The following is a 72,089-nucleotide window of genomic DNA, read 5'->3' on the forward strand; positions in this document are numbered from 1 at the left end:
TGTGTTTTTTAATTAATTTTTTTAATCAACAAAAGTCTACCTTCTCTCACTTCCCCATAATTTATAATGAAAGGAAAAAACTCTGCTACAAACGTGTATAATCAATCAAGCAAAACAAATTTCTGCATTGTCTTAAAGAACATACACATATGTACATAGATACATGTCTAATATACCTGTTTTACATATATGCATATATATGTAAATCATAGGTCTCATTCTGAACTTTGAATCTTCCACGTATCAGGGGATGAGTAGCATGTTTCATCATTACTCCTCTGAAATTATAGCTGGTCATCACATTGATCAGAGTTCCCAAGTCTTTCAAAGTTTGTCTTTACAATATTGTTGTTGTATAAATTGTCCCCCTGGTTCTGTTTGTTCACTCTACACCAGTTCATACAGGTCTCCTCAGGTTTCTCTGAAACCAGCCCTTTCATCATTTCTCATAACACAATAATATTTCATCACATTTATATACCATAATTTACGTACTGTAATTTATATACCCCAATAGATGGGCATCCCTTCAGATTCTCATTCTTTGCCACCTCAAAAAGAGCTATAAATATTTTTGTACATCTTTAGTTAGAGTTTGTTTTGCATAGGACTATTCCCTCCCTTAATGTACCGTCCTTCCAATTCTTCCTCCTTCCCCCCCTTCCCTTCTATTTCCCTGGTGAGTGAAATGTATTTCTGGGCCCACCTGTATGTATGTGTGCATCCTTCCCTCCTTTGACTAGTTCAGATGAGAGCAAGCCAGGGTCAGCCAGTGCCTCACTCTTTGTATAGACTTCTGCTTGTGTACTCCAACTATGCGAGATCATTTATTTACCTTACCCTTCTTTTTGCTTCCTCTTCCCAATATTCCTCTTCCCCTCTCTTTCCATTCTTATTTAAGGATCTCCAAGATATAATAGAACCACTTTCAGGACTTCTATCTAATTAGATTTCCTCTATGACCCCTTATGATGATAGGGTTCAGAGGAGACATATGTATTATCTCCCCATATTAGAATGTAAACAGTTTATCCTTTAGTCCTTTAGTCATATTTACTTTTTTTATGTTTCTCTTAATTTCTGTATTTAAACTTCAAACTGTATTTGAACTATGCAGCACTGGTCTTTTCATTAGGAATATCTGAAAGTCTTCTATTTCATTAAAGGTCAATTTTTCCTTCTATATAATTATACTCAGTTTTGCTGGGTAAGTTCTTCTTAGCTGTAAGCCTATGTCCTTTGTCTTTTGGAATATCATATTCCAAGCTTTCCATTTCTTTATAGTGGTGGTAAAACATATGTGATCCTAACTGTGGCTCTTTGGTACTTAACATCTTTATTTTTGATTGCTTCCAGTATTTTTTCTTTGAATTGGAAGTTATGGGTTTTGACTATAATATTCTTCAGAATTTTCATTTTGGGTTTTTTAAAGTGGTAATTGGTAATTTTTTTCTATTTCTATTTCACCCTTTGGTTCTAAAAGATCTGAGCAGTTTTCTTTTAATATTTCTTGAAATGTAATGTCTATACTCTTTTTTTTGTTTGACTTTTAGATAGTCCAATGATTCTTCAATTTTTTTTCTACTCCATTTATTTTTCAGGGCAGTTGTTTTTGCTATATGATACCATATTTATATTATGTTTTTTCAGTCTTTGATTTTTAAAAATATTTCTTGTTGTCTCATTGAGTCATTTTCACTTACAGGATTTATTCTCACTTATAGGAATTTGTTGCTTGGGTGAGGTATTGTACCTCTTGTACCATGCTATTAATCCCTCCCCAATCCTTTCTTTCACAACATTCATTTCTCTTCTAATTTTTTTCTTCTTGCATTCTTATTTCATCTATACAAACATTTTAAATTCTTTTTTTAAAAAATTCTTGCTGTATCTCTTTCAGGAATTCTGGTTGAGTTTCTGCCCAAGTTTTGTTTTTTTCTTTGAGTATTTGTTTGTTGATGTTTTGGAGTCATCCTCTTTTTCCGGGTTTGTGTCTTCACTGTCTCTGTTACCATAATAGTTTTTCATGGTGGGATTCTTTTTGGTTTGCTCATTCTTTCAGCCAACTTAAGACTTTATATTAGGTCCAGGCCCTAAGCACTTTTGGAGGAAAAAATCTGAGTTGGTCCTTTTTTGTTGCTATTCCAGTCTCTCAGGGACACCTGAAGCTGTGGACCTGAAAGTTTTCAGTGTAAAACATATCTGATTTAGGGCAAAGTCTGATCACTGCCCCTCTGGTCTGAGCTCTGCAAATTCCTGACCTAGATTTGGGTACAAGTAGCAGTAGAATGCTACTGGATTCAGCCCTTATTAGCCATCTGTGGGTTCAGAGTAACAGAACTATCGGTTTTCCTTTGATCTGAGATATCTGCCCTGTTTATTCCTCTGCAAGCTTCAGATTGGCCGAAAATCTGGAACTGAAACCCTGCTTCCCTCCTGTGATCCAAGCCACATATCTACTGCTTGCTTCTGAACGTATTCCTTGCTTGGTACATAGGTGAATGATCACGATCACTCCTCATCCCAGAATGCTATTCCTGGACATAGGGCCCTTCCTTGGTCTTCCTAGAACAGACTAGTTAGCAACAAAACTGTCAATTGGCATCTGTTCCTGAACTCCATACCAGGTCTTGGTGTCCCATATGGCTTTGGGTCTTCATCCTTTCCTTGGGAACAGTCCCTAAGCACTGGAGTATTCTCTGTGGCCAGATGGACTCCACCTCCAGTATCCATGGACCTGTCTGACTCTTCCTACTAACCTGGACTGGTCAAATTATTTGTTGTAATTTTCTCTTAGATTTTATGATCAGGAGTTGATCTAATACATTTTCTAGATCTGTTTAGAGGAATCTTGGGGTGGGGGTGGTAGAGTGTGGCTTGTTATACTTCTTCCTGGTATTCCACCATTTTGGCTCCTTAATAAATCCTCAAAGGGTGGAGTTAGGTGGCACAGTAAATAGAACACCAGCCCTGGAGTCAAGAGGACCTGATTTCAAATTCAGCCTCAGACACTTACTTAGCTCTGTGACCCTGGGCAAGTCACTTTACCACAATTGCCTCTAAAACAAAACAAAACAAAAATAAATAAACATTTAATAAATGCTTATTGACTTGACCAGACTTGACTCAAACTAACCACACATCACATATGGGTCAAACTTTATTTAATCTTGCAAAAAAAAAGTGAGGAAAATAAAGGACTTTCACTCAAGCATGTCAACAGACAAGCAATTTACCTTTATGGTGAGTCTCTAGGTCTCAAGAACCTATATAGTCACCTCCAAATATGTCATATCACTCTAAAGTTGAGCCTCCTCTTTCTAAGTAGTGAAATAAGAATGGTTAGAGTTCAGCAATTTGTCCTTCCTGTTAAGTCTCTTTTTCCTTTTGGGTCACAGAACTAGTGATAAGTGTCTGAAGCTGGATTTGAACTTTTTTTTCTTTTTTTGTGAGGCATTTGGGGTTAAGTGACTTGCCCGGAGTCACACAGCTAGTAAGTGTTATGTTTTTGAGGCTGGGTTTGAACTCAGGTCCCCCTGATTCCAGTGGATTTGAACTCTTACATAGTCCATATAACTCATCATATTAATGAAGCACGAGATCTGGGTTTATTCTTCCACCTTGCACTTCTCACTCTTGTTCATTGGTTCCAGTTTCATCATCTAGGAACTACTCTAATGGGCCCAGGAAGCTTAATCAAAAAAGTTTTCTATTGTTTTTCTACTGCCTTTCCACTGCTTCTGGATCAAGTTTCAGTTGTTCTTGGCTTGGCTCCGGGATGCCATCCCTGGATTCCATCTTTGGAGCTATATGGTTACCTATAGGAACTTCAAAAGTGCACAGATTTCCCTTCCATGAAACCAACCACGTCTCTGTCCCTATTTGTAGCCCTTCTCCTTTCTGAACAATATACTTTCCTCTGCCTGTGTATCGACTCTCCCTTCAAAAGGCCAAGTCCAATGGCATAATCTGGGTATGTGAATCAATAAATTACCCTCATTGCTGCCTTAATGGGAATTGGTGAGTGCCTAGAGCCAGGCAAAATGGCCAGGCAAATTCACCTTTTATCAAATTGCAAATCTTGTGAAAAGAATTTAACATGGATATCTGTAGGTAGCAGAGGGATTCAGGAAGGCTTTCAGGACCCTCCTTGGGTATGGTGTCTACAATAATAATCCAGATGTGAGGAGGCCCAACACAACTGTTTAACCTAGGGGATCATATTTTTGTTTTACTTGCAAGTTGTGTCAAGTTGGTTTTGCCCTCTGAACAGATGATTTTCAGAGGGGTGTTGACTCCTCTCTACTTTTGGTTGATTTAACCTAGAAACTGATACTTAGTAGAAGGAAAAGGAAAGAAAGGATGAAGAATCATGGAATCATACCATGTGAGAGTTGGTAGGAATCTTAAAGGAATAAAAACAGTAATACTTGCAAAAGTTATAGTAGTAATTATAGCAGTAATAATAATATAAGTGAATATGGATAATTTAAGTAGAAATTATATGTAATACATTTATTTATTTGTTTGTTTTTTGCCCAGACATGTGATTTCAGAAGAATAAGAGACCTCCAAATTTGAAAACTCTCTCCACTACTGCTTGGGGCAGGGGTGGGGAACCTGCATTCTCAAGGCCACATGTGGCCCTCTAGGTCCTCAAGTGTGGCCTTTTAACTAAATCCAAACTTTACAGAACAAATTTGTTCAAAGGGCCACACTTGAGGATCTAGAGGGCCACATGTGGCCTTGAGAATGCAGGTTCCCCACCCCTGGCTTGGGGCATTGAGAGACTGGGACTTGGACAGAGTCACACAGCAATAAGGACTAGAGGAAGGCCTTGAGCCTACATCTTTCTTAGTCTGAAGGTGGCCCTCTCTATCCACTGTACCTCGCTGCTCCTCTATAATAATAATGCAACAACAACAATTGGTATTTATCTAGAGTTCTAAAGTTTGCAAAAAGTTTTGTAAACACAATCTTATTTGAGCCTTACCAAAGTTCCAGGAAGCAGGTGGTGCCGACAGCATTCTTCCCATTTTATAGATGAGAAGACTAAGACTTAATTAAGGAAGTTGTGACTTTCCTAAGGTTGCCATGCTAGCATGGGCCTTACTAGGCTTTGAACCCATGTCTTCAAAGTCAAAGTTCAAGACTCTTTCCACTAGACTCCCCTGGCTCTTGACATATTTGAGCTGAAAGGGATCACAGGGCTCTCATGTTCACAAATTGAGTGAGTAAGCCTGAGAAATGTGGTGACTTGACTTAGGCCACAAAGCTAGTTAGTATCTGAGCTAGGACCAGAGCCCAAGTCTACTGATATCCCCTCTTCACTACGTGGTTCCTTTTAGGAGGGCTGTGATGCTGCATTTTCACGGACTTCCCAAGATTACCATCAGCTGGATTCCCCAGACAAGAGGCTGAATGGCCAAGAAACAAGCATCTGGCCCCCAGAAGACAGTTTTCCTGTATTGTTTCACGTCCTTTTCTCCCGGGCCTCCCAGCATGTGCCCAATCTCCTTTCTCTCACTGTCACTGAGCTACCAACCTGATTTGGACAGAGCGGAATCCAAGAGATTTACTAATCCAAGCACTTGGCAGTGGGTTGACTCCCTCTATAATGTGGTCTGAGCTGTTAGGCACTGGACTAAGACGTTGCTCACTTGCTCACATTTGTAGGTGGAGACGACACTAGTGACTCTTCTGCACTCACGCTCCTTTCTCTGGAAAGAGGACTTTCTATGCGAGTCATTTTCCCAAGAGGAAAAGCACAAAATGGTTTTGTTTTGTTTTCATGTGATCCTCATGACAATGCTGATCTATACAGGGGGCTAGGGAAGATTTTTTTTTATTTTCACTTTACAGAGAAGGGGGGAAAGTTCTATGTGACTATTTTGTTGTTCAGTTGTTTTTAGTTGTGTCCAACTCTTCATAATCCGCTTCGGGGTTTTCTTGGCAGAGATATTGGAATGGTTTGTTTCCTTCTTTAGCTCATTTTATAGATGAGGAAACAGAGGCAAATGGGTTAAGTGACTTGCCCAGGGTCACACAGCTAGTGTCTGAGGCTGGATTTGAACTCAGGTCTTCTTTATTCCAGGCTCGGTGCTCTAACCACCATGCCACCTCGATGTCCCTATATAACTCTAAGGTATTATAACAACATGTTGGTTCAGTTAGTTAAAGCAAGAAACTAAGAAGGTGATGCAGTGAATAGTGCATTGAGACTATAACTAGTTAAGAAGACCTGAGTTCAAATTTGACTTCAGATACTCACTACATGTGTGACTCTGGGCAAGTCATTGACTTGTCTTAGTTTCCTCAACTGTAAAATGAAGATAACAGCACCTACTTCCCAGGGTTGTTGTGAGGAACAAATGGGACAATGCTTATAAAGCACTTAGCACAGTGCTTGTCACATAGTAGGTACTATATAAATTCTTAGTTCCTTCCTTCTAAAGAATGCCAAAGTCATAGGTCCAATTCTTGCCCTGGTGACAGAGCAAAAAGATCCTTGTACCACATCCATAATCCTGGCTTGCCAATTTTCATTAGTCATAAGGGGAACTTGGTAGAAGAACATGGATGGTTCAATGCAACTCATCCCTCTTCCGGGAAAAACACCTCAACATGTGGATGGGGTGGATGGGATTACCACTATATAATAATGCCAGTAACATTCTCCCCATTTTATAGATGAGGAAACTGAGGCTCAAGGTGGTGATGACTTTCCTATGACTTGCCATGCTAGAATGTGCCATACTAGGCTTTGAAGTCATGTCTTCAAAGTCTAAGTCCATGTGTCTTTCACTAGACTCCCCTGGCTCTTGACATATTTGAGCAGAAAGGGATCACTAAAGTGATCCACTCTAACTCTCTCATGTTTATAAATCAAGAGAATAAGGCTCCTTTTTTTCTTTTTTAATAAAGTGGGCGCATTTTTTGCCCAAGTAGCAAAGAGGGGGGGAAATATCTGCCATATCAGATTTTTCTACTATCTAAGCTCACAAATGTCCCCATGACCCCCAAGATCAAGAAGGTGCATAGTAGCCTAAGGGGCTTTGGATACATATTAATGATTAGACGTGGACTCTGTCCCCAGGAAGCCCACAGTCTAATATTAGGAAGTATATTCCTCCCAGCCCTGATTAGGGTGCACATGGAACTATTTCAATGCCTACCAAATGGATATGGGGACTCTCTCAGACTCCAATTCTTTTCATCATAATTCATTTAGATCTTTTCTTTTAACATCAACCTCATTTCCAAACATATACTTCCCTGCTCCTATTCAGTAAGCCAGAAGAGAAGAAAAAGAAGAGAAAATGTTTTAAAAGTTCAGCAAAGCTAACCAACACTTCTACTGTCTAATAATATATTTGTAAACCTATAGTAACCCACCCCTGCCAAGAAGGGAGATAGGTGCATTTTCTCATCTTTTCTTTGGGTACAGGCTGAGGCCCCTTTCTTAATTGCTTAAAAGTAATTCCCTCCATAAGGAAGAGCCCCACGGGTCCTGCTAGAAGGGCTGAGAGAACGTGGTTTAATAAATCCTTTGAATTCCACTGCATCCTAATCGGCCTTGTAGTTTGGTGAAAAATGACCTCTGAGATGTGAAATAAAGGGAAAAAAGCACATGCTGGAGATCAAAAAGGAAAGGGAGACAAATATCGAAAAACTAAGAAACTAGTGGGTGAGTCATTTGTTTCCTGGTCACTCAGCTTCTGGTCTGGGGATCCAGATGATGAAAACAGAATCAAGAGGGCATCTTGGAAAGCCCCACAGGTTAGCGAAAAAGCAGGAGTCTCACCCCACCAAAAGGAATTTTCAGAATTGTGGCAGAGTATGAAAAGCAAAGGGGCCTGGGAATCAGGAGCTCTCAGCCTAACTCAGATCCTAATTGACCGTGAGAGCAGCTAGGTGGCACAGTGGATAGAATGCTGGGCCAGGAGTCAGGAAGACTCATCTTCCTGAGTTCAAATATGGCCTCAGACACTTATTAGCTGTGTTACCCTGGGGAAGTCACTTAACCCTATTTGCCTCAGTTTACCTCATCTGTAAAATGAGGTGGAAAAGGAAATGGCAAACTACTCTAGTATTCTTACTAAGAAAACTCTGAATGGGGTCACGAACGGTTAGACATGACTGAAAAATGACTAAACAACAATTAGTTGTGGAAACTCAGGCAGCAAGTTGCTCTGTGAAGTGCTTCGCCAGCCTTATAATGCTCTTCAAAAAGGGACCTGAAGTTGGTGCTCTCAGATCCCGTTTAACCCTGATGTTCTATGTGCCCAAGGGATCACAGATTTAGAGCTGGAAAGCCCCTCAGAAATCATCCAGTCCGACTCTATCTCCTGAGGTGAAATGAGTTACAAATGAGGTCACTGAGGCATAGAAAGATTAAGTGACTTGCCCAGGGCCACACAGCTAGTAAATGTCAAGGCAAGATTTGAACCCAGGTCTTCTTGATGCCAAATCCAGCGTGTTAGCCACGACTCCACCCTGCCTCAGGAATTCATCTTGCCTTCCTTTATCCTCTCTTCTTCTTTCCTCCAGGCTTCAATAAAATGAGTTAAATAAAATGCCATCAGAAGAGTAGGAAGGAGATGTGTTTGCTAGAGAAGAAATGTATTCTGGCCTAACTCGGATGAATGAAGAGGATGGTGGGCAAGGGGCACAGTCTGATTAATGCTAGTGGGATGTGACTGAACGACTAAACAACAAAAACCATAATCCATAGAGACTGCGGGTCTGGAGAGACAAAATTAAGCCTGCTGAGGGAATGGTTAACTCAGAGGTCTCAGTCAAATCCCCTTAGGGCAGCTTGTTCCGAAACCAAGAAACACAAGAATCCTCTTGTCACCTCCTCCTTCCACAATCCTTTCCCAAGGAATGCGAGGGCTTTTGAACCACAGTCAGTTCTCGGACGGTTTACAGGTAGAACCCTTGAAGCTGCTGCTGGGAAAGGCAGAGACATGAAAAGAGGACTTCTGAAGAACACCAGCCGCGTAACCTGCTTTCAAGGCAATCTTTCAGGTAAGGTTGGAATTCAACTATTTAAGCCTCAGGATCCTCCCCCTGACTGCCTAGTGTGATGAAATTTTGTGGGAGCCCCAAGGGGGACCCTTTCAAACCACAGGGTCTTTTTGAGAGAAGAGAAGGGGAAAGAAAAGAGGAACAGTGTTAGTGATGTTCAAATCTAGGTGGTAGGCAGACAAAGCACCGACTATAAAACAGCTCAAGTTTCGTGGGTTTTAATAAAGGCAGAGACCAACTTTTAGACAACTGGCTGCCCTTAGTTCCGGGCCAGTCACTGAACCAAGAGTTGTGGCAGCTCGGATACAGCTCCCAGATGGACGGGAATGCTGCAAGTGACATACTGACTGGGTAGCGGAAGATCACGGGATTCAGAGACAGAAGAGCCCTGAGAGATCACGAGTCCAACCCCTTATTTCACAGAGGAGGAAATGGAGGCCCAGAAAGGGAAATGGTTAGCCCTAGGTCACACAGTATGCAAATGCAGGTCCTTTACCTCCAAATCCAGCAACCTATATTAGAGAATCACAGAGGTAACAGAACCAATACCAATATATGCCTTTTCCCCTGGAGACAGGGATATTTAAAAGGAGCTATATTGGCTGGGGGTGAAGGTTGGTGGGGAGTGGGAGAGTACATGTTTTAGCCTGTTATGGAGGTAGATAGTTTCATGAAGGAAATAGGGGTTAAAAATGCAAAAAATAGTGGTTTGAATGGGGTAGTAGTAGAGGGGTACTAAAGGCAGGTTGTTCCATGGGGCTCAGATGGTGTGAGGGAGGCTTTCTATTGCTTATGTGGGTCAAATACATTTAAATTTTTTTTGGAGGCAATCGGGGTTAAGTGACTTGCTCAGGGTCACGCAGCTGGTGTCTGAGGCCGAATTTGAACTCAAGTCCTCCTGACTGCAGGGCCGGTGCTCTATCCGCTGCACCAGCCAGCTGCCCCTGCATTTCATTTTTAATGTAAAAACATGAACAGAAAGAAGCTCTCAGTGGCTACCCTGCATGGTAGATGGAAAGGGCACTGGACTTGGAATTAGAAGACCAGGGTTTGAATCTTACTTCTTCCACTTACTATCTGTGTGACTTTGGGCAAGCCACTCACCTTCTCTGGGCCTCAGTTTCCTCATCTGTAAAAAAAGGGGACTGGGCTAAATGATCTTTAAGTTTCCTTCCTTCAGCTCTGGCTTTGTGTGGAACTGCACCTTCAGCAACAGAGCACTTGATGATCTAACAGTAAGTCTTCTACAACACGTGATTTTCTGGAGAGGGTGTTCACTGTATTTATTTCCAGCCTTGGCAACCAGATATAGGAACTTTTAACAACTAGTTATTTTTTTTTAATAGCAAAATCTCAGTGGGTGAAAGAATAAGATGTTCTGTACAGTTGTTTCAATGGGATTTTCCCAGAAAAACTGGGAGGAAGAGTCCCAGCTCTGAGGCTGGTGTCTAATTTTTTCCATCTCCTTAGTCTCTCTAGAAGCCCAGTGCCCCAGGCTCCTCCCTCCTCCTTTTGGCTTCTACAACTTGGAGAAAGGCTCAGGCTGCTCCCCAGGCTCAGTGGTTGTTTTCTCCTGCCAAGTGGGTTATCAGCTCATAGGAAGCAGAACAATGATTTGCCTCTTGGGGGACAATGGTACAATTTGGAGTCATCCTGAACCCCAGTGTGAGGAGGGTAAGAAATATGTCCTGTGGCATCAGACGATGCCATGGCTGGGTTGGCCATGTTGGTGGCACCCTCTCAAGTTTCCTTATGTCGTCTTCATCCCAGGGATCCCCAAGTCGCCTAATCATGGCTCCCAAGGGGCAGTGACTGTCTCTCTCATCAGTGGTGCCATCATCTTCACCGTCTGCATCTCTTTTATCATATGCTGCCTGCGAGAGAAGGGGCTGAGGAGCAGCTCTATGACCACTCAGGCCATGTAAGTATCTCACATTGGGAGAAGTGAGTTCCAGGACATCTAGCAAACTGATCTAAGCCTTTGGGGGTAGAATAATAATAATAACTAGTATTTACATAGACTCTACAGGTTCCCCACCCCTGAGGCCTTGAGACCACATGTGGCCCTCAAGGTCCTTAAGTGCGGCCCTTTGACTGAATCCAAATTGGATTTGAGGACCTAGAGGGCCACATGTGGCCTCGAGGCCGCAGGCTCCCCACTGTTGAATAGAGCCTACTATGTACCAGTAGGGGGCTGCTAGGTGATGAAGTGGATAGAGTACTGGGCCTAGAGTCAGAAAGACTCCTCTTTGTGAGTTCAAATCTGGCCTCAGACACTTACTAGCTGTGTGACCCTGGGCAAATCACTTCACCCTGTTTGCCTCAGTTTCCTTATCTATAAGATGAACTGGAGAAGGAAATGGCAAACCTCTCCAGGATCCTTGCCAAGAAAACCTCAAATGGGGGTCACAAAAGTTGGACACAACTGAAAAATGACTCAACAACAATAACAACTGTGTACTAGGTTTTTCAAATATTATTTCATCCCTCCCAACAACTTAGGTGCTATTATCATCCCTACTTTACAGTTAACGAAACTGAAGCAAACAGAGCTCAAGTGACTTGCAAAGGGTTACATAACTAGTATTTGAGACTGGATTTCAACTCAGGTATTCCAGATTCCATCCTATCCATTGAGTCACCTTGTTGCCTTGAAAGAACTCAGATGCTAGCATTCTTTGGCACAGCAATGGAAGCAGTGATACTATCCTACAACCAGGTGAACAGTTTATAGGAGTTGTCGGGGGAGGGCCCACACAAAAGAGACCAGAGAACTTCATGACTATAAGAAGCACCACAGTGAAAGGTGGAAAAATTGAGCCAAGAACAAGTATGTTACTTCCTCTACCCTTCAACCAAGTTCACAGAATTTCCAGCTCTGAAAAGACCTTTGAAAATTTCTAGTCTTATTCTCTCATTTTATAGGTGAGGAAATTGAGTTTGAGTCCAGAAAGGAGAAACAGCCAGCCCAAAGCTAGCCACATATTAAGTAACAGAACCAGAATTTGCATCTACACCTTCTGACTTCATACTCAGTGTTCCACTGTGCTGCCTCCAGTCTCACTGGATCTTGGACTTTCTGAATATAGCCAGTAATATGAACTCCCAGAGTACACTTCTCTGATATACCCACTGGCTCCAGAGTTAGAGGACCTGGATTCAAATTCTTGTTCTGTTACTTAATAACTGTATGACCTTGGGCAAACCCCTCAACAGGGTAGCTGGGTTCTGCAGTGGATAGAACACTGGGTCTGGAGTCAGAAAGACCCGAATGCAAATCCAGCCTCAGACACTAGCTGTGTGACCTCGGGCAAGTCACTCCACTGTTTGCCTCAGTTTCCTCATCTGTAAAATGAACTGGAGAAGGAAATGGCAAGCTACTCCAGTATCTTTGCCAAGAAAACCCCAAATGGAGTCGTAAAGAAGTCAGACACGACTGGCAAGTGACTAAACGACAACAGATCCCTTTACTTCCCTGGGCTTTGATTTCTTTGTCTGTAAAAGGTGACGGGGATGGATAGGTTAGACTAAACGGCCTCCGGAGTCTCTTCCCACTCCAGAGCTATGATCCTATGACTCCTGGAAACTTTGATAGTTCATCTCATCCTAGGAAGTGTCTTAACTGAAGCCTCAACAAGCCTCAACAGCACCACACAGTGGAGAAATTCAGACCACTCCTCCTCTTCCTCCTCCTCTTTCTCCACTGTTTAGGCGAGACTTTGATGGATTAAGAACAGAACACCAGAGTGGATCAGCTACCTTTAGTTCAGATTTTAAACAAACTCAGACTCCTTCCAATCCTAGTCCCCAGCACTGTCCATGGTCCTGCCCTGCTGAATGATGAAAAGGATTATCAGAATTATATTATAGGTCAGGCAGATCTGATTATAACCACAACATCAGTTGCAACAGCTATACTGATGCGCAGCCACCACCATACATTTCCCACCCATCCATGACTATGGTTCGATTTTTTCAGGTCTCTAATACTGTTTCCATATGTGAAGCCTCAATTCCTTACCATGAGGACTTCAGACATACCCACATCCCACCCAACAAGCTAAGACAAGAAAAAGGAAAGAAATATTGCACCAACTTAACTCCAGAAATTCCAAAGGCTCACTTTGCTGTTTTGGTCATGGAATTACAAATTACAAATCTAGAGCCGGAAGGGGCTTCAGAAACCATTTAGTCCAATACCCTTATTTTACAGATGAGGAAACTGAGGCCCAGAGGTTAAATGACTTGCCCAAGGTAATACAGGAAATAAGCATCAGACTTGGAATTTGAACCTAGGTTCTCTGAATCCAGAACCAGTGTTCTTTCTACTGCAAAGATGTAAGAGGGTCTGCTTATTTCAGTTCAGGATGTGTCTTGGTTTGAACCCTCTACCTTCATCAAGGCAGGCCAAATTCAAGCAATCTTACTTCTCCCTAAGTCCAAAGCCACTTAGCGGTGAACAATGATGCTCTGTGAGAGAAGAAAAAAAATCAAGTAGAAGACCTTTCCATTTTGGTTTGGGTTTCTTCCTCTCTCATCCTCACCCTTCCAAATTAACAAAATGAGGTGAGTAGCTTCTACTGTTTGGGCAAGAGGAAAGTCTGAAGACTGAGGAGGGATCCTGCCCTCCCCACTGGGGTGGTGTGAAGAGGCATTGTCTTCTTCTTGCTCCTTACCATCCCCACCTCACTCCTGAATACACTGGAACATGTTCACCTCCTTAAGTCAAAGAATGTCCCTCACCATAGGGAGGCTTTCAACCAAGTCACCCAAATGGAGGAGATAGTTAACAGATGCTAAGGGAGATGCAATCCCCCAGGCCAGGACAGGCTGGGAAAGCAGAGGCAGCTACTCAAATCAAATTATCTAGCTAGAACCTTCACAGATCCTTGATCTGTCCTTTGGGCCATCCAGGGGACTTTGGGTAAGGCATTCATCTGTGGGGCTTCTATTTGGGAATTCAGCTGAGAATTCCTTGTTTGGAAAGGATTTCAAAGCAATCATCCCAACTTTAGACCATGCAGCACTGGGAAAATGGTCGCAATGAGGGAAGAACCAAGGGCTTCTTAGGATCGTAGCCTTGAACTCACTAGATCAAGGATTCTTAACTTTTTTACGTGTCATGGCTCCCTTTTTTAGTCTGATGAAGCCTATGAATCCTTTCTCAGAATAATGTTTTTAAATGTGTAAAATAAACGTAGGGTTACAAAGGAAACCAATTATGTTAAAATGAAGGTGCAATTTTTCCCATCCAAGTTCATGAACCTCCTGAAATCAACCCACAGGTCCCCTGAGGGATCATTCTGGGAGCAGCATGAGGTTCACCAACTGCAGTTAAGAACATCTGCACTAGAGGCTTACTATGTTAATTTTGCCTATGGAAAGAACAAGAGAGCTCTTACTAGGGAAAACACTGCCTTTCTTTAGGTTAAACATCATCAGTCCATGGGGTTACTGCCACAGAGTCAAAACCACTGTGCCTAGCAACAGCCTCTCATGGTTATTATATCCAAACAACCTGAGATGATCCCCAGCACAAAGATAGCACCATGGTGCTCTGGTCAGAAGGGCTGACTTCAGGCAAAGATGCATGCTAGGCAACATATATATACCTCTTACATTGATGTTTTACTTCTGAGGATTGAGACTGGCAATGGAGAAGGTGGAATCTGGGATAACGGAAAATTCTTTCTGAAATAAGCACTGGACTAGGGACTGGAATACCTGTGTTTAAGTCTTAGCTCTTTCACTTATTAGTGTAGGGATAAACTTGGGCAAAACCACTCTGTATCTCTGGTCCTCAATTGTCTGATCTGTAAAATGAGGATAATAATACTAGGGCTATTTACACCTCACTGGGTATTTGTAAGTCTCAGATGAGTGTGTACATGTGTGTAGAGTGCTTTGCAAACCTACACAAATGCCATTTTTTCCTCATCATCCTTTCTTCCCTGCCCAACCCCATAAGTATTCCATGTTCCTGTCCCCACAATTACCAAGCCTGGGATAGAACAGAAGTAGAACTTCAGAGAGTTCACTTTGTGACTTCTGGTTGGTGGTGTGAGGCACACTTACCCCAAAGTCTACTACTCAGCAATGGCCCTGCTCTACTTCAGAAGCAGACACTCCTCCAAGGAAGGTATGGAAGGAGGCTCCATGCTGCTTTTTTTTCCAAAGTAATATGACAAAACCTTCTGCAAAACCTTTTAGAGCTAGAAAGAAGTTTAGAGATGATCCAATCCAAACCCTTCATTTTAAAGATGAGGGAACCAAGGCCAGGGGAAGTTAAATGAGCAGGCCAAAGTCACCTAGCAAACAGTGGTAAAATTTGGACAAGAACCTCCACCTTCCAATGCAACGCAGTTTCTTTCTGAGACAGCGGACTAGTATCAGGGTTTGCTGTGTTTCGCTTTGGTCTTTCCCTACAGGTATCACCAAGGCAGGATGTCTAACATAGGAAGAAGAGTTGATTCGACTGACCAGGTGCCACAGAGACACAAGGGGGCTGATGGGAAGGACCAGAGACAGAGGGAGAGCCTTCCTACTCAACTAAGCCCCATTGATCCTGGCACCCTTACAATCTGTGACAACTGGGGCTTCCAGAGGTATTATTCTCACCTTGTTCAGGGACACTTTACATCTAGGTAGTATCTCTCCCAGTTAGACATGCACATACCCCAAAACAAATACCTTCATTTAGAAAGCAGAGAGGTACTCTTGGGCTGAACAGTAAAATGAACCAAATTAGACAGCAGAGCCAGCAAAGCAACAGGATCAGTGATATAATCTGTGAATGAGGAAGCAGGCAGTATCTGGGGCCAGCTTTATACCTATACTCCTTCCCATTGTGCTTCCAGATTATCCCCCAGCTCGGTTCCTCACCACAATCCTTGCCACTTTACATTATGTAATTAATGTTCTGACCTATCCCTACATAATCATATACTATATTTCTTGAGTATATTTTTTCCTTTCTGTCTCATATAGAAGCAGCATGGCACAGTGGATAGAGAACTGACCTTTGAACCCCAAAAGACCTAGATTCAAGTACCATTCTGGCTGGGTGACCCTGGGCAAATCACTTATCTCTCAGTGTCATAGTTAACAACCTAAGACAATAAGTGGCAGAGAAGGTGCCAACCTGTATTCTTTCCCTGAATCTTCCCTACATCAATGAAATCACAGGATTTGTCCCTATCCCCTCCCTCACACACAGTTCCTACAGATGGGTTTCATTATGGCATTATAGCATTTAGAGCTTGCAGAACATACAAGATCTTGGGAAAGTTATTTAATCTTTCTAGGGCTCAGTTTCCTCACCTATAAAAATAACTAGGGTGGGTTTAATGATCTCTAAGGTCCCTTACTATTCTATGATCCTATAATCTTGCTCAGTACAATCAGAAGGCTATGCCCGGAGAGGGCAACCTGGGCTCTGGTACCCTGCACCAGCAGAGGATAATGCCTCCTCCTTCCCCATTGCTCAGAGCCACCACCCTAACAAGCAGACAGCTTCTCTTCACCCAGACCAACCTCTACTTTTTGATTAGGGGGACCAGCAACATGTATTGATTTTGCTTAGCAAAAAAAAAAAAAAAAAGAATCACTACTTCTCTAATATCAAAAAGGGCACAGCAAGATCCTGAACCAGGTCTAGGATAGTGAGTGGAAGGGATACAATAAACGCAGAGAAAGTAAGAGCTTATGTTGGAGGTGGGGAGGTAGAAATGGATAGGAAAGTGGTAGAGGAGTATAGCTCCTCTTTATATTATGCAACAAATGTTTTGACCTGTTCCTACATAATTATATACTGTGTTTGTTGGGTATATTTCCTTTTCTCTGTCTCACATAAAGGCAGTATGGCATAAGATGAAATAAGCCTTCAACTCCAGCATCCATTCTCTCTTAGTGCTGAGAAATAGCATTTGAGCCTGAAAGGAAATAGGGCAGGAGACACAGTTCTGTTCATTCTGTCATAGCCATGGACCTGCCTTGGTTGCCCATGGTGGCACAGCTTCCATTTGGTTCATGGTCCCCTATGCCTCATTCCTTTTCGTTCTGCACAGGAGTCAAGAGAGCCTGCCTTGGGCCACTGTGCAGACTTTGGGCTCTGAAGTCCCAGTCTTCACCCCAGTGGTCTTGCAGCAGGGAGCCCTGTCCCCTCCTCCTACCTATATATACCTGCTCCAGTAGCCCAGGGACCTGCCTCTGCTTCTCTCACTCCCACACCGCCACACTCACCTCCCCAGAGAACCTCAGCCAGCCTGTACCTGAGGAAACAGAAGCAGCAGCATGGAGGACAGAGCTCAGGACGAGCAGACCCAGAACAACTTCCCCACACATCCTTTGAGGTATTCTGAGAGCATCATTCAGCTTGATTTTCCTGAATGTCCCTTTCAAGCTTCCCAGTAAGGCATAGGGCAGATATAACAGAGACAGAAAGCCAGTGGGCCTTGCAAAGAGGAAGTGCTCAAGGTCCTCCTACTCTTTCTGGAATCCTCGGCTCAGCTGGTTTCATAACACACTCAAATCACCAACTGGCTCCAAGTACTTCTCTGGGTTTTTGAAATCTTTTATAATCTGAATCCAATGTATGGTTCCATACTGCTAAAATCTTACTCTGCCCTCCACCTCAACTCTATGTTCCAGCTAAACTGATCTTGTGGCCCCACAGGTTTGGTGGGGCCTACCTCCCATCTCTATGCTTTTATACAGGCTTCCTCTCTTACCTGGAATGCTCTCCCTTCTTACCTCTATTTCTCGAGATCCGTAGCTCCCTTCAGGATACACCCGTAATACCACCTGCTACACAAGGCTTTTTCTCATCCTCCATGGGTTTTTAGTGTTCTCTCCCCTCTGCCACCCCCATTATCACTTTGCATTTTACTTTGTACAAATTTTGAATTTACTTATCAGTCTGCAAGGTTGGGTTTTGTTGTTGCTGTTGTTGTTGTCCAGTGAACATAAGTTCCTTGAAAGCAGGGACCATTCTGTTCTAGTCTTTTTATCTGCAACGTCTTGCACACAGGAGGTGCTTTAAAAATATTCGTTGAAATGAATTAAAAAATGCAGCAGTTTGACCCGCAGAAAAGAAGTCTGAGGGGGTGAGGGAGGCAGAGAACCTAAACCCCCAAATCCACAAAGGCATATTATGTAGCTGATTGATGACTGCCATTTTCCTCATGACCACTAAGGGGCTAGACCAGAGGAAGCTGGCTCAAATATAACACAAGCTTTGGAAAGCTTCTCAGCAACATGGAGCAGATGTTGGGATCCTTCCTTGTATATCTTCAGGAGAAGCCCTTACCTGTCTAGGTTAGCTTGGGGAATAATCCTGTCCCGTGATAGGAAAAAGGGCTATTCAGATTAAGGTCCTATTAAGTGAGCCACATTTAAGTTGAGCCGGACAACAGAGACCATTCCAGCCACTTAGTCACTCACCTGTATGCTGCACTGTCCAATCAGAACAAAGCCCACAGAAACAGAATTCAAGTTCACTCTTTAATCTGACTCAATGGGTACCAAAACAGTTGCAAAAAAAAAAAAAAACCCAACAAACAAACAAACAGAAAACCCCTCAATTTTTCCTTCTCAAGCCAGATGTGTTAGCAGAGTAGCAAGACTTTATGAAAAGCTTCCCCGAGGTGCCAATTTGTTGCTGGAGCACTTGGTCAATGAAATTAACTCTGTCCCACCAATTAGAAATTGCTGAACTAAAGCACTGTCCCTACAGCTGCTTCTAACTGCTTCCACTCCAAGGAAGCAGCTTTCCAGACCAGCACCAAATACGTGTACACACACACACACACACACACACACACACACACACACACACACACACACACACACACACCCCTGCTGTGTCTATCATTCTTGGATTCCTCTTTCCCTGCTGCTGCTGCTGCATGTGTTTTTCCTATCTTTAGTAGTTTTCATGACAGCTTGCTGATTCCCAGTGACTCATCTTTCATTTATAAAGTCACAACTCTCCAAATTTCTCCTCTCAAATTGGCAATCACTTTAAAGCCACACCTCTGTCTCCAAGTGCTCATATGATTTCTCATTTTCTTCGATTTGCCCTCTTTAGTGATAAAACAAGTGCCTGTAAATTAAGGGAGCTACTCATCATTCTTTCGCTCTGGAGTCTCCAACAATGTAGTAGTGGGTCTCTTTGGTGCCCTTATAATTTGTGTTTCTTCATACTCCCATTTCTCTATTTTTTAATAAATAAAATATTTCTCTGCCTCTTTATAATATTAAACTGTTCCTATACAAGTGAGACATTAGTCTACATTGTTAATAAAGTGATCCAAGTCCTCAAATCTATACTACAGATGACTTTCTCTCCAGGACTGTCAAAAATCTCGTCTAAAAGCTGTTTTTCCACACACATATCATAGTAGTTTATATCCAAATCAAGTTCATTTTCCATGCATATATAGAAACTGTAGCTGTATTGTCCTTACGGAGCCCAGATTTAATCATCAATGTAGATTATGTAAGAAAAGTATGGAACACATCATTACAGGCTTATAAATTCAGCAACTACCAAATAACTAACAACATATGACCTGATGGCTGAAAGTAGTACATCAAAAGTTTACAACTTTGACAATCATTGTGAATACAAACCTCAAAATATCCTACAAAATTCAACCAACATGCTGTCCTGCAGACCATTATCACTTGCCAAACTGTTGCCCATAATTATCTGGATGTAAACTTAATCCATAAAAACTTAAGAGTGTGCTTAATAAATGTTGCCATACCAAACATATATAATTTCCAAGCTGAACGTAAATGGAAATGTGGGAATAGAATTGAGGTCCATCCTCAGCCATCCAGTCTGCTACTAGAGAAGTGAAGATACTTTCAGTGCATGTACAGAGGATGAATTTATAGCCCAATATTTTTATTCAACCTCAAATAGCAGTTATTTTATCTGCTTTTGCCACTGCCCATAAAATATTGATTATGGTAATTATAATTACGCGTTATATATAATTACATATAATTAAATTACAATTATAATTTATACATCATTTTAAAGTTTATAAAGTGTTTTACATATATATCTTATTTGATCTTCACAACATCCCTGAGAGGTCAGTGTTAATTTTACATTTTACAGATGAGGAAATTAAGGTTGAGACATAAAGTGACTTGCCCAGGGTCACACAGTTAGGTAATATCTGAGGCAGTATTTGAACTCAGGTCTTCCTGAATCCTGGCCCAGTGCTCTATTCACTAAGTTACCTAGCTATCTCCAGAAGAATAACAGCAAGATAGTGACTTGCCCCAAGATTGTTTCTATCTGAACCTCATGGGGAAGACTAAAACAAGATAATACCAAAAATAATAACATGAGGCATCTAGATGGCGCAGTGGATAAAGCACCAGCCCTGGAGTTAGGAGGACCTGAGTTCAAATCCGGCCTTAGACACTTACTAGCTGTGTGACCCTGGGCAAGTCACTTAACCCTGACTGCCTCCAAAAATAAAATAATTATAACTGCTTGCTTTTGTATACAGTTTTGAGATCTACAACGTGTTTTATATGTACGATCTCATTTTACTCTCACAAAATTCTTTTGAGGTAATTGCTAGGATAATCCCCATTTTAGAGATAGGAAATTGAAGTTTAGGTTAAGAGAGTTAAGTGAAGTTCAATGACCTCTTGCCCAGGGGCACATAGCAAGCATTTGGCCGAGTTATGATTTTAACCACAGTCTTTCTAACCCCAAGTCTTGTACTCTATCTTCTATCCCACACTGCCAAAAATTGAAAAATTTCCTTTTACTTTGGAGCCATTTGCCTGTCAGTCAGTCAACAACCATTTATTAAGTACCTTACTATGTGCCAGGAATTGAACTAAGAACTGGGGAAACAAAGAAAGGCAAAAACATGGTAACCCGAAAGGAACTCATATTCTAATGGAGGAGATGACATACAACTAACTATTTACATGCAAAATGTATACAGTGTAAATAGAACATAATATCAGGAGAAGCACAGGAAGTGTCTGGGGGTGGGGAAGGGAATGAGAAAGGCCTCTTGCAAAAGGTGGGATCTGAGCTAAGTCTTGAAGGAAGTCAGAAAAGGAAGAGCTTTCCAAATATGAATGAAGTTGAAGATGGAACATCATGGTAGCACTATATAGGCCTTTGTAGCTAGATGGCAGAGTATGTGGAGGGAAGTAAAGTGTGAGAAGACTGGAAAGGAGAAAAAGGATCAAGTTGTAAAGGTCTTCCAATGCCAAACAGAGTATTTTATATTGTATCCTTGGGGGTGAGAGGAAGTTACTGGAGTTCATTGAGTAGGGGAGTGACATGGTCAGACCACACTTTAGGAAGGCAGTTTTAAGAAAGCAGAAGAATGGATTGGAGTGGGCAGAGACTTGAGGAAGGGAGAGCAATCAGAAGACCCCTGCAATAGTCCAGATGTCCAGTGATGAGGAGGGTCTGCAGCAGAGCAGCAGCTAGATGAGTGCGAAGTTGGAGTCAGAAGAGAACAATGTCTCAGACACCTAGAGGAGAAAGTCAGTCCCCAGGAGAAGCGGCCTATCAACAATTCTAAAGGCTGAAAAGAAGGTTGAAGACCAAGAAAAGGCCATTAGGCTCAGCAATCAAGCAACCACTGGCAACTCTGGAGAGAGAATTTCAGTTGAACGATGAAGTCAGAAGACAAATGGCAGAGAATGTGGAAGAAAGAAGAGAGGAAATGGAGGCTCCTAGTATATATAGATGGCCACCTCAGAGATTTTAGCTTGAGAACATGAGAAGCAATGCAGAATGGTAACTAGGAGAGACGGTCACATTTGCAGAGCACTTAGCAAGAGTGGTCAGGTCACAAGTGAATGGCCGTATTACTCTCCCCTACAGGAGAAGTAAAGCTGTTGCAGGAAGGAGTTAATGCACCAACAAATAGCAGACAAGAGCCAACGACAAGACAAGTTCAGCTGATGAGGCATTCTCAACAGCTTTCTGCTGGGGAAGCCTGAACCAACTTTGGGACAAAGAAGAAACATAACCCAGCAAGGTCAACAACATTAGAGATACTGAGAGGAGAACCATGCTTGGATATACTCACATGCACATTTTACTTCTTCAATGCCAAGATCAGTAATGGATCACATTTTTGGTAACAGGGATAGAGAACGAAGATAAGAGGAGATCCGGTGCCCACAAGCATCAGAACCAGGCTAAGAAGCATTGAAAACCAGCCAGTGTTTCAGAGAAATAACTACCCCCTGTGACTTTGGGTAATTCACTTAACCTTTCTGGGCATTAGTGTCCTCATCTGTAAAATAAGGGGTTCAGATTTAGATGACCTCAAAGGTTCTGTCCAGGTCCAGACCTTCATATGTCTGAACCAGTAGTGTCAAACGCAAATAGAAATGAGGGCCACTCGACTGCACATAAGGATCCCTGCAGGTCCCAGATGGACTTAGAAGACCATAAGAATTTTTATATACATGCATACGTGTGCATGTATATACATATATACACATGTGTATATATGTATACATGTATATGTGTGCATATAAAAATGTATGTACATGTGTTAGATATTGTATTAGAATGTGTTATATTGGTTATAACTAAGTATTAGATATTACATTAGAATATATCATATTAGGACTTGGAAAATCACATGTTTATATGTATATATATGATAAATATAGACACACACATATATATTCTTATTAATACATCATCAACATCATCATACATCAGATAAGAACTATATTTTCATCTAATTCAGGGTGTGCTCAGGAGAATTGTGGACCACAAGCCACCCCGGGCCCTGTGTTTGATACCTCTTATGCGGACATTCTGCAGGCACCGGACCTGCATTATAAATCCAGCTCCTGTTTTAAAAACAAAACAAGACAAGTCAAAGCTAGCAATAGCTAGTGCCTCCAACGGCCTCATGAGGCAAAGAATTAAAGAGAAAGGGGTTATGTGGAACCAGTGAGGACAAGAGATTTGGAGACTTGCCATCCTTCCTCCTGTTCTTTCCTAACTTATTCCTTTCGTTCTTCTCTCTCATCTTTACTCATCTACCAGTAGCCATTTGGAGAGGCTCTCCAAGCTCTTTTGAGACTATTAAATATATACTTTAGGGTAGCACAGGCATGGGGAACCTGCAGCCTCAAGGCCACATGCGGCCCTCTAGGTCCTTGGGCACTCAAGGACCTAGAGGGCTAGACTGAGTCAGTCAAAAGGCCGCACTCAAGGACCTAGAAGGCCACATGTGGCCTTGAGGCCATGGTTTCCCACCCCTGGGATAGTGGAATATATCTACTATTTTTTGCATTTGTTCTGGACGTATGAGCTCATAAGTGAAGGAAGTTCCTGATGTAGAAAGTACCTCCATCTGCAACAAATTTGTAATTTACAGTCTTAGAGAGTTGCCTTGGGCACTAAAAGGTTAAGTGATTTGCCATTGGTCACATAGCTTTTATATGTTAATGTCATAATAAAACCAAATTAGGAGTATATTTCAAAGTTACAAGATTTTGGAAGTAACTCAAATTATACTCCTTACATCAAGTTACTTTACAAAAGTAAACAAATATCTAAAAAGCTTAAGAATAATGACAAGGAAGGGCAGCTAGGTGGCACAATGGATAGGCCACCAGCTCTGGAATCAGGAGGACTTGAGTTCAAATCCAGCCTCAGACACTTACTAGCTGTGTGAGCCCTGGCAAGTCATTTAACCCCGACTGCATTAAAAAAAAAATGACAAGGTTTAGAAGATGAACATGAAGCTGAATTGAACAGGTGTCAGTTATACAGCGTATAATAGGCATTAACAGAAAATAAGTTGTTATTAATGTTTAATAAACAAGTATTTAGTGTCTCCACCTTCCACCTCCTCGTCCCATTGAGAAGAAAAATTAATAACAAATACACATAGTCAAGGAGAACAAATTCTCACATTTGAACCACTGCCATGTCCAAAACTGTCTCATTTTGCAGTTTCAGTTCATCACATCTCTGTCAAGAGGTGAGCTGCATCCTTCTTCAGCAATACTCTAGAATTGTGGTCGGTTACTGTGTTGATCAGAGTTCTTTAGTCTTTGAAAGTTCTTTGCTTTTACAATGTTGCTGTTCCCCAGAGCCTTTCCAGTTCCAAGATCAGTCCTCTCTCCACTACTCCACACTACCTCTGGTTGTTTATTGTTACCAGAATCAAAGGCTACCTATCACCCTAGAAACAGACTAGAAGACAATTAAAAAAAAAAAAAAGGTATGATGCAAGGTCATGGAATTCGATACTTTTGAACCTCAAAAAAACCTTTGAGTTGAGAACATCTGCCACAGCTTGTAATTTATTTTTCTGAATACTTGATGCTTACGATAGTTAGACATGCTGTCTCATTCTGTAACATTGCTCAATATTACCTAACAAACATGAGTTATGCTCATCTTGAATAATGTCGATCTGAATGGAAAATGTTCCAGCTAGTTTATTATCACTGAAGTTTTTCTCAATTAACTTGTTGGTACTGCTGCTGTTTTGGCTAGGAGGATTTTTGATTTTCTGTTTTCATTTTCTTTCTTTCTTTTTTTCTTTTTTCTTTTTTTGGTAGTGGGCTAAGAATATTCCCCTGTTATTTCTGTTTCTCTGTCATTACACAAAGCCTATATGTATACACACAAGATCCAAAGTAGAGTAGTGCCTCACCTTACCTATGGCCTTCTGTACTTTCCAGATCCCAGGTTTACCTCCTTACAATGTAAAGAGTTATTTTTGCATAAAAGGCCTTTTGGCTGAGTTCAAGTTTTACAGAACAAATCCTTTTATTAAGGGGATTTATTCTGTGAAGTTTGGATTCAGTCAAAGGGCCACACTTGAGGACCTTGAGGGCCACGTGTGGCCTCGAGGTCACAGGTTCCCCACCCCTGAATAAGTCTTCCAATATTTCTCTGAAATGCCCCCTTTCCTAATTTCTTATTTTTGCAATAATATTCTATTACTTTCATATACCATGATCTGTCTGTTCAACCATTACCCAACTGATAGATACCCACCCCCTTAGCCTTCAGTTCTTTACTACAACAACAACAACAAAGCTGCCTTAAACATTTCTGTGCATGCGAGTCTTTTTCTTCTTTCTTTGATCTCTTTTGGATTTAGGCATAATAATGTTCAACGGACATGCATACTTCAGTGCTTTGGGGGCATAGTTCCAAAGTGCTTCTAGAATGGCTAGAGAACATCACAATTCCACTAAGTATTATTGTGTTCCTCCTTTCTTTTTTCTTTCCATCGCCCCTCCAAAAACTGTCATTTTCATTTTTAGTCACCTTTGCCAATTTGATCAGTGTGAAATGGAACCTCAGACATGTTTCAAATTATATTTCTCAAATTATTAATATTTGCAGCACTTTTTTCATATGGTTATCTTGGATTTCTTCTTTTGAGAAACTGCCTGTTCATAACTTTTGACAATATATCTATTGGAAAACGATTCTGTCTCTGACATACCTCCTCAGCCTCCAAATCCTAACCTAATGCCCAAGCCACAAGAGCTTCCAGACTCTTCCTAGCTGATGCTCCAAAAACTCCTTGTTTGACCACAATGGAAAGTGGTCAAGGTCTTCAGAAAACAAAAAATGATGGCAGAAAACAGATGCATGCCAAGCATTCTGTTAAGCTTACAGCACCATAAAAATGGCGGTCATTATTTTTATTACAAGTGGTTAATGGATGGTTGGTTTAGTTTCATTGCTAAGAACACTGCCTTAAGAAGTCAAGTTTATGTGCATACCCTTTGACCCAGCAATAGCACCTCTAGGGCTATATCCCAAAGAGATCATACAAATGGGAAAAGGACCCACATGTACAAAAATATTCATAGCAGCTCTTTTTGTGGTGGCAAAGAATTGGAAATTGAGAGGATGCCCATTAATTGGGGAATGGCTGAGCAAGTTGTGCTGTAAGATGAACAGGCAGACTTCACAAAAACCTGGAAAGACTTGTATGGTCTGATGCAGCGTGAAGTGAGCAGAACCAAGAAAATGTTGTACACAATAACAGCCACGTTGTGTGATGACTAATATTGATAAACAACCCTACCAAGGGTCTAAGGTACAAGGATCTAAGACATCTCCAAAGGCCTCATGATGGAAAATGCTATCCACATCCAAAAAAAGAACTATGGAAGTTGAATTGCTATTTTTTTTCTTCTTCTGTTGAGTTTTGTTTCCTCTTTCTGATGGTTCCTCCTATTGGTTCTAATTTTACTTACAACATCACTAATGTGAAAATATGTTTAACAGGAATGTAAACATACAGCCTGTAACAGATTGTGTGCTGTCTTGGGAAGGGTGGTGGGGAGGAAGGGGGAGAAAAATTTTAAACTCAAAAGCATATGGAAGTAATTATTGATAAATCAAAATAAGTTAATAAAAAATAAAAAAGAAGCCAAGTTCATAGATTTAATCTCTGCTTGTGCCAATCAGCTTCTATCTGTTCTCTAGTCACTTTTCTAGTAAAAGTATACCACACAAGGAGAAGAAAATGAGAGTATGAAGCAGTTCAGTTCAAATCCATCACCACTACTAATACAAATACTCTGAGGTAATATTCCAAAGTAATGCCACTTTCATTTGGGACATTAAAATAATGTTGCGATAGGAATGATCATGATTAAAAAGACATTGGTCTCTTAGTGAAATGTAATCCACTTCCTCAAGAGTACTACTAATAACAGAAAATCAGATTTAATATAAGTCCGCAGTTTTTAGCATGAATTCATATTTTAACCTAGATAGGTGGTAATTATAGAAAAAACAAGAGTTAATGGAAAACAGGAAATAACAAAGATGGGGAGAAATTTGCTTTGTCTCTCAAGAAAAAAGTGAAGATGATTGCAGATCAAAGCAGAAAAATATAAAGAAAAAATTTGAAGATACAAAGATAAATTATATGTAAAGTGTATGTAAAATGTATAACATATGTAAATTATATATATTAAGTATAAAGATTAAGCCTATAATATTCTTATAGGCTTATAGTTCTGAGAGAACTGAGAATGTTTTCACCTGGAAACATTTAAGAATGAGCAACATTTATGATGATGAGGTAGGTAGGCAGCTAGTTAGATAGAATTGCAATGGATAGAGTGCTGAGCCTAGACTCAGGAAGACTCCTCTTTGTGAGTGGCCTCAGACACTTACCAGCTGTGTGACTCTAGGCAAGTCATTCAACACTGTTTGCCTCAGCTCTTCATCTGCAAAATGAGCTGGAAAAGGAAATGGCAAACCACTCCTGCATCCTTGCCAAGGAAAGCCCGAATGTGGTCATGAAGAGTTGGACACAACTGACAAATGACTCAACAAACATTTATGGTGAGAGACAGCATAACATAATGGATAAAGGGTCCTCCTTATCTTCAAGAAGACTTAGGTTCAAGTCTTTCTTCCAGCACACATTAGCTGTGTAGCATGGGTAGATCACTTAACCTTAGTGCTCCAGCCAACTTTCTGATTCTAAGTTAGAGATGAGTTGCACAATTGACATTGATTGAAGGAATTTCACAGAGTTCCTTAGATAGATGAAATAATAGGCCTTGACAAAATAAAAACACTCAAACTATTCATTTACCTTCATTTTAGGTGATGCAGTAGATAGCTGAGGATGCAGAGGGAAAAAATGAAATAGCCCCCAACCTCAAGAAAATTACATTCTATTGAGGGAGACAGCATGTACATATATCTGCATAGGTGGTACATTGAATAGAGTTCTGGACTTGGAATCAGGAAGATGTGAGTTCAAATTCTGCCTCACATACTAACTGTATGACCCTAGGAAATTCACTTTAACTCTGTCAGTCTCAGTTTCCTCGAGTAAAATGTGGATAATATAAGCACCTACATCACAGGGTTGTTATGAGGATCAATTGAAAACATATGTAAAGTACTTTTCAAACCTTAAAGCACTCCATCACTGTTTACTACTACTATGACCACCACCACCACCACTACTACTATTTAGTTTGGTTCCAGTTTTTCTGGAGGCAGGAGGAGAGAATAGTTCCTGGAAACCCTTTCTCAGTCCAGGGAAACAATTTACTAGCTGTCCAATTTATCTGGACACAGCTAACCCTGGCTTCCACAGTCTTCATCATAGTTGCTCGTCACTATGTACTCAAGCTTCAAGCAAGCCATAAACACTTATTCAGTTCTTACTATGAGTCAAATATCATGCTAGGTGCTGAGGATATAGAGAAAAAACGTAAAACAGTTCCTGCTCTCAAGGAGCTTACATTTAATCGAGGGAAACTACCGTGTCAGTATATGAGCGGAACAGTGCATAGTGTTAGACTTGGAGTCAAGAAGATCTGACATGAAATCAGTCTACAAATACTTCCTAACTGTATAAGCTGGGGCAAGTCACTAAATTCCTTCCACTTCAGTTTATTCTATTTGTAAAACAGGAATAATAACAGCACCTACCCCCAAGTAGTTGTGAGGATAAAATGAGACAATATTTGGAAAACATCAGAAACCTTAAAGAGCTATATAAATGCTAACTATTATTATACTACAAAATAAAGACAAAATAATGTTTTCTTGTAGGAGAGACAGTATCAGATGGGGGGGTGGGGGTGGAGACAGGATCAGGAAAAACCTGATGTAAAAGATTTTGCTTGAAACAAGCTTTGAAGGAAACTAGAGATTCTAAGAAATGGAGATAAAGAAGAGTGCCTTCCAAGCATGTCCAACAGCCCAGGAGATGGAGTGTAGTGTGAGAACGGCAAGAATGCCCAGTTTGACTGGACCATGTAGTACAGAAGGGGAGAAATGTAGATGGAGCTTGGAAAGGAAGATTGGGGTCAAGTTGTAATGGGTATTAAATGCTGAATAGTGGAAGGTGGATTTGACCCTAGAGGTCATAAGGAACCACTGAAGCTTACCTAGTGCTGGAGTAACATGGTGAGATCTGTGCCTTAGTAGCGTCATCTTGGCAGCTGTGTGGAAAATGGATTTGAATGGGAAAAGGCTTGAACCAGGCAGACAAGTTAAGAAGTGCCTGCAATTGTCCAGGTCAAAAGTGATGAGAAGCAAGTAATATCAACTAGGTGGGGATGGTGGGAGCACAGAGAAAGGGGTGGATGTAATTTCAATTTCCTTCATTTCAACAACAATTTAAGTGCCTATATATCACTATGCTAGTACTGGAAATATAAAGATGAAAAGCACAACAGTCCCTGCTGTAAGTAGTTTATAATCTGGTTTTTTTTGTTTATTTTATTTTTTTGCGAGGCAATTGGGGTTGTGACCTGCCCAGAGTCACACAGCTAGTAAGTGTGAAGTGTTTGGTCTGAGGCCGGATTTGACTCAGGTCCTCTTGTCTCCAGGGCCGGTGCTCTATCCACTACGCTACCCACTGCCCCACCCACTGCCCCCAGTAGTTCATAACCTGATAGGTGATTATTGTCATAGAAAGGAAAAATCATTGGTTTGGGAGTACCGAAGTTCAAACTCTCCTTTCTATCTGTGTTGTGTGACCTTACACAAGTCACAACTTCTGAGGGCCTCAGTTTCCTCATCTGTAAAATTAGGGGTTGGATTTGATAGGCTCTGAGGTTCATTTTTGGCTCAAAATCTATGCTCTTGATTCCTATATAAGAGATTCTAATCCTAAAAGAGGTGTTGCTAAAAGGAAATTTCAGGGAAATACCAGAGCTGCTAGTCACAGCCAAGAACAAAAGCTTTTACAAAATTTGCTTTAAGGGTAATTATTTGAAGTTTTCATCTCAGTAGTTTGATGTTATCCAGATTCCAGAAAGCTGACTTTCCTTCAGAAAAGTGTTTAATATCAGAATTAACATTTTGGAAAGCCCTCAGGCAGATGGTCCTTTGGTAGGAAAACTGGTAGTTCCACACTCAGCAAAGCTGAACACACTACACTGTGTTCCACAATTTTGTAAACGTTTGTACAAATACTTCCCGGCTGATACCTGAAGGAATGAATTGGCCATTAGCCCTGGCATTTTGCTTCACCTTTCAGTCTCAGAGATCAGTCTGGAACCAACCCAGTTTGAAATTTCCCTGAAATGACCTGGGAAAATCATTTAACTGGGAAGACAAGGGAACACTGCAACACACTGCAGTTTTATTTTTAAAATTACTATGAAAGATGTTTCAGCTTGCACTCAAAATGCAAACAATGAGCCAGCTAGTCTAAACCTTACATGTCAACCTCATGGCCTAGCTTTCACAGCTGCTGCTTAAGAGAATACCAAGACTAGGCTAATCAGGGAATGAAAATGGAGGAAAGGAAAATGTATGAGGACTGGGAATGGATTTTTGTGGGATGTGTAATCAATGGCTATTCAATGTCATTACTGGCAATTTCCTGCTTCACTAGGAGAGCTGGGAGCCAGATTTCATCATCTCCACACTTGGCCCAAACTTTACACTTTTTATTGTGGTTTGCCCACATCAGCAGCACCTTATTCTCACTCAGCTTCTTCTCTGGGTCTGGAAAGCAGCATGGAATTAGGTACTCATTTAAGTAAACTTAAGGCTTAACTGGACTTTAGAAAAATTGGTTCTTTTGATTCTCTTCTTAAAAGACAAGAAAAGATTAAAAAAGATTCTATTCTTAAAAGACAAGAGTAGCAAGCATCCTCCTTGTCCCAGAAACAGAGGAAAAAAGTGAAATGATTTATTCCATAGGTCAAATTCCATGATGACATTATGCCCTTTCTAAATCCTTTTGCTCTTTCAAATACTGTTCAAAGCAAAAATTAGGGCCTAGAAATTTTAAGGTACACATAACCTTTCATTGCAATCATAAGGTTGCAATGAGATTTAACTTATACTTTGTTCTTTAATGTTATTTAATTATTCATCTTGAAGCTGGTACATGACATATTCTTCCACTGGTTTAAAAAAAAAAGTTTTCCTGAAAGTTGATCAGACAGTATATTATTCTGGTCGTTCTGGGACCTGAGTTTCAATCCTGGTTCTGCTCTTATCTTCCTATGACTCCAGGAAAATCACTTCATCTTCTATCTCTCATTTTTCTTATCCCTAAAATAGTCACCCTACAGGGATATTCTCTCATTCATCTTTGATGTGATATCACTTTATTCTTGAAAAAGTGCCTTGGAGGAAACTGACATTAACATGAGGATACAAATAGCCTTTACTCGCTGCTTTATAGGTGGAGGGAGGGAAATAAGATCTTGATGGGAGAGAAGCACCATGTGGTAGAAAGACCATAAGTAATATAATGTTATTGAGCCATAAGAAATGACAGAAGGGATAGACACAGGGATATCTGGGAAGACTGGTATAAACTGATGAAGAGTAAAGCAAGTAGAACCAGAACAATGTATACAATGACTTCAACACTGTAAAAGAAAACAACTTTGAAAAACAAGAACTGATCAATTCAATGAGCAATCATGGCTACAGAAGACTAAGGATGAAATATGCTTCCCACTACTTGGCAAAGAGGCAATGGACTGTAGACTCAGAATAAGGCATACACTTTTAGACACGACTAAAGTGTCAATCTGTTTTGCTTGTCTATACTTGGTTGTTAAAAGGGAAAGCTTTTACTTATTTGGGGGTGGGTGGAGTTGTGGTGGGGAGTGAGATTATTGCCAAAACAGGGAGGTGAGGAGAAAAGATTGTTCATGAAGCATTTTAAAAACACACAGAAGAAAACAGAAGGAAGTGCAGATGGGGACACAGATAAACAGGACAATGTTGGTACTAGTACATTAAATTTAATATCTTCTAACCCTGCATTGCCATGGAGATGAGACATACTCAAGCAGATGTTATTCAAAGACCACTAGTTAAGTGACATTTTCATACAGAGACTCCTAGGACTGTTTTATGAAGATTTCTGGGAGGAGCTGGCAGAAGGGTAACTGAGAGGTTAAGTTCAAGTTAAGAAGATGGGCCTCCATCTTGAGATCACCTGTACAAACAAGGGTTGAGCAACACTGAATAACCTGGCATGAGTCTCCCAGTTCTCCCCTTGTGACACTGTTGCTTTACCATTGTTGCTGTTGCTTCACACAGTCAGTGTGATGCTGTGATTGGTGGATAGAAGTGGAGTTGATAAAACAAATGAGGAGGGCCATGGTTGGCGTGCTAATCAAAGCAGCCCCCAGAGATCATTCCTTCCTCTTCCCTTCTGTTACAGGAGTGGCAGCAACTCCCATTCATTATTCTACTTGCCCAGAGTTTTCCTTGTTGTGTGATTAATGATAGCAATACAGGCATGGATTTGGGGAAGAATTAGTGTGCAGAGAGACAGAAAGAAGTATTTCACTTCTGTTAAGACACAGAAAGGTGGCATAGATAATATTTCACCCCAGGTGTCATAAATAGACTATAGACACATTGAGATAGTATTCTTAAACCAGTTCAAGTTTTAGATGGAGAAACTTCAAGTGGAAATCAATAATCTAACATGAATTAAAAGCCCTACATAGAAGAAATATAAATGCTTGAAACGAAGGTGAGCCAAAGGACACAGGAATAGGGACTCATCGACCAAGAATACCTCAATGGCCCCCTTGCATCTTTTACCAGTGTTTACATGTGGTCCTTACTGCACACAACCTGGCCTTGCCCAACTTTTCCTTGAGAACTTAACCTCAGAAGTATTCGTTTTTTGTAGATCATCTAAGACTGGTGGTAACTTTTACCCTACACAGCTGGCCTTTGTATATGGAAAATATTTATATTAATTATGTTTTATCAAGTTCACAATTTTAAGAAAAGAAAATTTGGGAAAAAAAGGAAAAAAAAAAAGAGCACTGGAGTGGTGACCAAAAGATCTGCACTGTAATATTTACCCTACTGTTAAATATATATGTGACCTTGAGCAAGTCAGTCACAGGTATCTCGTAAAACAAAGAAAGGGACTGGACTAGATGATTTCAAAGGTTCCTTCCTATTTGGCACTTTGGAATCCCAGTTGCTGTTGCTGCCAGAGAAGAGAGAATCCTAAAATTTCCAGTTTGGAAGCAGCTTCAGCAAAAATCTAATCCAACCTCTCCATTCTCCCTAGACTATAATTGCCAATCATTCAACCACTGCTTAGATACCACCCTCTGAGATTCTTGTAAAAGTGAGGCATGCTGGTGACTGACTGGCTGTGAGAATGAATGTTTCTAAACGTTTACTTCACGTGTTTTGGTTTGGCAGAATGGTTAAGGTACATGTGCATATGCATGTGGAGTTAGGAGATATACTCATATAAGGGTATTGGCAAGGAGTATCAGATCCCTATCCTAGTTTAAAAATGTCTCTCTTCACAAAGCCTATTAATTAGGGATTCATTTGAGCTAGTAACTTTATTTGGGGATGAAAATACTCAAGAGAGTAATAACTTTTAGTAATTCATACTGTAGTCTCAATTACTTTAACCAGAACATTTAGCTAGAACAAACTCAATAAATGGGAATTCTGATTGGGATGAAAAAAGGAGAGTAATTTTAGAGTATGAAGTTCTTGGAAGATAGCAGGCACTTGTGAAGTCAGATGTATTAAGGACTGGCAGCATAAGGGAGGAAAAAGAACGAAGGAGGAAATGTGTATGAGTTGATGTGGGGGCGGGGGGGAGTAGGCCAGTTCTCTCTTTCCAGGTGAAACCACAAGAGATAATATGGTACAGTTGGAGGTATGTTGGATTTTAAGTCAGAGGCTCTGGAATCAAATCTCATGTCTGCCTGTAAGACCTTGGGCAAGTCACTTAACCTCTATAGGCCTCTAAATGAGGAGTTTGGATTAGATTGCCCCTTTTAGCTCTAAAGCTATAACCCCAGGTTCCCCACCACCACCTTCCTTAGCACTTTTATTATAAATACTTAGGGATCACAGTATCATAAAATATTAGAGCTGGAAAGAATGTGGGAGATCTGGTTCAATCTCTTCATTCTATTCAAAGGAAATCGAGGCCAAAGAAGTTAAAAGAAATTACCCAAGATCCTACACTGTCAGTGGCAGAGGTAAGCCCCAAATTCAGTTTCAAGTTCAGCGCTTTTTACTACATACTATGCTTGATTTCTTCACTTATTCAAAACTACCATTGTCACTATACCCTAAGTTCTCAAACTTTTGATTCTCAGGACCCCTTTACATTCATCAATTATTGAGAACTCTCACCCCACAAAGCTTTCATGTGTTTTATAGCTACCAATATTCACGATATTAGAAATTAAAACATCTTAGTATTATTAGGAAAAGTTCTGACTTCTCATATCCCTTGGAAGGGTTTCAGGTACCGCTAGGGTGCCACTTATCTGGTACATTTAGTGATGTGCTGGAGCCAGCTGCAAATCAGCGGCCAACTGTTAAATTATTAGCGTAAGCATTTACAGTTCAGAAATCAGCAAATGCTACAAATTTAATATATTGTTTTGTTGATTGAGATTCTAGGCTCCAGACCTAAGAGAGTGATGGAGAAAATGTGAATGATGGAGATTAAACTTAAAAGTATATTATGGTGTTGTTTTTTAAGTGAGCCAGTTAAATCTTTACCAGCATACCCATGGTTGCACCACACAAATGCATGTGCCCCTGTACAGTACTTAATTTTATAACCACTTAGGAATGCATTCCTTCTAAAAATCAAAGTATATCTATATATCTTATTACTTGTTTTTAAGTCCAAGACTATTCTTCTGAGGTACCTAGTATCATCATGTTTGCCAAAAGACTGTTAGACACACTTGCAACTTGTGGGTAAAATACAGTAACACATACATGTCCCACTCCCATCCCTACTTGGAATCACAGTCATTCTTAAAATGAGCACAACTAAGGATTTCTTTAATCCCCAGTGTAGTCCTTTTTAGCTCTTAATTCCAAAATGGAATGGGATAAGACTTATTTAAAGAAGAAGAGATGTTAATATTCCTCCCAATTTTTTTTAACTACAGGAGAACAGAAGTGCCATGAAGAGAATGGGACTATGAGAGAAGGAATTCTTTACCACCATTTAGAAAAAAAAAATCTGAAAAATTTACTGCAAACACCAAAAACACAACCCGTCCTTCCTCCCAACACACATACATACATAGATGCAGCAGAAAAAAAAAATTTGGCACAACTAAACAGAAAAGTTTAAAGAAAAAAAATTTGGTAATTTTGCTTGGTAGAGGCAATATAATTTATCAGCAGAAAAGATTAACAGTCAAGTTCATCCTTAACAAAGTTCTGGTACTACTATTGCTATGCCAAACAGAAAGAAAGCTTTAATTGGTTAACTCTGAGGTGATCTATCTATAGTTCGCAATCCATGAGCAACCTCTCTTATAAGCCCAATGCACTTGAAATACCTTACTTCTCACACTGATTTCATCCTTATCATTTTTTTTTCTTCTACCTTTAAAAATCCACCCAGGTCTCAAAGTAATGGCAAAGTCATCATGAGCCTAACCCCTTTTTCCAGCTAGTATTTCCCTCCCCTTTTTTTGGTGGACCAACTTTTTAAATGGATAAAATCTGTAGTAGCCTCCATTTCCTCATCATCAATTTGACAAAATATTTACAAAGGGTCTACTAGGAGCACAGAGAAGACAAAAAAAAAAAATCAGTTGTTGCCCTCAAAGATCTTACAGTACTTTCCTTCCATCTGGTTCCTATTTCTAATACTGCATTGAAATTACCTTAAGGTCAGATTTCTCCTCGATGAAATCTCAATATTTTTTTCAGTTCTCTATTATCATTAACCATTAACTGTACCTCTTCTTTATCATTAGTAACCTTTTCTTCCTTAATAGTAACTGTAGTTTCCTTTACTTCCTCCTTTTGCCTCCCTCTCCCCCCCTCACCGGCATGAACTGTTCATCAAGGCTGTCTTGGGTCCAGTGTTCATGTCATCTAAACGTACTTCCTTCTGTACTCATGTGGCTTCAATTACCTCCTTTAGGCAGGGAGGCTCCCAAACCTTTAACTCCAGCCCTCATCTCCCAGTATCTCCACTTCTTTATTTCCCATCCACAGAACAGATCACCTTTCATGTGAATGTCCTGTAAAACATGAGAGTGTTTTTCCCTTTCCTAAGGAAATCCATTACCCCTTCTCATAAGTACTTCCACTAGTCTTGATTTTTCAGGTTCAAAGCCATGAAGTAATTAAAAAAAAAAACCCAACTTCCACCTAGTTCATCAAAAAATCTTGTTTGTTGCCTCCACGAGCTCTCTTAAATCCATTCCTTCTATGGCCACAATGGAGATTGGTCAACATATCACTTGAATTGTTCCCATACCCTCCTAGTGAGGATACTTACCTCCGTGCTATTCTTGATTCTTATTCTTCTTACATGTAACAGCAACCTTTTAAAAAGCAGTTTTGATCATGCTACCAATCTCTTTTTGATTCAGACTACAACTCCTACGTCACTGCCTATGCTTCAAGCACTTCTGCCAGACGTGCCTCACCACTACAACTGCCTCCATAGCTAGTGCTCAACAGCTCATCTCTCTTGCCAAATTTGGTTCTCCACCTCCACCTTGTTCCAGTCTATATCAGCACCTTTACATTTACTCCCTCAACTTAAACGGCCAAAATTGCTCAAAATTTATATTCTTCACAAAACCTCCTAACAATGAATCCTTCTGGATATAATCAACGTAGAAAATCCCCACCAGCAGACTGAGCCGCTGATTTTGTAGATGGCTAGCAATAGGTCCATCCGAGAGTCACTGGCACAGGCAGACGTTGCAAGGAAACTCTGACTATGGTGTCCAGATCTTGATAATTTTCATGGCAAGCACCAAGGCATAACACATTTGTTTGGATGCTGCTTGGAACTTGGTGAACATTTTCTAGACGTTCTTCACTGCTTTTTCCCAAAATTAGCACTAAACCAGGCTTTAGTCATTGACTGAACACTTGGTTCCTCTTCAAGGATGATGAGTAAAAATTGCCAATGATAAAAAATTATCTATTGCTTTCAAAAGCAAGTCACTGTTTTTGCACTATTGGGCAGAATGTAAGTGCTGAAAGTGACCTAAATATCAAGGCACACTATCCTTATGTACCAAAATGACCTTAACTTTAACAGAACATGACAGTGGAGTTACTGGAGGGAAGACTTCTATTGAAAAGGCTGGGGTCGGGGGGAGAGCGTGCAGGAGGGAAGCGAAGGAAGAGTTTGCTAGTACTAGAGTGCCAGTAATAGTGATGGTGATACTTTAAAAGAGAGTTAACGCAATTTTTAAAAAATACAATGAAGTTCGGAAGGGGGACACAAAAAAGGGGCAATTTTGTTACTATCACGTTAAATTTAATGTTCACTTAAAAAACTGTATATAACAGTTCAGTTTTCTAAATTGTAATTGTTTGGTTCTTCTTATATTAAAAATGTTCATTTGTTGTTTAATTCATAATAAATTTTTTTTAATGCTGTCAGACCAGAGTACATACCTAAATCAATCTTTAGAGGCAATAAATATGGCTGAAAGGTAGATAATAGTGCAAGAACACAACTTTTTTGCTTTGTGATATTAGTTATAAAGGCACATGATCTTTCTCATTCATCTAGCAGGATGTGTGCACATATCATCTGCATGCACTCATCAAAGAAATAATCTTTACAAAGTCTGAGACAGCCATTTTTCACATGCAGGTGGGAAATCTTGAAAAATCCTCTCACATGCTTAGTTACAACTATTTGTTTTCTGCTTTGTGTGAGGTACTTTTCAAGTATTCTGTCTCCCTTTGGATCATTAAATAATATATGCAAACTGCTTTGCAAACCTTAAAGAGTCTTTACAAATACAAACTATTAATTGGATCATTGATTTGAAGGCAGGAACCATATCTATTTCCCTTGGCATTCTATAGTTCCACTACAATCTGCTGAAAATAATTTGTATTCAGTGAATATTAGCTAAGAAAAACCCAAAGAACGTTAATGAGTACATATTGTTTTCAGCTAGAGTTTGATATTATACAAGCCAAACTGATAGCTGATATTCTTTGGGGTAGAAGAAACAAAGAAACAAACATTAATCTGCAATGCCCATCCATACCAATAATCTGTCACTTAAAAGCTCCATTTCAGACTTAACTCTTCCTACACAGTTAAGTCTCAATGTAGTCATGAAAAAGAAAAGAAAAATTAATGGAAGAGAAAAAAGGGACAGGCTTTTTAAAAAGGGACATCTAGGCCAATGCAAAAACCTACTCAGTAGACTATACTAGGCATTGTCAAGAAATCTATTTCCCATTCTCCTTTGACTCATGGTATGATTTCTGGGTAAAAAAGGAAATCATTCCATTCTCAGTCTCCATCACTTTTTAGTTGGAAATGCTTATGAGATTAGTTTGTTTTATACTTGCCTTATGATGACTGTATGAAAAGAAACCAGAAAGCATTTAGTGCATTTCAAAAAAGGGAGGAGAGGGAGAACAAATAATAAAAATCATATAGGCAAGAGATGGAGTTGAAAGATCAATTAATTGGAACTCTACCATTCAATCATTCCCAACCATTTCCGTCATCTACCTTTTACTGTGGAGAGTGACTAAAAGCAGATGTTAGTGGTACAGAAAAATTCAAGATAGAAAAGACACACTATAGGACCAGATGTACAAGGAATTTTTAAAAACACGTTATCGATTTTTATTTGAACAAAATTAATAAGTGGCTAGTTGTTTCTTTTAAAATGTCTATAATTTGAGCATCTATTAGCTAAGTCTTGGAAATAGTTTTTAAAATTATTCAGCCCACAAAAATCTCTATTCATCATGCACCTGCTTCCCTTTATAGATTATTGGTAAAGGAAGCTGTAGGAGGTAGAAAGGGTTAAGAGTACAAACATATGCCTGCTAACAAACCATTTACCAATACAGATTCTTGTGAAAATATCCACCTCTGGACCTATAATCCAAAAAAGGTTAAGGTCTAGTTATCATTAGGACTGTCCTGGATATTTAGGACAATGATTTTCCTCATAGTTCTTAGAAATAAAATTCCAAATGATGTAGGTCACTATTGATTGCCAGAAATAATCACCTCAAACAGTCCCTTCTAGAAGTCATGGTGTAGAAATGACCTGGGTTTCAGTCCTCCACATGCCTCTGCACAAATAAGATGGGTGACCCTGGGCAAATGACTTCTCTCAATCCCCCAGGCAACCTACAAAGTTACAGGCAAGCTGGCCATCTGCATTAGTGGATGAATGATTAAATCACAGATACATACAAGAGCTATTTCAAATCACACCCATCAACTTAGGAAACATTGACAAAACTTTCCAAGGAGTTATCCCTTTGAAGACAATTTCTCTTGACTGCCTCATGTGGGTGAAGAAAACATTCTTTACTCTTATTTGTTTAGTACCCCATGCCACCAGAACTGGACAAAAGTATACGAGTAGACAGACAATGATGGCTTCAGTGATTCAATATTTAAGTGTCTGTACTAACAAACTCAGCTCTGACTTGGATAACTGAAAGAACTTCATCTGAATTAGGATACAAATCTGACTAGCACTGAACCACCACGGGATGCCCTGAATTAGACTTTTAAAAGCTTGTTCATCTTACATGCATTATAGTTTTCAGTGTCAAAACAAACATTGGTGCTGAAAGCCTGTTTTCTGGAAGCCCAGAAAACATGTGGCAGCACATTTAGCAGTCTGTATTTTCAAGTGCTAGTTTCTTAAATCTTAATATCACAGAGGTAGGGCTAACTCATTTTACAGAAAGAGGCAACAATTTCACCGATTTTCCCAAGGCCCAGTTGGCCCCTTAACAGCATGAATACATTTTACAAGTATCTGATTCCAATATAGTTTTGTGTTGGTTTAAAAAACAAAGTAAATAAGTTCACAACTGTATCACGTTTTTCACTGGACCAATGCAAATCTATGATGACAAAGTTTTAATTTAGATCAATATTTTCCATATGCAAAGTATTCAAACTCCATGTCTTAGAATACTCTTAAGGGCAAGATCAAACATTTTAGAAAAAGTACAATACAAATATAAAAGGAAACCAAGGTCAGGTGGTCAATTCCACCCTCTAATGTATCACAGGACAGAGCTATGATTTTGAAGATCTGTGCAATGATATCCAAACTGTAAATATCCTTTTTAACGGGGCACGAGGCTGAAAGTGCAACAGCGAGATTTGAATTTCTCTAGCTAATCCACGGCTAGACAGAAACCAGGCAGACTCCTTCCTGGTATCAGGAACACCTGAGTTTTGCCTAATATCATCTTGTTCAATGGTATTGACATTATTTGTCCCACCAAACACTCAGTGATATAAGTGGGTGATTTGGTATTTGAGGGTTCTCTACATGACCTCAGTAGTAAGGATGGATGATTTCTGCTTTTAAAGTTGCTGAAGATCTTGATGGTCAAATATGTTGATTTCCAAGGGGGAACAACAAGAACTGAGCCCCTGCCCAAATGGTCTTCTTTAATTTCTTGATCTCATAATTGCTTTACATGCTGAAGATTTAATCCCCATTCTAACAAATAGAAATATAAATCAACACTTGACTGATCATCACAATTGTTTGAAACCCATGTTAAATATAAACAAAAATGGAAAAAAAAAACCAAAGATCATCAAGTTTTGTGTTTTATTTAAGATTTTAGTTTTAATTCTGAAGAAAGAGGTACATTTCCTTGTTTTTAGTTTTAGCGTCAGGTTATAACCATGTTTATGTTTCCTTTTTTCCTGTCTTTTCAATACTGCACAAATGTCCAGAAACTACAGGGTTAAGTAAAAGCTGCAGGCAGAGGAGGTCAAAGGTTTTGCTCCTGATGGTGATCATATGGCCCCAATGCAGTGCTATCCCAGAGTGCCCTAGTCAGGTGAATTTAACTTTAAAAAAAAAAGAAAGAAAAAAAGAGAGAGACTGATAGAGGAGACAGAAAGACTAAAAAAATATTACTTGTATTTCAGCTGCTTATAATTATATTGTTTATATGCTAGGTATTAAATTGAATACTTAAAAAAAAAACAACTTTTTTTTAAACTTTAAAGCCAAAATTGTTTAAATCTCATGTCCCCCTGTCTTTATGAACTCTTGAGTGACAGGCCAGTTACTGCTACAGATCAATTTGTCTTTCCATCAACTTCCATGTCAACTCTAGTGCTTAAAGACACAATTAAGTCCCCGCTGACAATTTGCAAAAAAATTAAAATTAAATAAAAGAAGCATTTTCCCTGCATAGTGATATGCTGAATATAAGACAGATGCCTTAGACCACTGTTCCCACCATATATTCAGCAATCTCATTTAAATTAATTTGGTTTTGAAACTGCGGTTGATTCTGCATTTACTCATTTACATGACCTTCCCTATAGATTAATAGTCATTTTCTGCAGAAAATGTCATTATTTTGTGCAAAAGACAAACAGTAATTTTCTAAGTATTGAGACCGCCCTTTAATCTCAATCAATCTCTCAATCTCTCTCTCTCTCTCTTTTCTCTTTAAAAGGCATTTTAGGAAATAATCAACAGTGTTGGTTAAACACTGGATCAGCAAAAACTCTTATGACAAAAAAGATGGTAATGACCCTGTGATCGCATTGCATCTGGGGGTGGGAGGAAAGGGAAAAAAGAGTTGATCAGGAACTGGATTCTTCAGAAAGAAAGTTATGAGAAGGGTACTGTGGGTAAGTTGAGAGGGAGGAGACAGGGCGGGACAATTCCTGCATTTCTAATGGTTTTTTTCTCCTTCCCTAATGGCGGTCCAGTGCCGAACTCTGTAGTAAATCTGTCGGGGTTTTGCTGGGTGGTCTGAAGGCGGTCTGAAAGCCTGGGGGCGGGGAATGGAAACTGGTGGGATTTGAAGGGGGTGAATAAGGATTCCAGCTGGCTCTGTGCAGAGGGATCTGTGTGTTGAAGGGGTTACTGTGGTGGGTTTGTGAAGGAGCAGCACTGGGGCCGTCCATCTCTGTGAGGGCCTGAAGGGATTTTAGCCAGTGTGGAGGATTGTCATCTTGAAGAGAGTCTAAATTATTTCCCGTTGATGCTGGGATACCTGACAAGAAAAGAAAAAGGGAAAGAATTGTTGAATTTACGCAGAAACATGAAGCTAACCTAACAAGCAGAAAATGTGATTAGTTTATACAAGTAAGTATACACTCACATTAAACCATACTCTCCTTCCCCAAACAACCTTAAAACCTTTTGCGTCCCCCTCCCCTATAACCAAGGCTTTTTTGAGGATACCCACATTGGTCTAAAAAGCCCATGCCTTCTCTTCCAAATACAGGCGGCCTAAGTCCCTGCTCTTCTGTGAAGACAGAGGGACAGAACTGATTTCCAGTAATTTTATGGAGATAATTCTCAATAGTACTCTTCCCTTTCTAACAGGGATAGATAAGTAAATAGAACAGCCTTATAAAAGAGAGCTTTATAAACAAGTGGAGTATGTCCCTTTTAAAATAGAACAAGTCAGCCCATTTGGTGCCTTTATTTTACACACGTATTGTCAGAAGTAACATCTACTTGGACCTATAGAAGTGTACTAGGCACTTTGCCTTATGAAAAGTATTAGGTACACAAAGAAAGCCCTAATAAGCCAACTACGCACAACATTTATAGATTCCACAAGGCCGCGCGGCGCTTGCAGCTTTGTGAAAGGAAGACTATGTTGAAGAAACCACTGCATAATGACTCAAGTTTTCAGCTGCTGATTTAACTTGTGCTAAATACCAGCATGATGGTAGTCAGTGGAGCTGAAGGAGCAAGAGAGTTTACCTGTGATGATGGCGGGGTCCATCCAGCTGCCAGGGCTGTCCCAATTCAGGCTGTCGGTGGTGGCAGTGTTGGACGTTGGTGCACTGTGGTTGGCGTTGGAGGGGGAAGAAGCATTGGGCAGTCCACCAAAGTTGATGTTAATGTTGGGTAGAAGTGCCCTTAGCCCGTCCTGCCATTCCTTCATATTTAAACTCTCTACAGAACTGTTGTTGTCTGGGAGATTTACCAACAAAAAATGAAAGATAAAAAAAAAAAATAAAAAGCTGATGTTAGAAACATATGTCCTTCTTTGGTGGGCAGGGATTTTTTTTTCTTTTTTGGGTATTAAGCTCTTACTATGGGTTGCCCTTTCACAGGATAAAATTGGTTGGGATTTTAAGTGATTAGGAGCTCAGAATCACTGAAATAAAAGGGGGAAAATAACCCTTTAAAGGGCAGGGACTGAGTTCTCTTGTGTAGCTTCTCCATAATTTTATACTTTTGTCATCAATATTTTAGAACACAATTCTGTTACAACAAGATGAAGGTTCACTTTGTGAGATGTTCAGACTGCTGAGCTGTTCTTTTCTAACAAAGGACAAAAGATTACAAAGCTGAACATAAAGGCTTATTTCTGAGCTCATTAAAATGAAAAGCCAAGAATGATCTAAGAACAAAAAACCACGTCAATTAATAGAAAAAGAAAGCAATTACATTTTTCTAATTGTAAAACTGGAGATGCATTTCAGAGGGAGAAAGTAGCAACGTGCTACTGAATTTGAAAAAATTCAATTCAACAAACATTTGCAATGCCCTCAATCTGTGCCAGGCACTGTGGTAGGCATTGGGGGTACAAATACCAAAAATTGAAAAAAACAAAAAACAAAAACAGGAAAAACCCAAACCCCACAAGTCCCTTGCTCTCAAAGAGCTTACATTCTACTGGGGGGAGGGAGAAAAGTGTTTCCTTTAATTTCAAGGGTGAAGGGAATCAGGGCTAAAAGACCATTTAGAATAATATCAAACATAAGACTGCCTACTCTCTTCAAATGAGTTTATCAGTCATACAAAGTGGTGCTATTATCTGCTCAGAATGCCAGTGTCTTCTGGGCATATTTTAATTTGCCATCTAATGTGTGATAATTCACTACCAATATGAAAACTTTCTATAGAAACTTGCCATTATAGAACCTAAGAAATGAAACAGTATTTCCTAAAAAGGGATGAGTTCCCAGTTTTCCAAATCCACAAAGTCCAACTAGTTGGTAAGAGTTACAGTATACACAGCCCAATTGTGTGCCTTTTGAACAATAATAATAATAAACTGGCTAAAATACAAAGGACAACACCACTATTCTTTTGAAAGCAGACACAGATACTACTGACTATAGGTTAAAATAATCTTTGGATCTCTGAAACCGATTATGAATCACTATTGGTGATTTTATATGGTTTTAAGTATTTATAAAGCCTAGGTTTTTTTAAACTTATTTTGTTTTATACATGTCACCTATCTACAACTATTTGCAATTAAAATCCAAAAACCTACTAATCCATCCATAGTCAGTACTACCCATGTATTATACTTTCATTCTGTGGATTGTGAATTGATTTTAGTGGGTCAAAATACCATGGAATATAAAACCCCAAGAGCATGTGAGGCCCAGGTCTGGAAGGAGGCAAGAAACAGAAGAATAAAGAAACAGAGAAATTGAGATAACCAGCAGTAGGGACAGAGCACATAAGAGGGCTGGATACCACATTACAACAGGCAGTTTTTGAGCTACAGAACCAAAATGAGTTTGTTAACTACCAGAAAAGGATTTCCCACCAGCAACAACCCAGTTACCAAGATTCCTTTAATGGGTCATAATCCTAATACAGACTTTAATTATAAATTACATTGGTGGCCATGTCATGTGCAGTAATGTAACTACAGTATTCTGCCCTTTAAAGCAAGCTTTTACTTAATAAAACTAAATTAAGATGTTTTTCAAATAAGACAATAGAAATTTCCTAGCAATAAAAGACTTCTCAGGAAACTATAAACTATATTATGCAGGGAAATTTCAAGGGAACTCACTGGGGTTTTTATAACATTCATCTTTGCTCATGAGTTGAAAAAAAAAAAAAAAAAAGATGGTTATAGGTCCCCAAATGCAACTGCACATATAAGGAAAGAACTGTGCAGAAGAAGTGAAATAAAGGATACCAGAGAAATGTATGATGAAAAAAGAAGAGGGCGTGTTCAGAGCAGTAATGAAAGAAAGGGATAGCCAAAACATAGACAACCCATATGCTCCACCTGCATATATGTCATAATACAGATCCAGAGGAAAGTCTCTCAGGACTTTGCTAGAGTGGTTCCCCTGCAAAACTTTCATAGCAAGGTATAGGGAAGAACTGAGCAGGAAGAGAGGTAGATGGGTAGCAATCTATACCATTACTTGGAGGGATTAAGGTCAATGATGAGATCACAGAAATGCTTAAGTATTTTAATACTGATTTATGCGCAAGAAACTATATAAAAGACATCATCCAGGGACAGCAAAACTGGAGAATGAAATACGTCACTCATCTGGAAAGAACAATAGATAAGAGACGGATGGCCTGGGTACTTTATTACTATGATTACATCCTTGGAAGGTCTCCAACATGTTGGCTGACCTCTTTGGAGGACTTAGGGGAGGATATGCAAAAGAAACACATGTAAGAAGAGCTGAAAGGGTTAAGATCTATCCTGGTAGAGGAAGTATCCTCACAGATACAATAAAATGCTGAAGTGACATGAGCTCTATCTTTTTCTTAATAGGATATTATAAGAATAAAGTCATAGAGTAGCTCAGAATGCACTTTTAAAGTACTGTATAGTAAATTGTTCCCTAAGAGCCTAAGAGTTAAGGCACTTTTCCTAATGCCAAGGAAGGGAAGTTTACTCACTTGACCCAATCACCTGGGTTCCTCAGTCTCCAATGAGGAATACAGAAATCAAATTTTTTTCTATCACAGATCAATTGTATGGATTTCCTTAATTATTTATGAGCCCTAAGTGTTACTTTCTGCTCACTTTCTGTTTACACACAGGGATGTTTTAAGGACAAATAAAATGTGTCAAGTATTTTGAACTCTCTTTATTAAAAGTATTACGGTATAAGATAGAATAAAGGTCAACTAACTTAAATTTTCAGCTTTTAATACCTCAGAATTTCTAATATTATCATGGATGTGAAAATAAATTATTTTCTATTACCACTTGAGTTCTAACATACTATGTTTTTTATTCTAGGCATCTTGTAAACAAATGAATGGATCTAATTTGGAGGATGGAAAGTAGCATGTTAAGATTGGGAAAAAAATTAAGTCAAAACAATATTTAGTGAGTACCTTACTGCATGCAAGTCCCTGTGCTAGGTGCTATTGAATTATGAGAGTGAGAATACAAAGATAAATAAGATAAGGTTTCTGCCCTTACAGAGCTTACAATCTATTCAAGAAAACAAGAGACACAAAATTAAAAGATTTTTTTAAAAATACAAGATTTAAATAACATTTCAACACAATATAAAAGAGCTGTTTGAGAGGCAGTATTGTACAGTGGAAAGAGTTCTGGATTTGAAGTCTGAGAACCTGGTTTGAAATCTACCTCTGCCAGCAAACAAAAGAATCATAGGACACTAGATATAAAGCTGGAAAGAACCTCAGAAGCCATCGCGTTCACACTAGATTTTTAAAGACAGGAAAGTGAGGTCCCGAGATGATAAGTGACTTTCCTCTGGTAACACAGATCCTCTACGGGCTTTAGTCATATTTAAAATTGGGGGTTTGGGGTGGGGAGAGAGAGTAGGGGTGGACTTGATGACTTCCAAGGCCCCTTTTCAGTTTTAAATCTATGATTCCATAGAATAATGACTAATTGCCAGAGGAGTGATACAGAGTCACCGCTACAGTTCAACAGGAGAGGGCAATTTAGAAATATGTGTGTGGTAGGAGAGACACAAGGTGAAAAATGACTATTCCCACGTATTGCTGGTATGTAAGCCTATGTTTTTAAATTGGAAAAGCCTACAATTACCCACAGACTCAAATGATTTAACTCACAAGTTGAAAACTTCTGACACATCAAGATAACACCAGAATAATGACAGCAAAGTAGCTATTGATACTGTTAGAAATTACATATAAAAGCACAAATTATGTTAGAGGTATTAATTTTTAACTGGCCTGTGAGGCACTGCTCTCCTCTTAAAGAAAAGCATAAAACAAGAAAACGCCGAATGGCTTGGACGAGATCATTTAGCAAATATAAGGTACAGTCAACAGAACGAAGGATTCCTGACTATTAATCACACTGATGCATAGAAGTGATCATGGAGTAGAAACATTTTAATGAGAAAGCACAAACCTAAAATTCCTATCAAGGAATTATCACTGTTGTTAATGCAGCTGATACTCTTGGTTACATAAAATCTTCACCTAAAGGCTGTGTGTATAAAAACTATTAGAAAATATGCTCAACAAATTGTTTGCAGCTAAATGCTTTCCAGTACTACCACTCAGAGAATCCTGTAAAAGCTCCATTTTGAAGGCCTGTTTTGCTTTCCTCAGGACTACATTTTCAGCCCCATACCATATCTATAGGTAGTCTTGTTACTTATGCTACGGAGATGCAGATTAACTGATTAATGAATCAGGCTCTTTACTGCAGGTTTCCTAGTTTGCACCTTCAGCCCAAATTTTCAGGTTATTCAGTTCTCCTTTGCTGGTCTCTATATCCACTCCTTTGTTGTGTGTCCAAAGCCCTCTCCTCTTCCTCACAGCCCAAAGAGTCCCACTCACAGAAATATTCCTGACCTAACCCATCTAAAGACCAATCCCAGAAGGCCTTAGTAATTCTGAATGCTGATTTAATTTCACTATCAGGTTCATATACTTTCTTTCTGCCATACAACTCACATAGAGACTCTATCTAGGAAAGCCAATTTTTTAACCACTCATTATTACATTTATTATTTTTAGTAAGTCAATTCCATTAGTATCTTAATTTTAAGAAGTCTATCTCCTGTAACCCCACAAATGAGAAACTCCTTTAGCATTATACAAAAAAAAAAAAAAACAACAACAACAACAAATCAGTACCCACAATGTGTAAAGGTGATAATTTCCTAGACACTTTGGGAGAAGTTTTTAAAAACAAATAGCCAACAACAAAGAACAAAGGGACAGCTTCTGACCCCTTGGAGCTTGCTACCCAGGAGGAAAGAAGATATATGTCCATAACTATAAGACATAATGTGACAATGCAATAACTGCAGAGTGCCAGGGTAATTAATTCGGGAGGGAAAAATTACTTTGTTAGGCAGAAGCAGGAAAAAAATTTCATGGAGATGATATTTAAGCTTTTAATTTACTTAAAGGTAAATATTGGATAGGTGAAGTGGGAGAAGAAAAGTATTCAAAGGAGAGGCAGGAGAGGGAATAAACATATGAAGGAGGGGAAATACAATATGTACTTGGGAAACAGTAAATGGTTCTGTTCAGCTGAAGCACAGGATTTATGAAGGTGGTAAAATGTATTAATGAGGCTGGGAAAGTCTCCTGAGGCTACATCATGGTAGACCCTTAATGGCCATATGATGTCCAGATAAATGAATAATGCTTGCCCTATGCATTTAACCAAAACCAAAAATCTAAAAGCAATCTCTTAATAGGACTTCAGAATAGGAAGAATATAAGAAAGTACTCATATTTGTAGTTTTAAAATAACCAGATTCAGGAAAACCTGATAAACAAAAGAGATCTAATGGAAAAGGTAGAAGAATGGCATTTATAAAATAACACAAGATTCTTTTAAATAATAATAACAATTGATACAAAATATACTAACACTTTCTAGGAATGAAGCTAAACATTCCTGGATACCCATATTCTACAACAAATAGGACCTAAGCAATCAGGTCCAACAAATGCAAACTCTTCTAACACTTAAGTGCAAAGCTAAATAATTTAAAATTGTGGGACTCTGATAAAGTAAGAGAAAGAACAACCAGGTTCTATTAGTAGTAGGGGATAAAGACTGTAATTTACTTTCTTGTACTACTGCATGTACCAATAGTTTCTGTTACCTCTTTGTAATGATACAGACACCTTCATCAAGAAGTAATCCCCCCCTCCCCGATAGCTGCCATACTGTTTTTACCTGAGAATGTCATTTCGAACTCTGTTTTGTCTTTATATGATACATACATATTGTCCTTTACAACAGAGGTGTTAAAGATGGAGTCCTGTGGCCTCATTCAGCCCATAACACTCTGGAGTGCAAGCTGAACCATATTGAAATGTAATTGAGAAATATTTAACAAAATACATAAAAACACAATAAAACATAATACATACTATGGTTTATTTATTTACAAGACACTGCATTTTAAAATTAGGTCACTATGGGGCCCACAGGGATCCTTATGTATGGATTAGTGGTGCTGTTTTCATTTGAGTCTGACACCACTGCTTTAGAGTCTCAGTTTTTGTAGTTTTACCTGGCCTTTTTCCTTCCTCCTAACTCAAAATTCAATTTTAATCCATCTTAATCAGCTCAGTAAATCTCTTGCCCAAAATATTCTTCCAAGGTTTCGTGAAGTATATTTTGTCCTCTGCCAGGAGCCAGCTTTTAATCCTATAGACTTCTGTTCACAGGATCAAAGGAGTAAAAAGGGACCTTGGACATCTAATCTAATCCCCTTCATTTTACAGATATGGAAACTGAGGGCCAGAAAGGTTAAATGGTTTGCCCACGTCTATACTCTGCTTTCTCCCTGACAATTATTTTCTAGATACTTTCAGGAATATTTTGAGAATGTTTAGGGAAGGAATCTCACCACTAAATGCCAAAATAGCATTACTTCTGTGTAGATAACAATGATTAAATACTTAAGACGAAAATCTAGGCTTGGAAGACATGGAAACAATTAGATATTCTCAGCACTTTGTAATGTAAACTTTCTATTTTGTCTGGAGCTTGAGTTCATGTAGTTACCCCAGCAGTGAGATTAAAGATAGTAACTATACTTTATGACTCTTCTTTGGTAGGCCAACTTGTGGGCAGGCAGGCAAGCCTCTTAACTAGTAAGAGAGCTTTCAATTCTATCCTGGTAATGGAAAACTTGAGCTGTGTACAGATGCCAACAGGGGCATCTATTAACTTAGCTTGTGAACGACAGTGCTTTGCTGTTTCTGCAGCATAGTTTTCTGCATGTATACTTTGTATAAATTTCTAGAAAAAATTTCTGAAGGACTTTTGATGATGTTTCTCCAAAGCTCTAGCAGTCTGCTCTATATATGAGCTTCTAAGCACCTTACCCACATAATTAGACTTAGTCTGGGGCATAATCTTTTCATTAAAATGTTAGATTCTGATAAGACTGGCCATAATCAGTATGGAGTGGCTTTAGGATTAAATTACCAGTCAAATAGAAGACTAAAATATTTTTCTTCTACAAAAGTGCACACTTCTTACAAAATATAACCTCAATATGTATTCACAACAATTCAGAAATAGACGTTTCATTTGCATAAAGTATACACTGCACATTAAAACAATGATTTAATCTGATACCTTTTCAATTAATATTACAGTTACCTCAGAAAACCAAAACTAACAAACTGATGTTTGCAAAAATCTTTTGGAGGCAAATAATTTTCAATCCAACAGATTAATCATAGATATCTGGGGTATATTTTTACTACACTATATTAGCAGGAAAACAACCATCACCAAAAAACAGGCAGTTAAATTTTTTATTTTAACAAAACAAGTTATTTATTCTAATTTGTTTCTTCATCAACAAACAAGATCATATTTAACATAATAAGAACTTACAAATCAAGTAAGGAAGCCTATTAATTTTAATTAATTTTGCCTACTTTAGTCATAAATATGAAATGGTTATAAAAACAAAAATTAGGCTTTGTTAGGCTAACATATACAAGAACATACTGAGATATGCAGCTAACTGCTCTTTCACATTCCTCAATGTTTATTTACACTTTGGGGAAATTAGTTTTTTTTGTTTTTTCCTAGTTGCAAATTTCTTTTCAATTAATTATATTTATCTTTGAATCCACAACACTCAGCATAAGAATAAACTTCACACATTAAGCATAATAAAATGTTCAAGGAAGAAACTTTAAACACACTGGCAGAATCAATCACTATTCTTAAAAATCCAGATTATTATCACTAGTGGAATTGATCGGACTTGGATGAAAATGTGACCTGATATTCACTCCCCATATGATATTGGGACACAGTCACTTCACATCTCTGGGCTCCAGTTTCCACACCTATATAAAGTGAGAGGGTTAGAATAAATGACCTCTAAGCACCCTTCCAACTCCAAATCTAAATTCCTATGAATTTAGGTGCTTGTGTATCCTCTACCAATTCAATAAGGTCACTTTCTTTTGAACTGTATCAAACACATTCAATTAAGTAGCTTACATTTAACACTGAAATTTATAACAGTTGGTATTTTGAAAGGATAACTGCCAGACACCCCATCATTAAACCAAGCTTTATTCTCTAGGCATTAAAGAACTGACATAGTCTGTCAAGAAAATGAGCTTGGAAATAATTCATAATGACTTATAAAACCTTTTTAAACATTGTATTACTATAGACTCAAATATCACTGGAAGCTGTAATCCCTATTCCATGAGGATATCTTGGAAAGAACATTGTATAAAATGCGGGAACACCTGACAAATGAAAATACTACACAAAGTCAACACCACACAAATATGATGGCAGGGTCATATAGCAACAATGGCAAACAATAAACAGACTGTCCAACTGATATTTTGGATCCCACGAGATATAAACACTTCACTATGAGGTTGAAAACTTATAGGATGAGGCAATGGTCAGACTATTGGACAAAGTTGGAAATGATAGGAACAGGTATTTGGCAGACTTGTTCTGACACTGATGAGCAAAGATGAATTTGGATATGAGGTGTTACACATTGGTTCAAATGGCAGTTCTATTTAAAAAAAAAAAGAAAGAAAGAAAATGAGAATTATATATTATAATCTGAGATTCAGCTAATCATACATACAGGAAATCTTATTTAGCTGAGGCATTGGTCGTCATTTGACAATCACTTGACCAAATCTTAAGCATTTGGCTTAGGAGGAAATAAATAGCTCTTTGCAAAACAACCTTTACAAACTCAAAACTACTAAGTGACAGCAAATGTCACAGTTTCAAATATTATGTTCATTATATCCAATTATAGCCTAAATTCACAATGATTTCAATGTGCACGGTTAACAAAACTGGGTATCACCAAAAGAAGGTGGAGTAATGATATGGCTTCCACAGCTTTACTGTTTTCCTTCTTTAAGTGAGTGATAATGGTGCCTTCTCTAAAGTCTTGTGGATTCACATTATTTCCCACGATTAAAAGAACTTCCCAGGCACTCAGTCAATCACAGATTCTGAGCGGAAAGGGACTTCAGAGATCCAACTCAAACAAAAGCAAGAATCCCCTTGATATGCAGTTAGTTAGTTCACTATCTCCCTAACCCTAATATAACAACACAAATTAATAAAATGCTTTAAGTTTAAAGGGCACTTTCCTTGCAACATAAGCCAGGTATTTACCATAGCATTTTTGGCTCAAAGAGATTTGAAAGATAAAATTCCATCTCTTTTGTCCCACCTCCCCCTTCCTTCCTCATCCCCATTCCACCAAGGCTCAGGTAAGGAAAAGAACTAATGTCTATTGGCTCCAAGTTTAGCATGATTTCTACCTCACCACAACTACTGATCTTGCTAGTTTCCCTTCCTAACTTGGGGGAATCTCTCAGAATCACATAATGTTGTAACTGGAAGGGACAGCAGAAATAATTTATTCTAGCCTAGTGAACCTCCCTCCCCCTCTCATTTTTATTTTATTTATTTATTTATTCGTTCATTTATTTATTTATTTATTGTGACCAATACATATCTTTATTCAGTTTGATAAATGAAAATACAAAGACACAAGCAGCTAGCCGAGTGCATCGTGTGGTACATACCTTTGAAATCATTCTTCTTCCCAACCTTGTAATCTGTAATTAGCACTAAAGCAGTGTTTCCTATAATATTCTGATAGAATGTAAACTCCTTGAAGTCAGGGACTGTTGTACCTTTGTCTTTGTATGCACAGCAACTAACATAGTACATGACACATAGTAAGTGCTTTAAAAATGCTTACTGATTGACTGATGTCCAGGTGTGTGCTAAGATTCTCTTCTGAGAGGAATGAACTTTGGCGATCCCCCTCCCATTTTACAGATGAAGAAACCAAGGCCTAAGTCTTCTTGTTCTATAGTTTCATCAGGCATACTATCACATCTAAGGACTTTTCCATTTTTCAAGGTTTCAAATAATATCTAACACTTCAAAGGTGGATCCTGAAATCATATTGCTGCACTTAGGCTGTCTTTCTGCCTTTTAGGTTCGCATCCATCACGTTGAAAGATACATTAAATTACAGTAATTATAAAATGCATTAAATTGTTGGTGCCACATTAACAGGATTCCCTCCCTACCTAAAATCAAGGTTGATTGGAGTCATCTTGAGTGATATCTTATCAATTTTTCCTGTGATACAATGGCATTATAAGGACTCACAAGTAAATTTAGAAGGGGATTTTGGTTCTGGTATGGGTTTGATTTAGATGGTCTCTGGGGTCTTTTCCAACTCTGATTCTGTAGTCACTCAGATTTTTTGGTCACTGTTGTCAAACCAAACAAAGTCTGGTTAGTTTGTTTCTTACATGGTCTGTGATAATAATGACTTCCTGCTTATGCAACCTCACACCCCTTTAATTCATTATTATCAATATAGATAAAGAGATAGAGAGAGAGACAGAGAGAGAGAGAGAGAGAGAGAGAGAGAGAGAGAGAGAGAGCGAGAGCGCTAAGGTTACTATGATAACCAGTCCAAAACAGTCTACAAACTATAACACACAAAGAGGTATTTTCCAAAGCCCTGGGAAGATGACAAAAGAAGGTAGAGTACTGGACCAAAGTGCCTGTATCCTGTAGGAAGTGGGATACACACCCTTTTTACCACTTTGGCTTCTTGGAACCTTCTTCCCTATATAATCACTGTGCATTGCTGGTTAACAGTGTCTCTTGCAAAAGTATTAGCGTGAGGCTCATTCCAACTACATGTTAAAGTCAGGTATATTTCAATTTAACTCAATGAGTTTTAGCTACTAGTACCAATTACAGTATATGGAATCTATTGTTGGTAAGCTCTCCCCCAATTTTCCCACTAGTTATTCTCTTTAAGGAATGGATGGAGCTAAAAAAGGCAGTGCAAAGGGTGAGGGCTTTTTCAAGGTTTTACAGTGACACTAACAGTTGCACTAATAGTTTTCTGAAATTTGACATCAGAAACAAAGTAAAAATAGAAGGATGGAAACAAGGGCCATCAGTGGGTTTCTCCTCATTTCCTAGTAACCTATCTGAGCCAGGGCCATCTTGAGGAATATTTGGGAAATAAGTTAGGAGAAAGAGGAAGAAGTATATGAAAAGGACCAGGCCTCCTTACTGTTAGGTTTGTCTGGAGTTCATTGTGATGACCAGCTAGAAAACTGTCAAGACAAAGGTGGGGAACCTGCTGCCTGGCTGAACTGAGCCTGGTATACGTCAGAATTTAAATCTTCATCACTTCCTTAGGAATTAGTTATCTATGTGGATGACTTCAAATCTACATATCCAGCCCTAGCCTCTCTAGGGAGATCTAGTCCCAACATTACCAATAGTCTACTGCATATTTGCCAACCAGAAGATGCATAAGCATCTCAAACTCAACAGATCCAAAAAAGAACTCCTTATCTTTTCCCCAAACCCACTCTTCTTCCAAAGGAACTGCTAAGTTTAAATCTGGCCTCTGACACTTCCTAGCTGTTTGACCCCCAGGCAAGGTAAGTCATTCAACTTCTTTTTCAGCCTGATTTTCTTCAAATGTGGATGATAGTAGTAGTACCTACCTCCCAGGCTTGGGAGCACCCAATTGTCAGGCATTTAGCATAATGCCTGGCACATAAATGCTTGTTTCCTTCCTTCCTTCCACACAGTAGGCACTTAGTAAGTTCTTCCCTCCCTTCTTCCTTCCTTCTTTTCAAACTTTCCTATTTCTACTGAAGACTCAGCTGTCCTTCTGTCACTTAAGTCCACAACTTTGGAGTCATATCTGTGTCTTAGTTCTCCTTTACCCTCTTCATCTAATCAGTAGCCAGTTTTTGGTGATTCTAGTTCTACAACAACTCTCATATCCATCTCTTTCTCTCCATTCACATGGCCACCTCCCTATTTCAAGCCCTTATCACCTATTACCCAGAAAGAAAGAACCATTTATACAGCCCTTACGATGTGCTAGGCACTGTGCTTTAATGTGCCAAGTGAGCAACACTGTGCTAAAGTGCTTTACAAATGTAATCTCATTTGATAATATACCTGATCTATAGCCTGTACTACTCTAATGGGCCTCAAGTCTCTCTCCTTTCCAAGGAGAATCACACAGCCACCTAGGTGATATTCCTAATGGTCTATCCATTGAAATCACATTGTCAAAAAGGTCTAGTGGCTTCCTACCACCTCCAGGATCAAATATAAACTTCTCTTTTTATCATTTAAAGTCCTTCATAATCTGGCTCCAACATAGCTTTCCAGACTTGTCTCTGCCTTTGCCCTTGTCTGGAATGCACCCCTTCTCATTTCCCCTTCACAGAATCACCTACTATGTGAGGTTCCCTCACTCCAAAATTACCCTGTATTTGATTTGCACATATTTTGTATTCATTTGTTATTTCTCTTAACAGAATGTAGACTTCTTAAGGTCAAGATCTACTTTAGGTTTTGTTTTTTTTCCCCCTCATATCCCCAGCACATATGGCCTACCATAGAGCAGATGCTTAATAAATGCTTGTTGATTGATTAAAAGGCACTGATAAGCCTTAGTTTCCTTGGGGAATAATGGAATAGTTAAGAACAATCAAGAGAACTGCCTTCTCTAGTTCCATTCATTCTTCAAGGAGAAAGTATACCATTGCTAGATCTGGAGTCAGGGATACCTGGGTTTGGATCCCACCTTTGATACCAGGTGAGTGACCAATGTCAAGCAACTTAACCTTGCTAAGCTTCAATTCCCTTATCTATAAAACAAGGATAGCAATATCTGTAGGGCCCAGTTCACACAGTTTTGTGAGGCATCAACAATGTACATAAAGTGCTTTGCAAACTTAAAAAAGGTAGAAAGTATAAGGGGAAATTGGGGGAGGACAGCTTACCAACAATATACCTACCCTTTTACTTCTAGCACCTGATTGGCATCAGTAACTAAAATCCATTGAAGACTGAAGTTTCATATCTTCTATTTATTACTTAGGCAAGTCACTTTAACCTCCCTAAGCCTCAGTCTCCTCATCTGTACTCACTATAGTGCAATACACACAGGGCCCACCCTGGAATCAAGGAAACCAGGGTTCACATCCTACCTTTGACACACTCTACCTATACGACCATGAACAGAACACAACCTCTTGTGCTACTATTTAAGATGATATATAATAGCTACCTACACCAATGAAATCTCCTGTCTGGATTACCTCCCCTCTCAAAAAAATGAGTAAGATAAACTAAATGACCTCTAAATTTCCTTCCACTGCTAAAGTCTATGACTCTGATGAGTTATCAGACTTCATAACTCTTGATTTCCTTGTCTGTTTTATACGTTGTAAGAGCTGCTCTGCTTCACAAGTTAGATATGAAAAAGTATGATATAATAGAGAAATACTAGCCCAGACTTGGATCAGTTTTAATTTTTCCACTAATTATCTTTGCAACCTCAGTTAAGTCAAAATCTATATGGACCTGAGTTGCTTCATTTCAATGAAGGAGGTGAACTAGATAATCTGTAAGAATAATTTTGGAGCTCTGAAATTCTATTTTGCAACTTCAGGAATTCACAAAGCCTTAAAGCGGATAGGAGAAAGCCATAGAAATGCCCGAATAATCTTTCCAGAAAAATAACTAGAAAGTCAAGTTACTGTAGCTACTGTGGGCTTTACTTACTCTAGTTCGGCAATGGAGTAATCACATAAAATTATCAGGATTCTCTAATTCATAATGCATAGTACAAAATATCATGGAGAAAGGAGACAAGGGCTGTTGAAGCCTGAACCACAAAAGAGTCAATCAGGAATGCACATAAGAAGGCTAAATATAAGGATAAATATAAGATCAGCAACATTTTAAAGAAGTTGCAACATCTTGCAGAATATCATTAGAATAGGACCACATTATATGATGTATAGTTGTAATTGAGCTATACATTTTTATTGTAATCATGTGAGCTAATACAAAGAGACCAAATAATAGTTGCTAGAAGGCCTTTGTACATGTACATGTACATGTATATGGTCTAATAAAGAGAATGAAGCAAGAATTGCAGTAAGCCTGGAGGGCAGGAGAAGTGATGCAAAACTGGGGCAAAGACTGTAGGGAACATGTCCAGGGGGGAACCCAAAGAGGATTTTGTGCTTTGGGCAGTGTGTATATGTGGTGGGGGAAAGAGGAGATGGAGAAGATGATGAAGGTGATGCTACCTATCTAACTTTAAGGCTAGGGATTCAGTATTAATAGCATCTAAAGTTTTCGTGCTTCAAAGAGAGGGGTTAACGTAAGTACAGACTCATTCCTTTATTTTGGCTTATAAAGCCACTGTATATGGCATTTAATAACAAAGAGACTGATAATCTCAGACCCACTAAGGGTTTTGAACTAGCACTATATCAAAGAGTCCAAATATAGGTAGAAAGTCAACTACAATCCTAGGCAATCTGGTTGAGAGAAACCCTGTTCCAGGGTTCACCTAAGGAAATTCTGAGGAGTTAAAAGTCCATTCTCCATGTGGTTCAGAACATCTGGTAGGTCAGAACTAAGAACAACTGCTGAATTGAATAGCCCTTTAGTTACGACCCAAACCCAGAAAAGGCTTTCTAAAATGGCCATACACCGGAATGAACACACTCATGTAGTTTGAAAGTCTGGAACTTTGCAATATGTGTATGAAATAGTCTCCTCACTCCCCAGCACTAAGTGTGCTGCATAAACCCCAATTACAAACCACTCCTGTTTGTTTTCTTTGCTTCTGCTCTAGGGCACCTGATTTCTTTTAGAAACCACCAAAACAAATTCATTCTTAACAAAGTAAGTTGTTGACTCCCTCTAGTAGAAAGTCTTTGTATTTACTGGAAGCACTGACAGGCAAACACCACAACAAGGGCTACTTTAGATCAGTCAATCAATAAACATTCATTAATATTTACCCCTCTCTTTGAAGCACGAAAACTTTAGATGCTATTAATACTGAATCCCTACCCTTAAAGTTAAATAGGTAGCATCACCTTCATCATCTTCTCCATCTCCTCTTCCCCCCACCACATATACACACTGCCCAAAGCACAAAATCCTCTTTGGGCTTCCCCTCCTGGGGAACATGTGATAGGCACTGTGCTAAGCACTGGGAATACAAAAAGAAGAAACAGACAGTCCCCGATCTAAAAGAGCTTACAACCTAATGGGGGAGAAATAGGCAAACAAATATAGACAAACAAGTTATATATAGAAACAGGAAATAACTAACAGAGTGAAGGCACTAGATTTAAGAGGGATTGGGAAAAGCTTCCTGTAAAATATGGGACAGAGTAGCTAGGTGGCACAGTGGATAGAGTGCTTGCTGGGCCTGGAGTCAGGAGGACCTGAATTCAATTCTGGCCTCATATACTTACTGTGTGATCCTTGAAAAGTCATTTAACTGTTTGCCTCAATTTCCTCATCTGTAAAAGGAGCTGGAGATGGAAATGGCAAACTACTACAGTATCTTGGCCAAGAAAACCCCAAATGGGGTCATGAAGAGTTGGACACAACTAATCAACTAAATAACAACAACAATATGGGATTTTAGTTGGATCATAAAATAAGCCAGGGTCATCAGTAGACTGTTGAGAAGGAAGCGCATTCCAGACATAGGAGACAGCCAGAGAATTGCCTGGAGCCAAGAGATGGAACATCTTGTCTATAGAACAACCAAGCCAGGGTCTCTGGATCAAAGAGTAAATTGTAAGAAGACTATCTCCTTTCTCCTCCTGTTCCTTTACAAATCCCACCTTCTCTAACTTCACACTTACACCTAATGATCATGGTGCTCCTCTGACATGAAAAGAACTTCCAGGATTTGAGCTCTTATCTCTGTTATCTATTCTCTTTCTCATCAATCCAAGAGATATCCCTACTCTCCAGTTATTCTCTAAATCTACTTCTTTGTAAGACCTGAAGTATCTTCTTTCCATATTTAGCCTTTCTCTCTAGCATCTCTAATATCTCTTCTCAGTCAGTTTTCAAATATGTTCACATCTAGCCTCTTAAAAACAAACTGAAAAACATTCACTAGACCCAGAGGTCCCCCCTTTCAGTTACCCAATTTTTCTCCCTAATTCCTCTTCCCAAGTTGTTGACTTGCCTGAAGGTTATTTCTTACAGGCTCATTTCTAATACTACCATACATGTAGTTTCCCATAAAAAAAAGTCTTCCTCCTTCTCCTTTATTTATTCATACGCCACTCCTACTTCGAGGCCAATTCAAGTCCTATCTCCATGTGATGCTTTTCTAATGAAGCCAGCATAATTCAGCATATGATGTCGTAATCATGGTAGAGTCAGAGGACCTTGGTTTGAATCATAGTTCTGTTATTTATTTCCTGTACAACCTTGGAAAAGTCTCTTCCCTTCTTTGGGTCTCAGATCCCCGATTTGCAAAATGCATGAATTAGACTCTGTAACTTCTAAAGGTCTCTTCCAACTCTAAATCTATGTTACTATATAATAAAGTCAAAGATAGAAGAACAGTCAGTGTTTTGCTTGGAATCAAGCTGCAGAACACTGTCATTTGTTCTGAGTTGTCACATTTCCTTATCAGAACAAAACAAAAAGTTATGATACCTTCTGGACTATATGATGATACTTCTAACATTTTAAGGCAGACTTAGGAAAGTTCTACAGCCAAAACTGTAAATTATATTTCAGACACAGGATATGATTCCTTATGGACTTCTCATAGTATATGTAAAGTACACAGCAACTACTTGAACCAGAAAGACTATGAAATGAGAGTTAACAACAAACTAACAGCTGTGTGAAGAAGCTCACTCATTAAAAACTGAGATTGTTGCCACTGCAACAGCAGAATGCTAAAAAGTAGCAAATACTACTAGAAGGAATCTGGGAATAAAGCCCAATGTTCTTATTAGCCTTGTAAGTTAAAGAAAACAGAATGTTTGGAAAAAGAGAAAAGAGGGAAGGGAGGGAGGGAGAGGAAGAGAAAGGGGGAGGAAAGAGGAAGAAAAAAAGGAGAGAAGGAGGAAGGAAAACAGAGGAGAAAGAAGAGGGGAAGGAGGGAGACAGATAAAAGGAGAGACAAAGAATACCAGAATTAGATTAAGCAGTAAAGACTAAAATTTAATAAAGTAACTAGGTACTCTTTTATTTCTATAGGACTGGACCTTATAAAGCCAGAACTTAAAATGAAGGTAAAGTGCTTTATTGTCCTCAAAAGCTTTGAAAACCAACCCTTAGGCTTCATAAGGTCTCACTGACTTCAACATGCATTTAACAATTCAAAATAATGAAAAGTGTACATTTTAAAGTCACAATTCCATTTTTATCAACTGAACAACAATATGATTACTTTGTTGGATTTAATCACACTGTGGTCACTATGACATGGTGATCCATACCTAGCGACAGCAATTTCTGCCCACTAATCAGAATTAAATCCAATTTACTTTCAATATGGGTTCTAAAATTACTTGATCTTTAAGTAGTCCTTGGTCTTATGCAAAAACCTACCTATATTCTTCATTCTGTGCAATTAATTAAAATCTCTAATATCTACTCAATTGATGTAACTTTGCAAGCTTCCCAGTCTCAACATTTCCAGTTTACTTCCATTATCTTTTCTAATAATCTTTACTACAGTCATATAATCACACTGTATAAGGATTGAAAATTCACTGTAGAGATATTACCTCATATGCCAGGAATAACATTAGAGAATGCATACTTTAAAAAAAAAAAAGTACTAAAAAGGTATATTGAATCTTAAAAGTAGTTTCTTAATCTTCTACAATACTGAAAAAATTTTCCAAAATGTGTAAAACATAAAAAGTTTCTAAGAATACAGCAATGAAAAAATGATGGACTTAAAAATATAACCCAAAACAATGAATTCTAATACCACCTTTTGGAAAACTAAATGATACTACCAAGTCTTACTTGCATTTTTATATGAACTCTGCCTCCTGAGGATCTCAAAATCTTCATATTCCATATTCCTGCTTTTGGAAATCAGTAAACAGGCAATTATTACCATCCTAGTGTGTTCCTGGGAACTAGCTCAATCTATCTAAACTGTATTCCTACACAGTACTACAAATTTATTTGCCACAGTCAAATAATATCACTCGTCAACAAAAATAAAACTATGACTAAGCTCTGCTAAAGGCCTAATGGAACAATATTTTAGCACCCAGAAGATGACACACTAGTTGCAGGAAGCAGTGGTATGAAATAAAGTTCATACTTTGATTATTTTGATGTTTAATTACTTTTGAAATGCTAATATAATGAGACTTTAAGAGTAAGCTTTTTGTAGGTTTTATTCATCACACAAAAAGACAAGAAACTCCTTAAGATGTACATATTAAATGCATTATCAATAAGGAATTATGCTGAAGAAAGATGAGCATAGTCACCCTAATACACTGATGGTAGAGATGCCCATTAAATAAGCCACTGCTAGTAAAGTTTTGATATGACCCAATCATTCTAGAAAGCAATTTGGAATTACAGAGGAAAAAAAATTATTAAAATGTCCATATGTTTTGCATCAGTGATCCTACTGCTAGGTATATTCCCCATCAAAGACAGAAAGGGTCCTCTATATACCAAAATATTCATTGAAATTCTTCTCGTGGTGCGAGAAACAAAGTAGGTACCCATAAACTGGGGAATGATTAAACAAGGTATAGCATACAAAACAATGAAATATTATGCCACTCTAAGAAATAAACACTATAATGAATATAGAAAAGCATGGGAAGACTTACATGAACTGATGCAGAGTAGAATAATGAAAACATGGAAAACAATATATACATCTGGACTACAACAAAGTAAATAGAAAACAAAAATATTCAAACTAAATGTTGTCTACTTATAATGATCAAGTTTTGCCACAGCAGAAAGTTGAGAAAATGTAACTCCCACTTCTTCATTGCTGATCCTGGGGGAATATAAGTGTGGAATACTACATCTGCTGTCAAACACAGTCAATGTGTTGGTTAGTTTTGCTGAACAGCTTTTTTTCCTCTTTTTAAATTCTTTGTTTCAAGGGACATTTTACTGGAAAGGATATATTCAGAAATGAATGCCATGTAAAAACAAAAAGTTATCAATAAAAAATATAAAATAAGTTTTGACAAAAGGAAAAATAAAAAGTAATCATGTAAAATTTAAAGGTCCATGTAAACACACTAAAGCCTATTAAACTCTTCTTTTCTGCTGTCAGGCCAAGTAGTTTCAAAGGTTGTATGCTATGTTATAATGAGAAGGAGGAGGTTGATAGTGGCATGGTCCTTTTGAAAGGTTCATGTCTTCTTCCCCTTTGGAAAAGACAGTCATAGTCTAGCCAGAGGTGACTAGATCTCTTAAGCCTATTTTAAAAATTATACCTATACATGCTTAACAGCAGGAATTCAGTATAAAATGAGGCATGGATTTAAAAAAAAAATCTTACAAAGTATTTAAAAAGTAGTTACAACTTTATATACACTCTTGAATCTTAATATGTACTATGCTGTATGAAAGGTATTCCATCCTCAAAAGGCTTGACACTTTAAGTATGTCCAGAAAAAGGAAAACAAAAACTATCCTTAAAAATGCTTAAACACTAAAAAACAAACAAAAAAACCTTTAAGAAATATTAGGTTAAAAAAAACTGAAGAGAGGTTTACAGAAGGTTAAGAAAATTTCAATAGCCAAAAGAATCTTGAAATATTGCAAATATTTTAAAAAGTATATTTACTATTACAGAAGATTGATTTTTTTAACCTTTAAAAACACCAAGAAATTCTATGAAGATTCAACTTAACTGAAATTTATATAACTTCTTCTAGGTCACATGGATCTATATATAACACATGCTCAGTTCTCTTAATTATAATACATGATTTTTTTTTTTGCTGTCAGTTACTTATTTCACACATGAATCTACATAATATTAAATTACCAAATAAACTTGCCATAATTCAACAAACAAGATTCTAAGAGAATTGTCCTTCCAACTAGAACTTCAAAGAAATTCATTGGTGAAATAAAGCCCACACTTCCTATTATTTAGTGCCTACTTCTGACAAAAATAGAATATTTAAAATAAACTTTTATAGATTTTATTCATCACATGCACACAAATATACAGTAAGGATACACTGTAGATGATATAACAGTAAAGAAAAAAATTATTTCAATTCTCAAAACAACATATGTCTTGGCTTCTGATGGGCAAACTATGTATCCCATAAGCTACAAGTAGGGAGTTGGTGCCATATGAAGTATGGATTGGAATAGCTAGTGACAGCAAGACCCAAACTAGGCCCAACGGAAATGTCTGGCTACCTGCATGGTTTAGGTAAGCTCTGTGCTGTAAGCCTAAATGAAAAAGATCATGGATTCAAAGCCAGAAGAAATCTTTGAGGCCAAACCCTTCAGTTTACAAATGGGAAAACTGAGGCCCAAAACAGATGAAATGAATTGCACATGGTCACAAAGGAGGTAAAGAGCAGAGCCAGGCCCTAAACACAAGTCCAGGAGGCTGTATCACTAAATTTCCTCCAGGTGCCTCACAAGTACATGCTGAGCATAGGGATACGAGAGTATGTGGTAAGAAAAATGAAAATCTACTACCACAATTTAAAGCACATGCACTAAGAAATTTGGTTCAATGTCTTCTTCAGATATAAAGGAAAGCAAAGTCCATTTTAAAAACTGAATGGACTTGCATTTGTGAAGAGTAACCCAACTTTCTAAGAACACTTCTGTTTTTAAAATCTTAAGTATGTTACATCTGCTAACTACCTTCTAATAACTTGCTTAGAAAAATAACTTGCCTGAAAACAAAAGATCCCTACTAAACTAAAAAAGCTACATATGTAACCTAAGAAAAACACTGCCAAAGTATTCCTTTTGTCTCATCTTCTTAACTCTCTATTGTCTGGCTTCTGACTTTACTATTCCACTGCACTCTCCAAAATAACTAACAATCTCCTCACTATCAAATCTAATGGCCTTTTTGAAATCCTCATCATTCTTGACCCCTCTGGCATTACCATCTCCGTATAGATACTGCCTTGTCTCTAGGTTTTCTTGACACTACTCTCCTAGTTCTCCTCCTACCTGTCTGCACCTTCTCAGTCTCCTTCACTGGACCTTCATCCAGCCCACTCCTACTAACCAGGGGTGCACCACAGGGCTCTGCCCTGGGCTTCTTCTCTATTCCTATAATATTCCACTTGGTAATCTCATTAGCTCCACGGACTAAATTATCTTCTTTACGCTGATGATTTTCACATCTATGTACTTATCGAGCCCTAATGTCTCTAGTGACATCTAGTCTCACATCTACCATTGCCTACTGGACATCTTAAACTGGATGTCCTTCAAACAAATTAAACTCAATGTGTCCAAAAGAGAACTATTATGTTAGGACAGCTAGGTGGTACAGTGGATTGTGCACTGAGCCTGAACTCTGGAAGACCTAGAGTTCAAATTCAGCCTCACACACTTAATAACTATGTGATCCTGGGCAAGTCACTTAACCTCTGTCTGCCTCAGTCGCTTCAACTGTAAGATACGGATAATAATAGAACCTACCCCATAGGGTTTTTTTTGAGAATCAAATGAGTTAATATTCTAAAGCACTTAGCACAGTGCTTGACACATAGTACGTGCTTACCGTCTGCTTATTCTCTCCTCTCTCTCTCCCTGTTCCCCTAATTCTTCTCCTTTTCCTAACCTGACTATTACTATTGAAGATACCAGCATCCTCCCAGTCACCTGGGCTTGCAATCTAGGTGTCATCCTTGACTCCTCACTTACTCTCAATCCCTACCCACCCAATATCTAATCTGTTGCCAAGGCCTATTTGTATTACCAACTTCAACTCCTGGCATTTTCACTGGCTGTCTCCCATAACTGGAATGCTCTCTCTTCTCATCTCTACCTCCCGGCTTCCTTCAAGTCCCAGCTGAAATCTCACCTTCTATAGGGAGTCTTTTCTGATTTCTCTTAATTCTAATGCCTTCTTTCTGGAAATTATTTCCATTTTATCCTGTATATAGTTTGTTTGCACAGAATTGTTTGCATGATGTCTCTCCCCTTAGACTGTGAACTTCTTGAGATCAGAGATCTTTTGCCTTTCTCTAGTGCTTGGCACAGTGCCTGGCATATAGTAAGTGATTAATAAATGTTTACTGAATGATTGAGATATCTTCAACACTTTAATTACGGAAACAAGACAAATCAAGCTCTTCAAAATATTTTCAGCTGGAATTAGAAAAATCTTACTTGTATAAAAGCTCTGTGCAGAAACTGCTCTCTCCATGGCATCCTTTTAAAATGTCTCACTTTTGCTTCATTTTTAGTTTAGCATTTTAAACTTCAACAAATGATAAATACATTGGCATAGTGGTATATTTATGTGTGACATGTTAGGCCACTTTGAATAAATGTTCTTGGAATGATAAATACATTGGCGTAGTGGTATATTTATGTGTGACATGTTAGGCCACTTTGAATAAATGTTCTTGGAAAGGGGGAAACCATGTTATATTCTATACAACTCTACAAAATTCTATACAATATCTAGCCAATTGTGCAGGCTGACAGTTACACATATCTATATCATTTTAAATAGTTTCTAATAATAGTAAAACATATTAAAACATCTTATGCTACTTCATGTGAATTTTTATTTATTCATGTATTTGAGTATCTCCACATTTGTACAAAGTACTCTGCTGGTCCCTGTAGAAAATTCTAAAGATAAATTGTTGAAACTGTTTTTACCCTCAAGAATCTTACAATCTTATTAAAATATAATTTCGATCAGTCAATAATATTGCTTCTATGGCTAAAGTGAAAATAAGAAAAAAACACAAAGACACTAGCAAAGTAATTCAACACAGAATCATAAACCCTTGTATAATCAGAAGGGTTCTTCAAGATAACCCAGACAACCTGCCCACTTTATAAATAGAAACTAGGAAGAACATAAACCATTATTTTCCACCTAAGGAAAACACACAAAAATATGTTTTGTTTTGTTTCGTTTACCATTCTTTATAGCTTTTTTTTGTTAGGGGGGACAATACCGCCCCAAACAGAAATCTAGATAGAGTCTTATTAGGATACACATAGAACAGGGGTATAACAGGATAAACCAAAATACACTATTTCAAGGTATAAGGGTCATGATAGTCCTTTGGCCAGACAATTCAGAAAACAAACCTCAAATACTTTAGTATTATAAAATTTATTCTAGATGCTAGAATCTTAATAAAAATAGCTTTTAATGAGAAAAATTATTTAAGAGCTATTCATGGCCCAGAATGAAACACACTCTACATGCCAAGTAAGCATGCTCAATCAGTTGAAAGAAACTTGAATGTTTCAGAACACTAAAAAGTGAGATAATATCATGCCTCTCTTAGAGATGGGCAAAAAGACCACCAGTGACTTAGATCAGACTGAGAAATTACAGGAGTCAACTTTGGGTTTCTGAAGTTTTGTTTTTTTTCTTCCTATCTGCTAACACAAAATAACCTATACATATTAATTATATAAATGAACATTTTTCACAGAATAACTCTAAGTTAGCTAAGAGAGGCCAAAATGCTTCATATTATACCTATACTAAAAGAAGACCCAAATCACTTAATAGGTACAACTACCGAACTATTAACCAATGATTCTATTCTTTTGTGGCAAGGGTTAATGTAAACTAGTACAGCAAAGGCAGTTATGTAGCAAGAAAAAGCAAAAACATAAAGGAAAAAAGTTGATTATTATAGCTCTACTGAGGTCCTTTATTACATTTAGTCCAAACTCCTCTGCTTGCCTTTCAAGGCCTTCCATAATACTGTCCTACCTTACTTAGGCAGACTAGAAAAAATGGTATTTATGGAGTGATAGGAAGCAGACATATCTACTCATTGTCTCTTGAATACATCTTATGTATTATTGTCATTCTGTTCACTTCATTCTTCATTTATGATACTTTCTCTTTTCACATCTGCTTATACATAAATCTTATCTTTCAAGGTCAAGATCTCATTGAAGTCTTGTCTAGCTACTAGACACTATGATGATCTCTCCCTTTTCTCAATTCCTATTACACACTTATGAATACTATACAGATCATCACAATTTTTCAGGTTTGTTTCAGTCCCTCAAATAACTGTCATTTCTACCCCAAAGAAGATTACAATCAATAACAATAACTAAGTTCTTAGTATTTTCCTCACAATCTTGTGACGTAGATATACTAAATATTATTATTGTCATTTGGCACATGAAGAAACAAAAACACAGGTTAAGTGACTTGGTCAGGGTCCCAGAGTTTATGACTCAAAGACAACCACACCATGCTGCTATATTTTATATTCCCAACAAATCTTAGTAGAATGATGGCTAAACAGTAGGAGATCAATAAAATTTGTTGATTTTTTTTAGTTTTCCTTATATACCACATGTGTGGAAATATAATTTTAAAAAATTATATGGGACCAACTACTGCAATAATCAAATTAAAAGAGAAATGTGTACTACACAGAAGGCATTACTGGGTACAGTCCCATTCCGGTCAGTTAATCTTTTAAAATAACATAGCTACAGACTGTACCTTCCACTCCCAGTTACTTATCCTGTATCTTTTATTGGTTATTAGGAGAACTGCACAAGAGTATTTGAAATGATCATCATATATTGCTTCTAAAAAAAATAATAAATTGATGTACATGTCCTAGCAATGGCATGTCAGCAGCAACACACTCATCTTCAGCACTTAATAGCACACTGTTGTCATTACAATGTGGAAAATCTTAAAAACTCTGAGAGAAATCATGTAGAAAAGTAATATCTCATGTGAGAAATCCAAGGGACAAAAGTCCTCATGTGAAAGCAACTCTAGAACCCAACTAAAAAACACTATTAAGAACATGAAAACTTTAGAACTCAAAGGCAAGAGTTTAAAATGTTCCAAGTGATTTTCCATAACCTATAACTGAATCTGTTAAGGACAGCAGTATTGGACCAAGACCTAGTGAGATATCAAACTTAGAGGAGTGTAAAATATTCTCCTATAAGGAAAATCTTGGAACACTAAATGTTTATACACCTTGACCAGATCAATTTTTCCCTTGTAGACTGTAAATTTTTGCACATACATAAGGTATCTGTGGAACACTAATACTCAGAAGTTCACAAAACATGAAGTACTTTATTAATATGCAGTAGAAGTTTGATATGTTTGTATATGTCAAAGTAAATGATCTACCCAAAGTTGTTGACAAGCAGCTCTATCCCCTCATGCTCTCACTAATTACCATCATTAAACATTTTAGCACAAGTTTTTAAGAAAGTAAAATCAGCACCTGTACTTTGATGTTCAATAGTACCATAATTCCAGAATCTTTTACCTTTTTACATAAAGCAAACCCAAACCCAGCAAGACAGCTGTACAAAAACTAAAAACTACCCATTGTGCAAGAAAATTGTTCAAAATAATAATTAAGATTATAATACTCCACCATCCTTATAAAGCTCAATGTTACAAGGCAAAGCATCCAATTAAACCTTTCAAGACTTTTAAAAATAACAAATATTTCCATAGAAATTCTCAGGAAATCTGGTTCTAGTAGTTGACTATTCCCTCCCTCCTCACCCAAGAACCTGAAGACATGAGTCATGTGCAAATTCATAGAGGCTTCAAATGAACCTACCTGCTATAGGGATCCCTCCCAGACCTGTGCTGTGTTGTGGTGGGAGATTCAAGTCCAAGAAATTACTATTTGAGGTGGGGTTTGCTGTGTGGTTCAAGTGCATGATGCTATTTCGTGGAAAGGCCATCCAAGGATAGCGGGCTGCCTGGCCTGGAAAACTGAATGAATTATAAACCGCCCGATGTTGCTGAAACTGAGGGAACCTCTGTGGCAAGACTGAAAAGGTGCTACTGAGAGAGTTGGCATTTGTGGGTGCGGCAGGATGCAAAAATCCAGGGCCTGGCCCTTTGGCGGTTGTAGTGTGTGAGGAAGGGTTCTGAAGAGATGTGGGCGAAAGGGCAGGTTGATCTTGGACCGACAGTTCCTTCTCAATCAGGTCTGCTAAGGCTTTGCGAGTGATGTCAAAGGGGTCAAACCCCAAGTCATCCTCTTGCTGTTTAGAGGAACCAAAGCCAAACGCTGCTTGCCAGTCTGTAGAGGATGACACTGGGATTGTTTCTGTCAGGAGGGAAAAATTATGGTTAATAATATAACATACATAAATCCATACTTTAATTTCCTCTGGAGTAGTAAGTATGTGGGCCTATGAAAGAAACTTGTCACATATAATGTTGCTGCTGATTAGTCATGTTCGACTCTTCGTGAACCCATTTGGGGTTTTCTTGGCAAAGATACTGGAGTGGTTTTGCCATTTCCTTCACCAGCTCATTTTACAGATGAGGAAACTGAGGCAAACAAGTTTGAATGACTTGCTTAGGGTCACACATTAAGTATCTAAGGCCAGTTTTGAAATCACAAAGCTGAGTCTTCCTGACTCTAGGCCCAGCACTCTATCCACTTGACCACCTAGCTGCCCAAATATAATATACCAAGAGATAAAAACTAGATATTCTGATATCATGTGCTTATATGAGAACTTCACTCACATGTAGACACTTGATGTTTTTAATACTTAATTCAATAATGAAACTATAACAAATGGATAATTTTGTTGTAGAACTGAGTAAAGAAAAAGCATTCACATCTTAATCACTGCCCTTTAAAATCAAAACTCAGAATGGGCTACTGAAATGAACTCAGAGTGAATAATCACTATTTCCCTTCCCTTTTCCCTCCCCTCCCCTCCCTCTAAATTCAGAAAGTAAGAATTAAATGAAGTTAATAGTTGGTGAAGACAATAGGGTGAAAATAATTTTGATACATGGTATATACAATGCAAGGGATACAGGTACATAATTTAATAATCGTGATATCAGTTTATATTACTCTCTATACTTAAATGGTATGCCCTATGGATCTTCATGAATGCTATTGATATTTTATTTTATGCAATCTTTCCGAAGTGAATATAAAAATCAGTATTACTGGAGAATACTATATTTAATGTTTAGTCCTAAACCATTTATCTCTGTGCTACTGAAAAAAAGCTCAACACTGTAGAAATTGAATTTTGATTTTAAAATAGGTGTTTGGCGTACTTTAACAGTTTTTTGGGTTTAAAGTCTTTTAAAATCTTTGAAGACAAACTAAAATTTCTAGTTAAAAAAAGGCGGGGAGAAGGATCAAGTCTATGTACTTAAGAGTTTCATGATGCTACAATGTTGGGAGACTCAAGCATTCATACCTGATGTGAAGAGGCTCTGTGGTTCTGGTGCTGTTGGCCAATCATTAGAAGTCTGTGGGGAGCTGGGAAAAGGGGGTAGCCCGCTAGGAATAGGGTTAGGGTGCCGGAAGTTGTCCGAGAATAGTGACTGTGACTCTGTTACTGCCCCTTCAAAAGGAGACCTTGCACTGTGATTAGATGAACTGATGGGGATGACTGGATTAGGCTTTGATAAACCAGGAGGTGGTGATGGCGTATCACTGTTGGATATCTAAACAGGGGGAAAAAAAAGGAAGAAAAGTGAATCCTTTAACTCACAGATACCAGATGTAAGAGTAAATTGGGGGAGGAAGGTAAATAGAATTTTATATACCACATACTATGTACCAGGTACTGTGGTAAGCACTTTACAAATATTATATTACGTGATTCTCACAACAACTCTGTGGTGGTAAGCACTGTTATTTATGCTCAAAAGATGAGGAAACTGGGACAGAGATTAAGTGACTTGCCTAGGGTCACACTGCTAGGAAATGACTGGGGCTGGATGTGAATTCAGGTCTTCTTGACTCCAGGCCCACTGACCCATCCACTGAGTCACCAAGCTGCCTATGCCTAATCATGTTTCATGTGAACATATATTGAAAAACAGCCACTGTCAATCATTTCAAATAAGTGATTACTTACAAATTATTAACCTAATATAAAATATTAGGTAGATAGCAGACAGACAGATAGAATGCCTCAACACAGAAGTCACATTAAAACATATCTAGAACACTGGCAAAAAAAAAAAAAAAAAAAGACCCCAAAAATGCCTCTAAGCAGTCAAAACAGATGTCAAAAAAATCCACACTCATGAACTTTACACAGTGAAGAGACCCTCAAGAAATAAATCAAATTTAAAACTGGGCACAATTCTAACAAGAGGGCTTTGCCACTCCCCCCCCAACTTATAGCAATTCGGAAAGAGCCAATTAGCAAGTGGCAGAGAATTTGTTAGAGGCTCACGCATTATCAGAAAGGGAAACACTTAAAAAAAAAAAAAAAGACAATAACTCAAATAACTAGAGCCTTATATACCTCAATAGTCCCTGAGGACATGACAGTGTCAAAGCATAATATAATAACGCATGTTTTTAAAAGATGGCATTGATTCATCAAGAAGAGCTTCAATTATATGCTATATTTTGTTTTAAGAAGGCCAAGTAAATATATAATACATTTTAAAAATAATTTTATAAAAAAGTTAAGTAAACTTTTAGGGCTACAAGTGAAAAGATTCAATCACATGAAAACTGATTTATGTAGAATATACCTCATTCCTCAATGTTGTCAGAAAAAGGAGATATTACTCGACCAAAATCTTACCTGTTGGGAATTGTCACCATTCCCTATACTGAGGGAATCTGAAGGTTTGTCAATAGGGCTGTAGGAACATAAAGCAAAAAAGTCAAGTAAACTCATGCCCCCAACAAAATGCACAGAGAACAACCTATTACATAATGATAATCAAATACTTACTCAACACCTACTATGCGCAAGGAATTGTGCTAGGATTTGAGGAACTCAAAAAGATATA

The 72,089-nt window shown here is 38.5% G+C and overlaps 2 protein-coding genes across 4 annotated transcripts in view; one reads left to right on the plus strand and one right to left on the minus strand.

Annotated features, from left to right (window-relative positions):
* The first annotated feature begins 8,641 nt into the window (after positions 1-8,641).
* Positions 8,642-35,529, plus strand: LOC114028097 (sushi domain-containing protein 3-like). The gene is made up of 7 exons (XM_027842296.1): positions 8,642-8,657; positions 8,932-9,030; positions 10,501-10,704; positions 10,801-10,951; positions 15,459-15,635; positions 33,966-34,026; positions 34,960-35,529. Exons 1-7 carry the CDS (start codon positions 8,642-8,644, stop codon positions 34,993-34,995), a joined length of 744 nt encoding a protein of 247 aa, XP_027698097.1. The 3' UTR covers positions 34,996-35,529.
* Positions 35,530-40,609: 5,080 nt separating this feature from the next.
* CNOT4 (CCR4-NOT transcription complex subunit 4) overlaps positions 40,610-72,089 on the minus strand; it is an 89,642-nt gene continuing 58,162 nt past the window's right edge. The window contains exons 7-11 of one of the 3 annotated variants that reach the window (XM_027842360.1): positions 71,879-71,936; positions 70,529-70,778; positions 68,905-69,402; positions 42,757-42,969; positions 40,610-42,034 (exon numbers count right to left, since the gene is read on the minus strand). In XM_027842360.1, the coding sequence (XP_027698161.1) occupies positions 41,733-42,034; positions 42,757-42,969; positions 68,905-69,402; positions 70,529-70,778; positions 71,879-71,936 (1,321 nt within the window). In that variant the 3' untranslated portion in view covers positions 40,610-41,732. Of the gene's footprint in view, positions 42,035-42,756; positions 42,970-51,493; positions 51,774-68,904; positions 69,403-70,528; positions 70,779-71,878; positions 71,937-72,089 lie in introns of those variants that run through there. The other 2 variants (XM_027842361.1, XM_027842362.1) reach the window with 2 other exon arrangements.

Source organism: Vombatus ursinus, unplaced genomic scaffold, assembly GCF_900497805.2.
Source record: "Vombatus ursinus unplaced genomic scaffold, bare-nosed wombat genome assembly UNPS02014870.1, whole genome shotgun sequence".
NCBI classification, from domain to species: Eukaryota; Metazoa; Chordata; class Mammalia; order Diprotodontia; family Vombatidae; genus Vombatus; species Vombatus ursinus.

Bases quoted from the DNA above. Each gene is read 5' to 3' on its own strand.
- LOC114028097 (XM_027842296.1), top strand. The intron at 15,636-33,965 runs GTATTATTCTCA...TTCTATTCAAAG, and splicing joins GACAACTGGGGCTTCCAGAG to GAAATCGAGGCCAAAGAAGT. The intron at 34,027-34,959 runs GTAAGCCCCAAA...TTTTAACTACAG, and splicing joins CTACACTGTCAGTGGCAGAG to GAGAACAGAAGTGCCATGAA.